Raw genomic sequence first — 67,117 nt, 5'->3', positions numbered from 1 at the left:
GGATATTGAGATTTTATGGTCTCGGTTGTTCGCGGACGGTAAGCTACTGTTCCGCCATGAACACGCAGAGGAGATTAAATGATATGGTCTCAGTTATTCACGGCCAGTGAGCTACGTTAATTAATTAGCATGTTGTGCTAAAGGACAGTGTGTTAGATGCCCAGGAGTAACTTGGCAGTCGAATGACTTCCTGTGTGTTGGTATACATGTAACTACCAGTGTAGCGTTAGCTGCTGGCATGAGAGACCACACCTGAGAGTACCAAAACATTATCTGCAGTAAAGCAATCACTACTTTGTTTTGGAGACGGAGACAGGGGTTACCTGCTACATGTCTGCTGTGCTACTATCAGTTATATGCAGGCACGGACACAGAAAAGTTGCTTCGTAAATGTGTATTGCTTGTTGCCATGGTCACGCGATGCTGTCCTCACGTCTTCCAGCCGGCAGAAAGAGGTGGGTGGTGCAAATATTGTCTTTGGGCGGTGCACGCAGTAGCTCATTAGCATTTAAAGGGAAAGGCACTCAAACCAGCCGCTTAGCGCAGGGCTGTGAAACTGGTGTGTAAAGAACCCTGCTGTGCTCAATTGTTCATTTTTTTCGACCAAAGAATGTTACTATCATTCCATTTAGACATCAAGGAACCATGTCAACAAGCAGAAATGAGCATAATATGTCACCTCTAAAGTGGAAAATCTGTGTGTTAGAGACAGACAGGTAAATCAGCCTTTATCTATGTACAGATAGGCTATTCGCTTAGGCTAATGAGTGAGTGCTGTGCCAAAATGCCAAACCAGGTCTCTCGGGAGGACTGATAGTTTATTTTCTTCACAGTAGAACGTCCTGTTCATGTCTTGGTCCTAATTCTTAAAAAAAAAAATAGAATAGGTACATGTCATAAATATATGGTTATATATAAAATGTTTAAATTTGCAATAATTGATTGAAATGCTCTCTGATGTTAACTGGCTAGTCACTGTATTGGTCAGGTAGCGTACAGTGGGTTTATCAAAGCTTTTTACCTGAGAACAGATGAACAGAATTGACACTGATGAGAGCGACAAGACTGAATCAAAACCATTGTGTACCAAGTAGCTGAAAGACACTGAAATAGTTCATAGAGCTGAGTTAATAATTGTGTTTGGGCTTATCACTATGAGCATCCCCTTTCACAAATACATAGTCATGTGCCCCATTATTAACATAGAAATATAGATCGGAGCAGCTTTAAACTCTAAAGGTCCCTGCCAAACAATTGAGTATACAGGCTGTTGACCTTAGCTGGTGGCATAGCTGGTGTACAATTTGAGGCTGAGGATTTTCTTTTCTTCTTTTTTTTTTGCAGCCTCAGCTCAGGTTACTTTCTTGTGCATGTCTAGTTATTTGTCCTACATACTCGTTTCCGTTTTTTGACGCCACAAAGTTTGCCCGGCATGTATAGGCAGGCATGTGATGTGGCCAAATATCTGTTTCCCACACCATGAGAAGCTCTCACATGATTGTACTACAATCATGTGCATAGTGATAAAAACAGATGACTCAGTTTTTTGGTTCCTTGTGCAGTGTGTGTATCGTGCTGTGTATGTAGATTAACGGTGCACTATGTAGTTTTTGAGAACAATTTTTAATCAGAAGAGAAAACTCTTCATTGATTGATTTGAAACTAAATAAAAAAACTGACCTTAAAGGATGACACATTTTCATACTGTTTTACTTTGTTTATATGTGGCGGACCCTGCCACCTTTCTAGCTTCAAACAGTGTTCCGGGGACCTTATTTTCCTCTGAGAACAGCTTGTTTATTCAGTTATGGAAAGAAAAAAAAAATTCTGAGTTTTATTGCCTCATTAATATTGTAAATATCTCCAAAACTACATAATGCTCCTTTAATGTCCATACAGCAGCATCTCCTTTTAGAAACAGACCTCAACGCTGTCCTGCTACTGCTAACACAGGTCCTAATACAAGCACTACTGCAGTAACTACTGCTGCTATTAACTGCTACTACCAATAGCAATAGTACTAAATCTACACTACTGCCATGTGGGCTGTTGGTAAGAGAAGTGGTTTGTTTAACTGAAAAATCTGTGTGTTAGAGACAGACAGACAGGTAAATCAGCCTTTATGATCTATGTACAGATAGGCTATAACTATTCGCTTAGGCTGATGAGTGACTGCTGTGCCGAAATGCCAAACCAGGTCTCTGGGGACGACTGGTAGTTTATTTTCTTAACAGTAAAACGTCCTGTTCATGTCTCGGTCCTAATTCTTAAAAAAAAATTAGAATAGGTACATGTCAAAAATATATGGCTGTATATAAAATGTTTAAATTTGCAATAATTGATTGAAATGCTCCCTGATGTTCACTGGCTAGTCACTGTATTGGTCAGGTAGCGTACAGTGGGTTTATCAAAGCTTTTTACCTGAGAACAGATGAACAGAATTGACACTGATGAGAGCGACAAGACTGAATCAAAACCATTGTGTACCAAGTAGCTGAAAGACACTGAAATAGTTCATAGAGCTGAGTTAATAATTGTGTTTGGGCTTATCACTATGAGCATCCCCTTTCACAAATACATAGTCATGTGCCCCATTATTAACATAGAAATATAGATCGGAGCAGCTTTAAACTCTAAAGGTCCCTGCCAAACAATTGAGTATACAGGCTGTTGACCTTAGCTGGTGGCATAGCTGGTGTACAATTTGAGGCTGAGGATTTTCTTTTCTTCTTTTTTTTTTGCAGGCTCAGCTCAGGTTACTTTCTTGTGCATGTCTTATTTTTATCGCCCTACATACTCATTTCCGTTTTTTCGACACCACAACGTTTGCCTGGCATGTATAGGCAGGCGTGTGATCTGCCCAAATATCTGTTTCCCACGCCATGAGAAGCTTTCACATGATTGTACTACAATCATGTGCATAGTGATAAAAAACAGATGATTCAGTTTTTTGGTTCCTTGTGCACGGTGCACTATGAAGTTTTTGGGAACAATTCTTAATCAGAAGAGAAAACTCTTCATTGATTTTTTTTAAACTAAATAAACCAACTGATTTTAAAGGACAACACATTTTCATACTGTTTTACTTTGTTTATATGTGGCGGACCCTGCCACCGTTCTAGTTTCAAAGAGTGTTCTGGGGACCTTATTTTCCCTGAGAACAGCTTGTTTATTCAGTTATGGAGAAAAGTTAATATTTCTGAGTTTGTATTATTGCCTCATTAATATTGTAAATATCTCCAAAACTACATAATGCTCCTTTAATGTCCATACAGCAGGTCATCAGCCACAGAACACATTGATAAACATTTTTACAACTTTAATCTGTTTTCTCAAGGAAACCTTTAACTTAATAACTACTCATTTACGTTTGAATGGTTTAATGATAAAAAAAATGTGTTGTCACAGGAAAGTTATACTATGCCACAATGGTTAATGTTCCGCAAAGTAGATTTTATATGAAGTAATGGATTATTGTGTTCTCCTAATAAAAAAAGACCTGTCAGTAGGTATTGTTTGCTTGGTTGGCCCAAAGTTTCTGCTATCAATTAGTCAGACTGGCTACAGTAGCTGGGCTAAAAATAGCCATGTTAGCTAAGATTAGCTTTTTCATTAGCTTTGAGTAGTTTATAGGCAGAAATTTAGACATATTACTTTACTATCATATCACAAGAATCCCAAGTGTAATTACTGTCTATATACCCACATCCCAACAACATAACATCCCAGCAAACATTTTGACGTCTATTTGACGTCTAATCAACGTCGGTCAGGCAGGTCGATTCGACGTCTAGCAGAGGTGCTGAAATGAAAGTTTTTCTGACGTCGGTCTTATGACCGACCACATTTCGACCGTTATTAGACCGCATCAATTCACGTCGTTTCAACGACATATCAACGGCGCACAGAGCAGGCTACTTCAATCAATGTCATTATTACGTCGTATAGACGACTTTTCAACGTCTCTACGTGACGTCTATCTGACGTCTAATCAACGTCGGTCAGGCAGGTCGATTCGACGTCTACCAGAGGTGCTGAAATGAAAGTTTTTCTGACGTCGTTTTCATGACCGACGTCATTTCGACGGCTCTTAGACGGCATCAATTCACGTCGTTTCAACGTCGTTTTGACGGCATATCAACCTTTGTCAAAATACACATGTAATGTATTGCATTTAAAAATATGTTTACCTAAATCGAGTTTCAACTAGTGCCTACATAACTGGCATTACCACATCCATACATTCTATTACAAGCACAGCTCTTGTGCTGTAGCCTATAGTCTACATGTGCAATTCTCAATGCTCTAATCTGCAACTATTTAAATTAACTTATCAATTTCAGCAAAAAAATCCTTAAAATGCAAAGAGGTCAAAAAGTCCAATAGACAACACCAGCAAATTTCACATTTACCAACTTAAAATATCACAGGAATGGTGAACCTGGTTAAAACTTTCATAGTAAATAAACTCAGCTGTGATAAAGTTAAAAATACTCGAATAATGTTCACCCATACTGTAAAATACAAGTAGTACATGGACAAATCTCAGGTAAAAAAAAAAAGAAAGAAAAAAAAGACAGCATTCAGGACCAGATATATGTAACAACTTATCTATATATTGAATAATTGAATAAAAAACGAACATGTTTATGGGAACAAATGTTTTATTGACTTTCTTTTTATTGCAGTCCTGTGGGGGTCTGCCCCTTGCCCCCGCTTCTTGGTGGGGCATGTTTAAGTTGGTTCTGAATCACACTCTCTATTTCTGCATCTGTGGCCTTTGGACTCCATCTCTTCACAGCAGCTGGAGAGAGGGCATAAGAAAAAAATAAACATTTTTACAGAGCGCCTATTCAGATGTTAAATGCACTTTATAGATGGCAAGAACAAATTGTTTTGGGAGTTGAAAGAGTAATGAAAGAACCACTTCTTAGAGCCACTCAGTAGCCTGAATCTGATGGTTCCTAATAAAGCCAGTAGGCATTAACAGTCTGTGCTATGGTAGCCCAGCTTAGCCCAGGATAGCCACATGCACATGAAGCCCATTCAGTAATTTCAATTATATCAATCTTAGTTTCTTACACTTGATGACATGGAACATCTTTGTGGCTTTAAAAGGCACAACACAGAGATGCAACACTAAGCATAACTTCTCTTTCACGCAGGTGCCTGGCTGTTCACACAGGGAGCACAATAGCACATTAGAGGTTTTCTTTTAAAGGACAATTCCATTTCATTTCAAACATGTGCTACAGTTTCGGAATACATTTACTCTAAAAGAATGAATTTGAAGATATTCCTCACTGTTGCTGCTGTTATGCATTAGCACCTCTGTCCAAGCATCATCACAACAGCATAAAACAGTGGCGGACGGCTCTGAGGCTGAATCCAAATATTCATATTCATTCAAGCCCCCCCATTCAAGTGTGTGTGTGTGTGTGTGTGTGTGTGTGTGTATCTCACCTGGTGTGCGTCTCACAATAAACCTGTGAAGTGAGGTAAATTGGACAAATAGTTATCAAAACAGGCCTATGCGAGGGACAGAGACACACAAATAGATTACTTTTATATGTAGAGAGATAGTGACATTGATTAACCTCTGAAGTCAATAAAAATGTAAAAATTTTAGTACGCCTAAAATAAAAAAACTAAGGATGAATAACTGCTTGTGGCTTCATCTGAGCATGTCAATGGCATTATGGGGCTGTAGCCACACTATCAGTGAACACTTGTTTCAAATTTGAAGAAGATGGCACAAAGTATGACCATTCTACACCTACGCTGTGACAGATAACCAGCCACACTGTCAGTCACGTCTCTACAATAAGCTGGCGCCCTCTGCCGTTGCGGTCGTGTAGCGACACCAGACAACTATCAGCATGTGTCAACGACCCCGGTTATAAGACGATTTCTGGCCACATATCAATGTCCGTGGACCAGATAGTTTTCGGGAGCTGGTATGGACCGTATGGTCCGTCCCGTTTTTGGTGTATGTCAAGCGACACCTATAGGCCTGGCATATGAACTACAACGTGTTCGGTTGATCCGTCTAGATGCAAATATTCTTGAAACAATGCCGAGGAAGACGGAGAAAAAATAACGTTTTCGCCCGTCTGGACGGCCCCTTAAAGTGTTTTGGTTCTGTAACGATGCTAAACCGAGAGTTGCACAGATGTTCGGCTCGGTTTAGCATCGAGCACCTCACGTAGCCTGTGAGCTAACTCAGGGCTAGTTTCACACGGCAGCTAACTCGGCTGCTAGCCGCCGCTCGGTTACGAATAAAAGCAAAAAAAAACAGCTATCTGTAACAATACACGATGCAGCAACAAAATCAAAACTCTAACATGCAACTGATAAACGTATAATGTCTTACCAAACACGGTTTCATTTTAAATTATAGTACTTTTAGTAACTCACCTTTCACAGGTGTCTGTGTCTCCTCCTCGTCAACTGACACTGCAAAGTTCTTCTTGCGCATGCGTAGGAAACCACTAGGTGCGCTGACTACGCGAGGAAAAATAGTTCCTAGATGGATGCTAGAATCACAAACATTTCAGCCCACATTGCCAATATGATACTACATTATTTTCTTAAATTCACGAACATATTTCCATTATTTAGAATAGTTTTTAACATTCGTGCGTTGATAGGTCGTTGAAACAACGTCTAAATGACGTTGGTCATTTCAGCCCCTCAGATAGACGTCAAATCAACCTGCCTGCCCGACGTTAATCAGACGTCCCGACATGATTGGATATCTGCATCTCGACACAGCAGTAGATAGAGGAAATCATTCTTGACAGTGTTTTTTCAGTTAAATATGTTTTCTTTGAGATCGTATTCCCCCTAATGTTAACATGTCGAAAAAAAGTCGAATTAAAGTCACGTCGTGACGCGACGTCGATTGGACGTCTTCATCTAGACGCAGGTCGAGAAAGCGTTTTCTGGCAGTGTTTATTCAGTTAAACCGCTCTAAAATGCATATTTAATTTGGTCATATTTGCCATGAGATTATTTTATGATGTTGAAAAACAGTCGAATTAAAGTCACGACGTGACGCGACGTTGACTGGACGTCTTCATCTAGACGCAGGTCGAGAAAATGTTTGCTGGGATACAACAGAAATGCATGCATTCCTTTATTTATGGCAATGTGTTAAGTTAGCTTTGTCAATATAGTCTATCTATCTATACATTTACAGCAGTACTTGTCTAAAACCAGTCCAGTGGCATTATATTTGCATATTCATCAGGGGGCGGTACCCATCAACAGTCTTTCAATGGCATAACAGTCTCAAGCGGCACATATCGTCATATGTCAGTGGAATACCAGCAGCATAACATCGGTATACCACTCCAGGGATCGGTATATGCAGCAATTGACACATTGTCGGACACTTTTCAATCTCGGCGTCACTCACTTCTGCCACTCAGTCAGGTGAGAGGAAATCCCTCATCTTTCTTCAGCAATTTCTGACTGGTATTACTACCATCAGTCTGATTCACAGGTACTTACTGGAGTATAATGGTGGATTAAATTTTCCATTTTGCACATACATACAAACAATAACCCTCAGTGCTGCTGAAGATGAGCTAAGCATATTTATATATTGACTTCATGCTTTAATTTACATGTGTTGATTGTGTCATTGTCTGAATGCAAGTGCAAGATGTAAAAGAGGACCATGTCTACAGCAGTATTCTGTGTTTTTGTGTCTTATTTACCACTGAGCAGCAATTGACATGCCGCCAGAGTGACCAAATGGGTCTAACATGTATCAGTCAGGTAGCCACCCAGGTTAAACACAGGGGCAGTCGCCGCTGGACTGTAGGAGCGACAGAATCCCCTTTACCCACTCTGCACATTGACTTTATCACTTTCGGGAATATATTTATGTAAGACTTCCGGTCTCTTCCTCAAATGTCTTTTTAAATGAAGGAATTTAAAGCAAATTTATAATGCTTTATGAGGCATTTTACTCTTCTCCGTAACCCTTTTAAAAGTTAATGTTTATTCAGGAGCTCGAAGTGTTTCCTTATTACGGTTGATGGTCGCTCTTGAATCTCCCACTAGCTCACATATCTTACTAAAGTTTGGTTGCAGAGGGTTTAAATGAACTGTAAATCCAAAAGCACTGTTAAAACCACGATGACCCAAACTATAAATGTAGTGTTGTAAGGTCTGAGGGGTGTCTGATCACTCAGCAGTGAAGTTTATATGAGTTTTTTTTATTATTATTGTACACACAAAACCTGCCACTGCCTTCATACAGAAGATGTAAGGTAAACCATGTCACCACAAAGCCTTTTTAACAGAAACCTTAAGATATATTTTTTTAATCTGTTTCTTCTGAAGGGGCCTTGTCCTTTTTTGCCTCAGTTTTTAAGTCTTCATCATTGATTTTCACACTTTTGTCCATTGATTTAATTTTTTCTTTACTGATTTTTATATAATATTAACGTTTGTAAACCTCGCCAATTTTATTTACTGTTCTCTATATTTGTTTTGACTTGTGTTGTTTTAGCCTTGCTACAGGCATGATGTTTGTATGAAAGGTGCTGTATAAAGAAGCCTGAGTTGAGTGTTAATATTGACTGAGGGTGTGATTGTGCAGATCAATTCATGTGTATGTTGTAGCAGAGGTATTGTTGTGTTAATGGTGTGAAACCTGTAACCTGTAGGTAGTGTGATGGAGCCGCTGAGCGGACTCCCCTCACCCAGTCCACGAGACCCCCGGCTCAGCCCTGAGTCACACATGGTAAGAACCTCCACAGTGTTTCTGTTCAGTCGTCCACAAGTGTGACAAATGAAGTTTACAACAGAGAGTTAGATAAAGACGAGAAAAGAGGAAAAGATGGGGAAAATGTAGCAATTTTGTGTGAAGGTCAAGGGTCTTTGTTGACATATGGACAGGCTGAAGTGCATGATGAGAATGATGCATGTCAGCTGTACATGTAATGTTAGAAGTTTTTAATATCTCTGCCACATTTGGCTCAAGTATCACTGTTAAAAGCCGAACAAGCCGCTGTCACAATCTGGCTTTTCTTTTACCTTAATGTGGCTGCTGATAAACTAACCAGCTGTGTGGAAATGAACCTGTATTTGAATTTGACTGGGATGTGTGACTCCTTTGCCTCACCAGGATGCTCAGGGGTACAAGTGGGTGTGCTGGCGGGTGTGGTTGTGTCGCCTGGCTGCCCTGCTGTCCATGGGTCTCCTCCTGATTGTGTTTCACTGGTGGCCAAGGCTTGGTGTCCTCGCCCGCTGCTGCTCCTGCCCTCTGGCTTTGGCAGATATTCTGCTAATAAGAGTGAGAAAATAATTAATTCCTACTCAGATTTGAAACTCTGGCTGCATTGCTGAACATGGATTTCTCTCGGCATTGCAAGAATTACAGCTGACCTGTGTGCCACGTTGTCCTACATTAATTTTTATGTTCTTTAAGACACATACAGGACGGGGTTCAAGCTCATAATGGCAGTAACTGACCGGTTCATAAAATATTAGATTGAGCAATCATAGCTATTATAAAAGCTGCACTGAAATGTTAATTTCTCAGTCCAGTCTATATATTCACCTAATGTTCAATTATGTGTAAACGATTTCCTGATTTTAAAGTACTGCTCTAACCTTGAAAGACGCACTTGAGTTTTAATGTATATTGATGGCTGAACTGGTGTAGCAGAGTCTTTTCCACACTTGCAGAAAAAACAGTATACTTGTAATTTTTGACAAGTACATACATCAGCACAAATTATTAGGAATTAGCAGCTCCAATTTAAATTAAAGCTGCAAGCAGCGATGAACGGGCGCTCGCAGTCCACGCGCATCGGGTTGTGCTGCTGTCGGTATTAAAAAAGTACGCTGAAGTGCGTAGAACTCCCGGCAATATACATGAAGAACAAATAATGAGACAACTACACTATGTGAACCTACAGACTCTTAAACAGAGGTTTGTATCCATTAGCAAGGCAGCACTGCCCTCTGTTGGAGAAAGCCTGAATTTACAATCAAAAGTGAATGCAGGCAAGCTGTTATTTCGTCATTTCGCAATAAAAGCACCACCTATTGGGCGGTTTGCGCCGAATTTTGCAGAAACCGTCATCAGGCCATGGAACACTATTAGCAAAAGTTTTGTGGTAATGGGACCGTATTTCGGCAAGATATGCAAGACTGTCTGTTTGGAACAAAATATACAGGAAGTTATTATTTAATAACTAGTATTAAGTAACAACAAGTATTCTTTGGCATATCACAATTCTTTTTACAACTTTTTGTCAGGAGGGTCCACAGATGCTATGTGCAATGTTTTGTGCAAATTGGGGAAATTGCCTGGGAGGAGTTAGCAAAAGTAGGTTTGCGACATTTTGCGAATTTGCGCATGGCAATGTAGCGCGAAAGTGGGCAGGGGATCACACAATTCAGCTGAATTCAGGGAACACGTAGATATAAGTTTTAGCGTGGCGTGGTCTACATCACACAATTCAGCTGAATGCAGGGAACACATAGATATAAGGATTAACAATGTGCGCCATATGATGTGGGGGTCATTAGCCAAAAACGGTTTTGTGTTGATAATAGCGCCACCTGTTGGTCATTTTTGGTGTGTGAGTTACAGGGACCAGTCTATATCACCCCTATCAATTTCATATCCATAAGTGTTATGGTGTGGGCACAGTGCCAAATAATAAATTAGACTGCCACCAGAGCGCCACCTAGTGTCGGATCAATAAAACCTTCAACGGATATCCTCAGGAGGGCATTGACAATAACTCTACCAAGTTTCATGTTAATCCAAGCAACCAATGTGGAGATATAAAATACTTCAATTTAAAGAGCGCCACCTAGTGGTCATCGGGCAAAGTTTTGCACAGAGCCTTAGGGGCTCATGGGGAAGTACTGTCCTGAGTTTTATGTCATCTGGACACACCAATGTGGAGATATGCAACACTTCCTGTTTTGAGCCGAATCTACAGGAAGTTGTTATTTAATAACTTGAGTATTCTTAGGAATATGAAAATTATTTTAATAACTTTTTGTCAGGAGTGTCCACAGATGCTGTGTGCAAAGTTTGGTGAAAATCGGTGAAATTGCCTGGGAGGAGTTCGAAAAAGTAGGTTTGGGCGTGGCCTATATCAGGAGATTCAGCGCAATTCACTGATTGCGTGGATATAATGTGTGACAAAGTATGTGGGAGTTATAAGCCAAAACGCACTTTCCTTGATTATAGCACCACCTAGTGGTAGAAATTCACAACAACAACAAATTATAACATTTTTAGCCAGGTGTGACATATATTCCAAGTTTGCTGAGTTTTGGGGTATGTTCAGGCAGTGAAAAATGCGATCATTTTGGAAGAAGGAAAACTAAAAATAAGAAATAATCACTACAAAAACAATAGGGACCTCGCAGGTTTCCTGCTCGGGCTCTAATTAGACTGCCACCAGAGCGCCACCTAGTGTCGGATCGGTAACACCTTGGTCAGCTATCCTCAGGAGGGCATTGGCAATAATTGTACCAAGTTTCGTGCTAAACCGACCAACCGATGTCGAGATATAAAATACCTGAATCTAAAAAGTGACACCTGGTGGTCATCCCCCAATATTTTGCACAGAGCCTTAGAGGCTCATGTGGAAGTAGTAACCTGAGTTTCATGTCATTCAGACACACCACTTTGGAGATATGCAACACTTCCTGTTTTGATACAAAGCTACAGGAAGTTCTTATTTAATAACTTGAGTATTCTTAGGAATATGAAAATTCTTTTAATAACTTTTTGTCAGGAGCGTCCACAGATGCTGTGTGCAAAGTTTGGTGCAAATCAGTGAAATTGCCTGGGAGGAGTTCGAAAAAGGTTTGCGACATTTTGGGAATTTGAAAAAAAAAACGTAGGCAGAATGGGCGTGGCCTATATCGGGAGATTCAGCACAATTCACTGAACGCGTGGATATAAGGTTTTTGAATGTGCAACAAAATATATGGGAGTTATTAGACAAAACGCACTTTCCTTGATTATAGCGCCACCTAGTGAGGGAAATTCACAACGACAACAGATTATAACATTTTTCAGCAGGTGTGATGTATATTCCAAGTTTGGTGAGTTTTGGGGTATGTTCAGGCAGTGAAAAATGCGATCATTTTGGACTAAAAATAATAATAATCATTCGAAAAACAATTGGGTCTTGCAGGTTCCCTGCTCAGGCCCTAAATATCTACCTCCAAAAATCCATTTCAGTCAGCTTAGAGGAAAAGTTTCGTCTTTCTTCAGCAGTTTCTGACTGGTATTACTACCATCAGTCGGATTCACACTTACCTACTGGAGTATAATGGTGGATTAAACTTTCCATTTTGCACATTTACCATACATACAAACATTCACCCTCAATGCTGCTGAAGATGAACTAAGAATATTTGTACCTTGACTTCATTCTTTACTTTATATGTGGTGATTGTGTCATTGTCTGGATGCAAGTGCAAGATGTAAAAGAGGACCATGTCTACAGCAGTATTCTGTCTTTTTTTGTCTCTGATTTACTGCATTAGATGTTTTCTTTCTTGGTGGGTCAGGTGCCTCATTTCCAACAATCACAGATGTATTTTGTGGTATGTTTCCTCAGGACTGTTTTGGCCAGCAGCATGTGGTGGAGGTCCTCACAGAGGAGATGGAGGAGGGCAGGTAAGCTACATGTCTCATAACCTTTAGCCTTTCAACACCATGCACATGTCTTATAAGACTGTTAAAAAGTAAACAAGCTTACTTGGTTTGTCCCTTTCAGTTTGGATTTGTTGGGAGAGCTGGAGGACACTGAATGGAGAGATACAGTTCAGCTGTGCCAGGAGAAGGTAAGGGTTAAGGGTAAAGTTGTTTTTTTGCAGATTAATGTGCTCAGGGATCTTCTTTCACAGACTGAAAGTGACCTTAAATGTGTTACAGAAAACCCTGCTGCGCTACTACCTGCTTGAAGGACTGCGCTACATCTGGCTGGACAGAAAAGGAGCATTCTGTCGTGTTAGGTACTGAAACAGGAAACCCAGAAACTCACTTCACTGAATGTTGAACAGCTGGATTCATGCTGTATATTTAAATAAAACATGTTTTTTATGTATAGAAAGCCAACAATTTCTTTCCTTTAACCTTTGTTTTTAACCAAAATGTTGAAACCTTCTGTCTTTGTCTGTAGTGTTCTCAATGAGGGCTGGACCTGCAAGGACCTGTATGGCTTCCAAAAGGGCCTGAGTCACCTGGAGCAAAGCTTCAGGTAGGAAAGGATGCATGAATGGAGAAATTAACTTATTCTTGAACATCAGACTGAGTAATTCATGACATGAATTATTTCAGGAGACGCATGTATGGGCCCAATCTTATTGATGTGCCTGTGAAGCCTTACATGAAACTACTGTTTGAAGAGGTGAGACGAAAAAAATCTGTCTTTTATATACTGCCTCTGAATTTGTTGTGATGGTTGTGATTTTATCAGAATTAAACCTGCTCCTTCCTTTTTGTCTCTCTCTTTATCTGCGCTTTCAGGTTATCAACCCTTTCTATGTGTTCCAGTTATTCAGCATCACCCTGTGGATGATTGATAATTATTATATTTACGCTATATTTGTATTAATTATCTCCATTGGGTCTATCTTTATCTCAGTTTATCAGATCCGCAAGGTGAGCCTACAGTTGGATACTTGATCTGAAAATAACGTATTTGTCTAGACCTCAAAATGGATGGAAAGGTTATTTAATAAACCTTATTTGATGTTACTCCACAGCAAAGCGTCACTCTCCGCAGCATGGCACGGTTAGTCACAAATGTCACAATACGGAGAAACTCAGGAGGTGAGTTTATGCAAATGTTGTCTTCTACTTCCAATATGAATTATTTTTAGCGTTCTTTTCTTCTTGATCTTTGTGGATGTGTTTTTTGATTGGCATTTTGTTCACTTAGCATTGCAGTAATTTGCTTCCTCTGAAGGTGGAGCAGTGGCAGATCTATTAAAACCAAAATGAATAGCTAAAGGCTTTTGGCACAGAAAGAGTTTTATCCTGATAAAGGATCAAGGCAGAAGGCAGAGAGAGAGCAGAGTGTCTTGATGTTAACGAAACACTTAGTTTCCTGATGAGTTGTGGGCTTGGTGAAGAGGTTTATAGTTTTGATTTGTAGCCATGGTTTTATGTAGTGATGAGTAAAACAATAATAGAGATGGTAGACAATAATAGTTGCTATGTGTTCTCCATAAATAGGTGCATTACTGGAACCACCATTGTTTCAGTTTCCCAAGTATTGGTTTTAACTCTTTCTCACTCTCACACAATCAATGGTACCTCTCTTCAGGCATTGTAGTTGTCAGTTCTACATCTTAATAATTAAAATGTGCTGAACCATAGATTATAAAAAGTTTCCATGGATCAGTGGAACTGTGGTTATTAAAATCTAGTAAGAGTAATTTCACGATTTTATTGTGGAAATTTGCAGGAACATAATATAGTTCATTTTAAGGAAAAATTACTGAGAGTTTGTAGTTGCGTAGTGATTGTATTGCGTTGAACGTGTACTAGTCTCTTCTAACTCTTTTGTTAATTTGAGTAAAGATCAGGAAGTAATTTTGTTTTATTAGGCCAAGAAAAGCCAGACTGCTTCTGTCTAGTCATTCTGTATTAAACCCATAACTCTTTAAAAGGATACTCATTTCTAGTTGTGTGTTTTCTCAGCGGAGGAGTGTGTGAGTTCGGAGGAGCTGGTCCCCGGTGACTGTATAATCATCCCTCAGGAAGGTCTGCTGCTACCCTGTGATGCTGCCCTGCTGGCTGGGGAGTGTCTGGTGAATGAGAGCATGCTCACAGGTGATCATCAAAACAACACCACCAGGCAGAGGGCAGCTGCAAAGATGTGTTAGCTTAAACTTTATGATAATTGCCATGATCACTCGGCCCATGACACACCTTCAGAGTAACTTCAGTGTTGTGTTGCAGCAGTTTTCACTTTAGATGTACGATTTAATAAAAAAAAACATTTTTAAAATCCTGATTCCAGAGCTCCGGATAGCATCTCCGACATGTGAAACCGAAGTGAAACAATTCAGTATGATGTCAACCTAGAAAAAAACTCAGCCTCCCATTTTCCTGTTCCGTGTTGTTCTACGGTGAAAGTTTGATCAGTGTATTCTCCAAATCCAGTTTCATCCATCAAATCCAGTCCAGCATCAGGACAAAAGCATTTGCAAATCATTGAATACAGTCTCCAGATTGTTTTTCATTGAGGAGTACATGTATTCATCAGTGCGCATCATTCCTGTGTCCAGGTGAAAGTGTCCCAGTGCTGAAAACCCCACTGCCTGCTGGTGAGGGGACGTACAGCTCAGAGACTGAGCGAAGACACACCCTCTTCTGTGGCACCCAGCTCATTCAGGCAAAAGGAGGCGGGCCGGGAGGCAGCGGTGCTGTTGCTGTGGTCACAAGCACCGGTAAGTCGAGAAAATGATGTGCTGAATCGTTAACTTCTTAAGGAGATGTCAGTTAAAGGAAACCTGTGGAGATTTTGACATATAGTAGCGAAATGGAACAGCTTTGTTATGAGCAGGTCCATTTTGTTTCTTTTGTTTGTGCATGAATCCAAACACAGCAGGTTTCCAGTAGTGATTACAGGGAGATGGAATCACCTGCTAGGCATTGCTGCCGGTCGCACCTCCTCCGGTGCCCACGGGTCAGCTGCAGGGTCATCAGCCAGGAACCACCAATCACCAACATTTCGCTCCTCTAATCCTGGAACGTCTCCTGGTGGCGGAGCAGTGACAGGGATGTCTCCCTGCCACCCCCTGCAGCTGATAGGTGTTCCCCCCTGCGGCTGTTGTTGGGGTTAGTTGTTCTTTCCCCAGCACTTGTCCTTCCTCCCTAACCAGAGCCAAAAGCTTCCTTTCTCAGCCTCCTCTGCCAGCTCTTTGGTTGCCTTCTTCAGGTTCCCTCCTGTCACTCCTGCGTCCCTCAGAAGGCGTTGAGGTCTGTCTTCTCCTTTTTGGCCTTCTGGATCTGGTCCCAGATCATTGTGGAGTTCTCGACACACCCTGGGAAGCCTGGGACTCCTGCTTTCTGGCAGTTGGTGTCTATGTAGCCGTTTTTGAGCAGGTAGGTGGCAGGGGCGGTCCTGGCTAGATTTACGCCCTGGGCGAACCATCCCTTGAACCCCCCCCCCAAACACGACAATATATTACATTATTTGTATTATTTTATTATATATAATCTTAAATACGTAACAAGAACAGAGAAAAAAAACAAGATCAATAAATGAAATACAGTATATAAACACAAATGTAAATTGCACAAATCCTTCATCACAGGATCTAATAACCATGCTTGAAAAATCCCTGAAGAAAGCTAAAAAAAAAAAAAAAAAGGCTACTCTATGGAGCATAACAAAAAGATTCCTTCAGTAAACTTTTTCGTATTTTACATACAAGTTTTGTTTTGCATCATCCTATTAATACCATCCGAACGGTTCCAGTTATGATAACACACCAGTTTTGCACATACAGACACACACACACACACACACACACACACACACACACACACACCTGAGGAGTCCTGCAAGGAACATGTGGCTGCAGAGGTAGATGGCTCCTCATTAGACTCCAGGACCATGTCTGTGGCTGAATAAGAAGTGCCTCTGAATTTACAATTAAGATACAATATGTAAGTTAGGTCACCCTTACATCACACATGCATCAGTTACCCAATTAAAATGACCATAATGCACATTTGATTAACATTTGTTAACATCCTATTAACTAAGCATAACACACTACAAATTATTCAAAAAGCTATATCACATGTAGCTTACAAAACGCCATGTCAATGTATATTAGAAGTTATTTAAGTTAGCATATAGCGTATAGCATTAAAAATTCCACAGTCAGGACTCTGTGAATTTGCACTTGTTGTGTTGCAAACACAAAGTAGCCTAGGTTGCCTATGGGTGAAATTAGTTGCATGACATGATGCCTCAATTCTAATAGTTGCTAGTTCAGCAAAACTACAAAGCAAATACAGTCGTCTTCTGTGGCTAAGTAGCATAATATTAGCAAGAGGCTAATAAATAGCCTATAGGCTACTGTCACTCACGTCACTCAGAAATCTGCATACCTTTATCTTTTGCCCGTTTCTCCTCTTCTACTTTTCTTCTCTTTCTGAACTGGGCACCTGATGGCTTCTTTGGTCTTTTACTTTGATCCATGATGAAGACGAAGACTCGACATCATTACCGATGTCACGTGATGTAAACAAATTCACGTAGATGCCCGTTGGAGGCAGTTTGTGTTGTGTGGCCTGCGATCATCAGTCTATCCCCCGCCCCCCTCCCCCTTGCCTATTCTGACACACACACAACCTGTGTGACTCTCAGCAGCGAGCTGACGTGACAATGAAGCCGCCCAGCGCCACTCCATTGACCTGACATGGAAATGAGCAGTAGTCTAGAAAACTGACGAGTTTTTTTTTGTTTTTTTTTAGGGCGCTCGTGCGCCCTCACATAGATTGCGCCCTGGGCGGTCGCCCACATTGCCCATAGCAAAAACGGTTACATGCTGGCATTCCGACATCCCAAAATTCCGACATACCGCCATTCCGACATGTCACCATTCCGACATACCGCTATTCCGACATGCGAACGTTCCGCCATTCCGACAAAGTTTCGTCCCGGCATTCCGACAAGACTAATACTAACCCAACCCATAACCCTAACCCTAACCTTAACCCTTTTAAAAGATGTGTCGGAATGGCAACACGTTTAAAAAACGAAAAAATATCGCCATTCCGACCTTAGGAGGAAAAATTTGTCGGAATGGTGGGACGTTTTCAATCAATGGAAGTGCCGCCATTACGACAACTAGACGTCAACGTCGGAGTGGCGGTATGTCGGAATGACCCGCGGATACCAGCAAAAACCGGCCCTGGTAGGTGATCATCCTTTTGGCCAGCACGGAGAAAAAGATTTTTCCTTCCACATTCAGCAAGGCGATGTTCCTGAACTGGCTGATGTCTTTGGAGTTCGCTCTCTTTGCCATTCGGATGGAATGCGTTGCTTTTTCCAGGCAGCTCTCATAATGTACCATAGCAACTCTAGCACCTTAGGGCAATTCTTATATAGCTTGTAGGGGACTCCATTGGGGCCTGGTGCTGATGAGGACCTTGCCTAACTTCACTGAGCTTTGGGGGCATGATGTTGAACTCAGTAACTGGAGGTGCAGGCCGGGGCATGTACCCTGGTTTTCCTAATGGGACGTTGTTGGATCACTGTACTGCTCTCTGACGTGCTGTTCCAGTTGCTCCCTGGTGGTTTCGAGCTTCCCACTCTTCTTCTCCTCCAGCAGCTGTCTGGCATGCTTAAAGGGGTCTTTGAAGAAGCCGGCTCGTTCTTTTTGTTTCCGTTTGCTACACTTGTGGATACGTTCAGCTCTGCGGAGTCTGGACAGTCTTTGTCTGACCTCCTCCCACAGAGTTTTCAGGCCCTCTTTCTCTTCCTGTGTTGCCTTCCTCCAGTTCTTACGCCTTCGCACTAGATGGTCGATCTCCTTTTCCCTCCTTCCCTTCTCTCTTTGTGTGGTCCTCTGGTTGGAGGTCTCTTCGCCAAACCTGTCCTTGCAGACCTGGTAAAGGATGTCCCCAACCTGATTGAGCTTGGTTTCCACACCTCCTCGCAATGTTTCCTCCAGTTTCTTGACCAGATCTGTGTCTAGCATACGCCATGCCTCTGCCTCACTTGACTTTGGCCATTTGAGTTTGCTCTTTCTAGTTGGATTATTGGTCTCTGCTTTTGGCTCTTTTCTGTGTGAGTTGGTGGTGACTGGGTCTTGGTGCTCACATGGGGGCTCGTCCTCCACCAGTGGGCCTTCTTCCTCTGTGCCGTCTTTGCCTACTGCAACATTGGGTCCATCGGCTCTGTGGTTTTCGACCTGGCTTTTGGTCCCTCTTGTCTCACCTGCCGGGGCAGTGCAAGGTTGCTGTTGGCCCTTCTGCCCACACTTTCGCTTCCCCTGGTGGATTCGCAACCCCTTGAATGTGGTCACTTTCTCCCATCCGCATGCACACTTCCGGAGGGTCTTCTCCTCATTTCCTGGAGTTCTGGTGTTCGTCTCGTTGTCCATTTCCGTTGCTTCTTCGTAGTTATGGTTGGTTGTCCCTCCTCTGAGGTACTAGTGGGTTGGGTAACTAGCCGCCCACTCCCGGTGCGGTCTTTCCCTGCCGTCATCCAGTCTTTCCTGGACTCCAACGGCTCTGTTCACAGTAGTCACTGGGTTACCAGAACTTCAGTAGTGATTACAGGGAGATGGAATCGCCTGCTAGGCATTGCTGCCGGTCGCACCTCCTCCGGTGCCCACGGGTCAGCTGCAGGGTCATCAGCCAGGAACCACCAATCACCAGCGTTTCACTCCTTTAATCCTGGAACGTCTCCTGGTGGCGGAGCAGTGACAGGGACGTCTCCCTGCCACCCCCTGCAGCTGATAGGCGTTCCCCCCTGCAGCTGTTGTGGGGGTTAGTTGTTCTTTCCCCAGCACTTGTCCTTCCTCCTTAACCAGAGCCAAAAGCTTCCTTTCTCAGCCTCCTCTGCCAGCTCTTTGGTTGCCTTCTTCAGGTTCCCTCCTGTCACTCCTGCGTCCCTCAGAAGGCGTGTTCCAAATTTCCTATTTAAAAAATCAGTTTTGCAAAGAGTTTATAAGGAAGGAACTGTTTTTAACACGTTTGTAAGAAGTCAAGGACACACACGATGTGTTTTGGTGAATCACAATGAATATAAACATAACTTTTGTTGGTTTACAAGGACGCTCCACAGGGCGCCTTTAAAAGCTTACCGTTTGCCCTCCAATTCAAGCCAGTATTCCTTTTCATATCTGCTCCACAGGGTTTTTCACAGCCAAAGGTAACCTGGTCAGCTCCATTTTGTATCCTCAGCCGACCGACTTCCGCTTCTACCAAGATTCTGTCAAGTTCCTGCTCATCCTGGGTTTTGTTGGTAAGAGCTTTAGCAGAGACCTGCCTTATTTTGTTTAAAGACTCTATGAAGAAACAAATGTTGTCTGTATCTACTGCTGAGTTACTTAAGACTTTTAGGCAAAGAATTTGACAGCAATTCCAACATTATCCAATCTTGTCCTTCTTTCTTCAGCTCTGAGTGGCACCATTTACAGCTTCGTGGTGCTCTACAAAACCGACGTAAGTGCACGCTACAACGCAAAGTCCAAATCATTTCTGGCCTGTCTATATTTGACATGGCAACAATAAATGAAGAGATATCGCTCACTTGTGTCTGAATGTGTGTCCAGGTGACCTGGATGGAGCTGATGATTAGGAGCCTGGATATCGTGACCATCGCAGTGCCTCCTGCCCTGCCAGCTGCCATCACCACGGGCACTATCTACGCTCAGAGCAGACTGAAGCGGCAGGGCGTCTTCTGCATCAGTCCACCACGCATCAACATCTGCGGCAAGGTGTCAGTCTTCTGCTTTGACAAGGTGAGAATAAGGACGTGTGGAGGACAGTCGTGACCACTTGACATGAGGTCAAAGAAAGTCGCCTTTCATCAGAGTACTCTTGTTTCTCCAGACAGGAACTCTTACAGAAGACGGTCTGGATGTGTGGGGAGTGATGGAGGGGGGACCTGCTGGTTTCTCTGAGCTGGTCCCAGAGCCCAGCCTCCTGCCCCCAGGGAACATGCTCACAGGCCTGGCCTGCTGTCACACTGTGACACTGTTGCGAGATCAGCCCCTCGGAGACCCTCTGGAGCTCAAGATGGTCGAGTCCACTGGATGGGTATGAAGCTTATTTTATTTACTTCAAGAGGTGCTTGACTAGAACTTTGTAATGTTCAAAAATGTTCACTATTTGTACAAAAACAATACTTTTTGATACTATAAAACCTACATCTCAAATATTGTTTTGTTTTTCAGTGCCTTCTACAATCTATTGTCATAATATGTCATCTTCATGTGAACTTCTGTTATTTCAAACCATTATCTTAGACTTGTATTAGATCTTGAACTTGCAGATATATGGCACTTTCCGACAACTGAAAGCACTTTTGAAGACATCTTTACTTTGTGTCTAATTTTCCAGACGCTCGAGGAGCCAGAGGGAGATGGAAAGGCACTGGATGCAGAGTTTGGAGGCCACAGAGTTTTGGCTGTTATGAGACCTCCAACTCAATGGCTCTCAGCTCAAGGACCTGTGAGTAACCCGAACATCCCTCTCATGTAGACTGATCAATGGGGCAAATTTTCAATAAATGCCTTGTACAATTATTTATCTGTCCTTTTTTACCATAGTGCTATATTTTGATCATGTGGTAAGTGTATTAAATTACAAACTGAATTAAATGTAGATGTAGAAGTGGTTAAACATCAGTTATCTGCTTTGCTCACTGATGTCCCTAATATGTCAACTTCTGTCTGGAGTTTCCACTTATACATCACTGTTATTCTTCTCTTCCATTCTGCTGTTAGACCACGAGAGAGGCGGTGGCCATTGTGCAGAGGTTTGCCTTTTCCTCGACCCTGCAGCGGATGAGCGTGGTGACGGTGGCCCGCGGGGGACGCTCAGCTCTCGCTTTCATCAAAGGATCCCCAGAGATGGTGGCTAGCCTCTGTCGGGCAGAAAGTGGTCAGTATTTTAGTATCAGTAATGAAAATAATAATATTTATTTAACATGTAAATATACAGTTCAGCATTTTAAATGAGAAAAATGTTATCACCAATTCCTGTCAATTATTGTCAGTGTCAAACAGGGATGCTTTGTGCTTACAGTGCCGGCACAGTTCTCAGGAAAGCTGCAAAGCTTCTCCAGTGAAGGCCTCAGGGTTCTTGCACTCGCCTATAAACCATTGGACAGCAACACTGACTTTAGGACCATTGAACGGTGAGAACCCAGTCTGTAATTCTGGCTTCTTTGCAGCTCCGTGGCAGAGCCATTTTTGTTTCCCAGAAATGATGCTGTGAACACAATGCAGCTGTATGTCTTTCACAGAGGGGAGGTAGAGAAAAACATGCACTTCCTGGGCTTGCTGATGATGAAAAACCTGGTAAAGCCGGAGAGTGCCCCGGTCATTAACATCCTGAGACTTGCACAACTTCGCAGCATCATGGTCACAGGTGGGAGTTGTTTTGTATTTGTATAAAACATAGTTTAAAAAGACACTTGACTTTTGTTGTAACCAATTTTGATGTGTGAATATGTTATGTTGTGTATGTCTTTGGTGAGTCATGTAAATAGCAGTGTTGCTCGTGCACCTGCGCACCAGGGGGCATAGACAGGGAATCATGGTGGTAGCATAGTCTATATAGGGGAGTCACAGGTGAACAGGTGGAGGGGAATTAGGATCACGGAAGCCACACAGTTTTTCAACAATTCCCTTGTGTGTGTGTTCGTCTGAGATGTTTTCTGTTATGTCATAATGTTAGTCTTTTCGGTTTTCTTTCATATTTACACATTGATTTCAGTTCAGTCATTCAACACGGCCGGCTTTCTGTAAATATTTTTTCTTCAGATAAAATAAGCAGTAAAACGCATATGTCATGGCAGACCTCATCTTTTGCACAACGACATGTTGGAAATGACTTCAAATTCCCTCAAGTGGCAGTTTTGTGGTTAGATTGCCACTACAACTTTGTTGCATTAAGATGCCAGCATCAACGTCATGTTAAATCTAGTTTTGTCCTTCTCCACATAGGAGACAACATTTTAACAGCAGTCAATGTAGCAAAAAGCTGTGGGATGGTGGGATCTGATGAGAAGGTGATATTCGTCAATGTAACCCCCGACACTGCCCAATCCATGCCCACCCTGAGGTTCAACCTGGAAGATGGCGGGGCAACGTCCGCCCAAAGCTCTGTAGAGGTCATCACTCAGGTTGGTCCTGCTCACACACAACACTCCTGTACACTCACTGCTTCTCATTCTGTTTATGGGTGTACTCAACTGCCAAATGTATATTTTAGACACCTGTGAGGAGAAGGGTTGTTGTGTGACAGTTATGAGATTCTGAGGCTGTTTGGATTACAGCCATGATTTTGCTACTTAAGAATAAGTATTTAAGGGAAAGACCTTCAACATGTGTCATGACTGAGTGGGATTTTTTTCCATGCAGCCATGCTCAAGGACCTGAAAGACAACAGTGATAAAGTTTGATTGGAAATGGTACCTTAATATTTGTCCTTATCTGCACTCTGTGTGTTTAATAATTAAGTAGATATCGCTGTTATTGATGCTTTTCTTCTCTCCTCCCAGGGCCTGTACCAGGGTGGTTTTGGCTATCACTTGGCTATAAGTGGCAAGTCCTTTGCTGCCCTCTGTGACCATTTCCCTGGGTATCTGCCAAAGGTACTGTGTGTTATATATTCCCAGCAGGAATAGTCTGACAGTGGATATGATAACTAGGAGAGTAGCGAAAGGAAAATAATTAACTTATAGTTTGGTTCAACAGATTCATTAGACTAACAGACTGTATTTCAAGCACCATTTTCTCTTGAATAAGAAAGATGATGAATGTATGAGGTCAGTCAAGTGAACATGTGATCATTTGCCATAATTTTTTGTCATTGCAGGTTTTGTTGCGAACCACTGTATTTGCACGCATGACTCCTGACCAGAAAACCCAGCTGGTGAAGGAGCTGCAGAAGCTGAAGTGAGTCCAGACACAAAAGAGGAAGAGTGGGAAACTCAGAGGAAGAACAGAAAGAAAAAATAAACCCAGCAGAGTAGAAATATACTGAGGGCAGCAGAGAATTGAGTATTAGGAAAAATCAAACCCTCATTTACCTGCTGTGCAGTATTTGTGATTATTTTAATTTAAATTGTGAAGTACTGCTGGTTAATACCTCACTTTAAATAAGACACTAACTTTTATTCAAACCTGTCTCTTTAATACAGCTACCGGGTGGGCATGTGTGGCGACGGGGCCAATGACTGTGGGGCTCTGAGATCTGCTGATGCTGGCGTTTCCCTGTCTGAAGCCGAAGCTTCAGTCGCTTCACCTTTCACCTCCAAGATTGACAACATCAGCTGTGTGCCGCTTCTTATCAGGTGAGGAAATAGGAGGCGTTTAAAGTGTTGAAGTAAGAAAATAATAAAATCCAACCAAACCAGGATTGTTTATGGAGCAGTTTGTGCAGTAGAGACACAATAACACATTTTTCCCTCTTATATGTGCAGAGAGGGCCGATGTTCTCTGGTCACCTCCTTCAGTCTCTTTAGATACATGGCCCTCTACAGCCTCATTCAGCTGTGCTCCGTCCTCACCCTCTACACGGTGAGTAGCAGTGGAGCTCGTCTCACCCTCACTTCCAGTATAGCCATTTTTTTTGCTGCCACTTATTCATTTCTCTGTCAAGTCAATTTTTGGATAAGATATAATGGAAATCCCAAAATGTTCAATATTAAATAAATAAATAAAGATATCGTGAAATAAATATATGTAAACCTTTTTATTGCTTAAAGAACTCTCATTTAAACATGTGACTTGTTGATGTGTGTGTCCAGATTAAGACAACCCTGTCAGACCTGCAGTTCCTGGCCTGTGACATTTTTGTGGTGTCCCTGCTGGCCATCGTGATGGGAAGGGGAGGCCCCAGTGAGGAACTGCACCCCCGTAGACCCCCAGCCAGTCTGATAACTGTGCCTGTCCTGGGCAGCATCTTCATCCACACCTGCATGGTCATCGTGGGCCAGCTGTCTGCGCTCTTCATCACCACCTCACAGGACTGGTCAGTAAAACCATATAGGTTTATATTTGTTTCTATATTCACGTAACAAAATACAATATCTCAGATTTTAAAGGAGGACCAGAACCACAGCTACACATGAGACAATCTACTATAAAACTTCCCTCTCTGTGTTTTTTAGGTATATTCCACTCAATTCAACAGTTTATGGAACAGACAATCTGCCCAACATGGAGAACACAAGTGTGTTTGCCGTGGCAGGTTTCCAGTACATCATCATGGCTGTGGTGGTCACCAAGGGCTACCCTCACAAGAAACCTCTCTACCACAACCGTGAGTCATTCCAAGGATGATGCTGTTCATTGTTGTCAGCTTGATTAAATATAATATTACAAGTGAAACGTATCAAAGTTTCCGAACTCAGATGTGACTTTGGTTCTTCTTGTCTTTGCAGTGATTTTCCTTAGTCTACTGTTTGTCCTCCTTGGCCTGATGACTTGGCTGGTGGTGTATCCTGGGCCTTTAGTTTGTGAACAACTTTCAATGTACAACTTCACTGATATGGGTTTCAAAATGTTGCTCATCACCGTGGCTGCTCTCAACTTCCTCATTTGTTTTCTTGTGGAGGTGAGTGACAATGGACAATTATTTGTATTTGTCTACTTCCATGAATAGCCGGCTCAATTATTAGCTATATGATTTTTGATTGATTGATTTTTATTTATTTAAGTGTCATGCACATCTTTTTGTGCCCAGCCCGCATGGGCTTACAAGACACTCATTATTTAAATGCATTCAAAGATAGCTTTGGCGTGTCGTTTTGGAGGAGAGCGAAAGAAAATTACCAAACAAAACAAACAAAGAAGAAGAAAACAAAACAAAACAAAACAGAACAAAGCAAAAAAACAAACAAACAGAGCCCAACAGATCAGGAATAAACAAACAAGCTTCCAGAAAACAGGACAGCAAGCAGCAAACGTGGGATCTATATATATGGATGGATATATATATATGTATATATATACATATATATATACACACATATATAGCTAAAGCCGGCTCAATTATTAGCTATATATATATATATATATATATATAAATATATATATGTGTGTATACACACACATAAATATGTGTGTGTGTGTGTGTGTGTGTGTGTGTGTGTGTGTATACATATATATGGATATATATCATATATATGTATATATATGATGTATCTCTCATTTGTTTGTTTGTTTCATTTGTTTTCTTGTGGAGGTGAGTGACAATGGACAATTATTTGTATTTGTCTACTTCCATGAATAGCCGGCTCAATTATTAGCTATATATATATATATATATATATACACACATATATAACGACTAACAGCTCTGGCCACCCGGTTGAAGAGATACACCAAGGAGGGAGAGGCCAGGAGAATAAACAAGCTGTTCTCCACTGAACCAGCCAAGGTGTACTCTCAGTGGCAGGGAAACAACAACCGGTCAGACCCACCAAGAGCTGAGGTGGAAAAATACTGGAAAGACATATGGGAAAGAGAGGCGTCACACAACACCGATGCCCAATGGCTAGTGCACCTAAGAGCTGACCACAGCAACCTCCCAGAACAAGAACCAGTAACCATCTCAATGGCAGACATCCAAGAAAGAGTGTCAAAGATGAAGAGCTGGACAGCACCAGGCCCCGATATGATCCATACGTACTGGCTGAAGAAGCTAACTGCACTCCATGAATGCCTAGCAGCACAGATGAACCAGCTGCTGAGGGATGGGACCCACCCAGAGTGGCTAACCCAGGGCAGGACAGTCCTAATCCTGAAGGACCCCCAGAAGGGACCCATCCCATCCCACTACCGGCCAATTGCCTGTCTCTGCACAACATGGAAGGCCCTGTCAGGCATCATTGCGGCAAAAATGAGTAAGCATGTGGCTCAATACATGAGCGAGGCACAGAAAGGAATTGGCAGTAACACCAGAGGAGCCAAGCACCAGCTACTGGTTGATAGAACAGTTGCCCGAGACTGTAAGAAGAGACAGACCAACCTGTGCACTGCCTGGATTGACTACAAGAAAGCCTACGACTCAATGGCGCACATATGGATACTGGAATGTCTGGAACTGTATAAGATCAACAGGAACCTAAGGGCCTTCATCCAGAACTCAATGGAAATGTGGAAGACAACCCTAGAGGCCAATTCAAAGCCGATTGCCCAAGTCAACATCAAGCGTCAAGGCCACGGTCCAGGATGAAACATCGAAAAGTACAAACTGCTAAGTGAATGCCTCAGGCAGCAGAACCCTGATGAGAGTGCAGAGGAGGAGGAGCAGACAACCTGGAGGGACAAGCCCCTACATGGCATGTACCACCGTCAGATAGAGGAAGTGGCTGATATCAAGAAATCCTATCAGTGGCTGGAAAATGCAGGACTGACAGACAGCACAGAGGCACTAATCATGGCAGCACAAGAACAGGCCATAAGCACAAGAGCCATAGAGGCCAGGATCTACCAGAGTAGATCAGACCCAAGATGCAGACTGTGCAAAGAAGCCCCTGAGACAGTCCAGCACATAGTAGCAGGGTGTAAGATGCTAGCTGGATCAGCGTACATGGAGAGGCACAACCAAGTGGCTGGGATAGTACACAGGAACATCTGCAACCAGTATGGAATAGAAGTACCCAAATCCCAATGGGCCATACCACAGAAGGTGGCTGAGAACAACAGGGCCAAGGTTCTGTGGGACTTCAGCTTCCAGACTGACAAACAGCTCCTGGCTAACCAACCTGACATAGTGGTGGTGGACAAAGAGCAGAAGAGGGTGGTGGTGATAGATGTGGCGATCCCAGCTGACGCCAACATCAGGAAGAAGGAACACGACAAACTTGAGAAGTACCAAGGGTTGAAAGAGCAGCTGGAACAGATATGGAAGGTCAAGGCTAGCGTGGTCCCCATGGTAGTGGGGGCACTCGGGGCAGTAACCCCCAAACTTGGAGAGTGGCTCCAACAGATCCCAGGAACAACATCTGAAGCCTCAGTCCAGAAGAGCACAGTCCTAGGAACAGCCAAGATACTGCACAGAACCCTCAAACTCCCAGGCCTCTGGTAGAGGACCCGAGCTTGAGGATGACACACAGATACCACCCCACCAGGGGTGAGAAGGAGTTTTTTTTTTATATATATATATATATATATATATATATATATATATATATATACACATGTGTGTGTGTTTGTATATATATGGATATATATCACATATATGATGTATACTATATCCACAGACAAGTCACGTCTCTCATCTGCTTTGTATGTATGTATGTATGTGTATAATATAACTGATATTGGGATTGTCCATGACTTAACATTAAAGTTATACTGCAACCAAAATGCATCTTAAGACCTCCTACAGGCTGGAAATGACTTTAAAGTGTTTGAAATATTCTCCTTTATAAACAAACAAGTGAATGTGGTCATCCGAAGTTCATGTCAATTGCTATAAAATTTAATGGTGACATGTTTTCGATGCAGAAAAGCTCCATATATGTCCATAGTAACTTCTCTTACCACTCCTGGATTCCTCGATTCAAAATCATCATAATTCATCATAATATTCTTACTCCTGCTGGCTCTTACCTCATTTATATACGAGGGTGGTCGGTCAATGTTTGCTTTCTGCCTCCATGAACCAAATTTACAAAAGTCATGAAAAAATGCATCCATAAAGTGTGAAACCTCAGCTTTAAATGCAAAGCGCAGATTTTTGTTATCATGAAAAATTCAAATGTCATTAACGTTTACTAAAGCGTTGCTTCTGGTACAGTGGAGCAGCACAGATTCCTCAACATTTCATTTGACAAGCTATTTTTTTTTCTCTATTTTTGGCTGTTTAAAGCTGCCGTTTCCTATTTTCTTTGGATTCTAGAGGTTTTGTCCACGGTTGCCCTGTAGGTCAATACACATTTCAGAAAACACAACAATTCATGAATGTCGTCGTGTTTTCCATAATGTTGTGTTTTGGCTCTCAAGGCCACCGTATTCCTCCTCTCTACACAAAAACGTTATTCTTAAGTATATGTTGCAATATAATTACACTAGATAACGCTCACCACAGTCTATCCAATGTCTAACACATTGAAACAGATACAATCTGCTCTCTGTAGCACAAGGAGAGCATGGGTGATTTCACATTTTGGCCTGCCACATTCAGAGAAGAGCAGGTGTAAATAAATGTAATAAAATAAATGGCTGTTTTCCATTTATTGTCCTTATGTTGTGGCTAAATGTCAGCGCTTACAGGGACACTTGAATGGAACAAAGCCATCATCAGTGTTATTAGTAACTCAAGTGCTTTTCTTACTAAGACAAGTCAAAAGGTCGGCTTGCTGACTGTTTCCATCATTGACAGACATTTCAAGCAGACAATCCCATGGTATGTTCATAAAAGCTCTTACTGTTCAGTTGCTGTGTTTTTCTCCCAGGCGCTGATAGATGCAGGTATCCTGAACTGTCTTCGGTCGCTGTGGGTGAAGCGTCAGTCAAAGAAACAGTACAAACGTCTGGACGTCCTTCTGTCCAACTCCCCATCATGGCCGCCTCTTAATCAACCCCTGTACCCCATAGATCACACAGTCATCAGCCTCAGCTAGCATCTACTTGCCCCTCTGTGGTACACTTTCAGTCACCTGAGCCAAACAATGCTGTGGATCCACAAAATCCACAGCTTGACCCACAATGCAGTCATGTTTACCTGTGTTAATAAAAACTATTTTTATGTAAACTGGAGTAAAGACGTTTATATTTTCTATCAAGTGATTTAATGCTGTGGTCTTGGGGGGTTATTGTGAGCTGCTTAGGACAAAAGCACCAGCCAATTAAATGAATGAAAACACATCACAAAACAAGTGACATTTTTTGCAAATCATTTTATTAAATCAGTATTTACAGGCAGTTTGTGTTCTCACCCAGAGCTCAGCTAACCCCGTCTGTCTCCTGCTCTGCTGCTAGATTTCCTGAACTAAAATCTCTTACCAGTATTGTGAATTCTCCCTCGGATCAGTTTCTTGAACTACAGTAATAAAAATCAACAACCAGGAAGTTAAGATGTGATACAGGAGGCACAAGCTGAATTCAGCCATTACAATAACTTTTCTATTGATGGTGTGCACCACTGAATATGGCTTTATTGAGATCTCTTCTCCGTTTGAACAAATAAAAAGGTGAAAAACTTAAGAACATCTACTGGGCACAATGGTCCTGGTCACTCAGCCAGGTAGTCAGCTCACATACAGCTGTGTCTCCATGATCCATTTCAGCAGAGGACCATCAGTTACTGAACAATCACACGTGGGGTGATGTTACCGTTTCTGTTCTGTTACATGACCCAGAAGCCAACAGACAAAAAAAACAAAACAAAACTGGCATTCATTCATCCTGGGACATCATTTCAGATACATTTCATCGCACACTCTACAGCACTGTTTCTATCAAAGTGCCAGCCCAAGCTTTAATACGGACATTTGCTGTTTGAGCAATCAAACCCGCTGGAAAAAATACAATCTTAGTTCATTTCATTCATTCAGTCTCGTTCACTTGCACCTGAGTTCCTACGTACTGTACGTCATTGAAGGACATGAAGAAACGAGCACACCGCTGACGAGCTGGAGATATGACAGAGAGGCTTGTCGAGTACAGCAGTAAATTCATTCCCCCACCTGACACCTCCCTCGAGCCGCTGCCAACAGCACCTTCACATCATGACATCTGAATTAACTGATATATGTACAAGTTGATTTTAAAATGGGATTTTGGTTCATTTCGATTAAAATACTGCTCTGACATTGCTGCTATCTCATACAAAAAGGCAGAAAAGCTACTTAAAAATGGACTTAAATCCATAATCTTCTTTTCATTTTGTCTTTTTTTTCCTGCTTTTACTTTTAAATAGAAATAATGATGTTACAGTCCAAGGAAGACAGCTGAAAAGCTTAAAATCAAATAAACATAGCTTTAACAGAACTCGTCGGATAAACAACTTGACACACATGACCCTTAACCTCAGTTTTTAAAAACCAATGGCAGTCTACATAATAGGTGTGGTGATGATGCTAACAGCACAGTTACAGGGCAGGTAGCAGTTAAGACACCACGAGCTGCAACACTGAGTGTCTGAGTTTTGACTGTAAGGAGAAACCGAAACGTAGCATTTAAGACCGTTTTAACACCGAACAAAGGTTGAGAAGTGTAATGTTTCCCATTTCATAAAAACTGCAGATATGTTTATTTAAAAAAATCTCAATTCTAAATACTCTTAATGAACGTGTTATTTGTGGTGTACGTATAATGTGAAGATCTTGTATCTGTACTGTAGATATCAGAGCATCCCTAGCATAGATAATAAAGACAAGCAAGAAAACAAAAAGATAAAAACTTTGTCAGCAAACATCTGAAAAATTAAAAATGTGTGTAAAGGTTTGAGAAGTGATGTCTGGTATTATTGCTAGGGAGAAGCTGCTGCCCAAGTGCCAGCTCATCTCATTTTGCTATGGCCCGTCACTTCTCCTCTCTCTGCCGCCCTCCGTTTAAGTCTTTGCTTCCGCCTTGCAGGCGTCCTGAGGCGGAGTGGCTGGGGACTGGAGGAGGAGGAAGATGGAGGTGAGGGGCCTTTCTTAAAGGGATCATCACAGTGAGTCCAGAAGATGTCCATAATCACAGTGTCAAACAGACTGGAGTCGGGGGGAGAAGAGAGCACATTTCCATCTGACTTCCTCCCGGAGTTCCTCGCTCCCTGTCAGTTCCACACGACTGATAGTGGGAGGCAGCAGCGTGGCTGTACTCGCAGCCCGTCTGATAGAATGGAACCAAAGGAAGGAAGTTTTAAGATACTTTGCTGTCTTTGCTTTCAGGGTGCCCTCGATCTCTCTCCCCTCAATGGCTGGGTGGCCCCGGGGCCCACTTATCTGTGCTGTCGGAACCCTTGGGTGCCGTCTGGCTGCCCCACAGTGTGATTGTTAGATCGGGTGTCCTCTGAAGGCAATGTAGAGTTATTGCGCCCTGGCCTGGCAGAAAGACAGGAGACAGGAATAAATTAGATACAGCAGGCTTTAACACGTGCCAACTGCTGGGCAGAATCTTTTTCCAGGACTGTCCTAATTTCCAAATCCCTGTAGTCTCCCAACAGACAGGTATCCACACATGATTTTAGTTATAGGATTGCCTCTTGGCTTTGAGTTTCTCGGTTGCTTTTCTATTCGTTTTGGCACATTTCACAGTAAACCAAATTCAAACTCAACACAAATGAAAAGAACCATTCAATGAAATTCTGCAAAACTGCATCAGAAAGCTTCTTGTGATTATCTTTAGGCTCCACTTCCTGTAAATCAAAACCCTGCAAAGCCAAACGCAGAACTAAAACAGCGTGCCTCTGCCAGTTGTAGTCGAGAAAATGAAAGCAAAAGTTACACACCAGGAGGAGAGGTCAGCTAGGGTCTTCACATCCTGTCTGATGAGTGGATTCATCAGGGATTCAGCGGGAAGTAGTCCCATTTTTAGTGGCTACTGCTTTAGTTCTTATTCTGATTTTTAGTTTGTATTGGTAGGAGAGGCTGATTTATAGTTTTAAATACAGATTTGTTCATTTGTTTGTTTTTGAGCCTTAAAATAACACCTATTCATTAGCCAGCCTTCTCTCAGTTGGAAACTTGGCACACAAAAATTAAACAGTCTTAAACACAACTATGGGAATACACAATAGCAACAGCCCTCAAGCAAGGCCTCATTAAGCTGTGAGTAAAACCTCTAAACTGTCAATATTTGTGGATGATTACCGGTCAGTGTTGGGCTTGTCCTGAGGCGTCTCCTCTGGGCAGGCGCTGCCCAGTATTCTCTTCCTGGCCTCTGCGTACTCTGCCTCACGCTGGGCCAGAGACTTGACCTGTGGTGTAGGCCTGTTCTGATTCAAGGGTGATCCCAATGACCCGTTACTTGCGGGCCGCTTCAAAATGCGTATCTGAGGTGGGGGTGCTGCTGGTAGAGAGTCGTCCTGTATCACCATGGTTGTCCTCAATGGAGATCGTTGAGAATTATTACTGGACTCTCTAGAAGCAGACCGACAGGAAGCAGACCACGCAAAATTAGTAATATGACAGACAGGAAGAGGCTAATACTTTTAAGTGGGGGCGGCGGTGCTGATAATAGCTTAGATGATGCATGCATGGCCAAAAGACTAAGGACAGAAACCCAAATACATTTATTACTGTTTCAGTTTGTTCATACTCATCAGCAAAGTTACATACTTAAGACAACTGCTATCTGCTATTCAATTCATCTTACTTCAAAAATATGAATACATGAATTCATAGATTAAAGGTGCACTATGTAGTTTGGGGAAGAAATTTCAATCAGAGGAGAAAGATCTTCATTGACTGATTTTAATGCCTAAACAAACCTAATAAAGAAATTCTCAGGATAAACAATCAATAAACATTAAAGGACAACACAATTTCATACTGTTTTAAAGTACTTTGTTTATATGTGGCGGACCCTGCCACCTTTCTAGCTTCAAACAGTGTTCTGGGACCTTATTTTCCTCTGAGAACAGCTTGTTTATTCAGTTATGGAAAAAATATCATTATTACCTCATTAATATTGTAAATATTGAAATTCAGAGTTTGAATTTTCTTCTCCAAAAGTGCACAGTGCCCCTCTAATAAAATACATTTTAAAGCCTTCATAAAGCCTTACTTTTCTCTCTGGCTGATCCTTAGCTTCTCTTCTAACCGTTTTTCCATTTCCTGTGGGGGGAGAATAGTCCAAACATACATTAATGTAAACAAACAACATGGTCAGATTAATCTGGTGTAGGAGGAAGAGGTGGTTAGCAAGTCAGAGAGTGGCTGGAAAACAGGATTCAGTTACAAGCTATTTATACATGTGTAGGACAGCTGCCAAGTCATAACAGAGAGTGCTCAGCTAGCTAACATTAATCTGCTGATGTTGCCAACGAGAATTGCCAAGGTAGATTGAAGGATCATTTTTAAATTACGTTTTACACTGACTAACACCAGAAGGTTAAGACGATAACTATCTGTAACTTCAGCCTGACAAACTTGACCAACTTCTTCTCAGCGCCACGTTCTTGACGTCACGAGCTAGCAATAGTCTGCCAAAGTGCCGTGACGACGGCTAATGTTAGCGTTAGCCAAATGTACTAACTTGCCAGTTTGGCAACTAAACTAGCTCGAGAGCAGGGTTATACCAAACAACATGGCCGAAAATGTTGTCCAACAACAATTTGGACTGGTGAACTAGCGACATGAAATCACAAAGTTAACTCAGGAGTATGCATAGTGAAAGCCAGGCTCCGTAGAAAATGTGCGAACTTAAATGAACTAAATGTAATGGCTACTGTGCCCGATATAACAATCTGTGTGACGATTGTTCTTGCACAGTTGGGGTGACTACTTATGTTTACTTTATTACAGGGACATTTCGACGTTACGAATGTAGCTAAATCGCTGCTAAGCTAACGTTAGTCGTCTATAGGATGGTTCCGTTAATGCTAGCTAATCGTTTACGGTGATCAGTGTTTAAGCTATGAGTTGTTAGTGTCACAAAACACATGCCGAATGAATTTAAGGCGAGTGTGTGTCGTGTATGGGGCTCTAGTTGTCTTGTGCGAGGGATGTAAATTTCACAAACAAGTAAACCAACATTGATTAGACACATTTTCCATGTTAGCCATAGTTAGCTTAGCATTTGCTCACGTCAAGCCTTTCAGCAGGAACATTAATTTCGTGGGTTTAGCTCGCGTCATGTAAATTCGTAAGCTGGTCAGCGTTAGCTAATAAACAGATATATTGGGGTTATTTCATTCGAGATTAGTTAGAAATAGTCAACGTCACTTGGCTGGTCTGCGTTAAGCCTGTCTCGCTCGCTAACGTTAGCTAAGCTAGTTAGCTACTTGACGTTGGCTCGCCAAGTTTCTTAAAGCTAACGTTAGCTTTAGCTACATTGTTGGCCCGTGTGAGGAACAACGTTGCGAGAACTTCTAAAAACAACCGTGTAAATACAGAGAAGCTACCAAACGGGAATCCCCTCTTTAACTGAAGGTATATTGAACCTTTCATTATTTACCCCACTATCAGCAGCTTCCTCCCAACTTTCGACGACCTCCTCATCCATGTTTCATTTTGCTCACACACGCTGTCCTGGGCTCCTTCAGATCCGCCTCTCGGCTGTCCGCAGCCTTTGACATCACACTGACGGGTTTCCCCACCGCATGATGCTCCTCTACACAGCTGAGTAGAAATGACCTAAAGAGGCTCACTACATCTCGGTAAAGTGTCAGTAAACACAGAACAAACTTTATGGTTTTTGTACGAAGTAAGACGTCTTTTACTGTTTGCTCTAAACATGCCACAGGTGTGAGGAAATCTGCCACCACTTCCGTATTTGCTGCAGCTTTCCCTCCGTATTTAAAAAAAAAAAGGGGGGTACCACAAGATTATTATTATTATTATTATTATTATTATTATTATTATTATTATTATTATATAGTCAGTTTAAAACACAGAAATAAAACAATTATCCTTTCAGCTTTTATTGTGAAAAGCATAACAAATGTGACATTCAAGAGAGATTTGGCAACATAACACAGTATAAAAGTCTGTATTTTAAGCAAAGTGTTTCTTTCTTGAAACAGTCTGAATAAGAAGAGGCAAAGCCACTGTAGTGTAAATGCATATCTGATTAATTTCTATATTTATGTATTCAGTTTCTATGATTGCGCCTCTTTAAAATGCACAGATTCAGTCTGGCATTGGCAGGTCATTGAGTGGCGAGCACCATGTCCACACATATCCCTGCTGTGGCCCATCCTCCTGTGTAGACACCATCTCAGCTCTACTTATGGTGCTGAACTTTATGTTACAGCGAACGTATCATGAGTCAAAGGTCTTCAGTCGCACAGTCGAGAACATGAATCCTTTCCAAGATGGATTGTTTGTCTGGTATTACTTCTTTTGTTGTTTACTGAAAGCTGTCAGACACCTTCGATCACAGAAGATTGTTAAATATTATGATTTTTTTTTTTAATGTACTGATACTGAGATTGTTTTATCCATACTTCTGACTCTGATTCAAACTCAGAGATTACTATAAATCTCCATTTTATTTTAGGTTTAGGTTTCTGTTTGGACACATGAGGGCAGTGTGGATCTGTCACACCACAGCTGATGTTTTATAGTTTTAAACACAGTGCTGAAGTTTGTCTGGACTTTATGTTTAAGCTTTATGGCCTTTATCGTTAACACATATGCATAAAGTACTGGACAAGATGAGTTATAGTGTGAGCACAGGTTGTTTTCATCAGAGCATAAAAAATAATTTGCAACATTTTTTTAACATATTTGACCAGATATTTTGCTTATTACATGTTAAACTGTTAATTATGATAATTGTCATGACTGATGTATATGTGTGTTTGATTTTATCCTAATGATCCAGTGAAGTAAAGCAGACCTCCTGTAAAGGAGTGTATTGAAAATCAAAACGAGACTGGTTCATCGCAACAAAGTGTGTATTTGGTTTTAATTGAACTTTGTAGCCTACATTAGACTTGGTAGCGCTGCATGTTGTTTTATTGTTACCGGAGTTTTATACTGTACGCTTCCTCGTTGTCATAATTATGATCTCAGATAAGGGAGACTTCCAGATTTAATGCTGCCGTAGTGTTTTGGTCCGGATGTTATGAAGCTGATATTGACAAAAATAGAAATGAACTCAGTGTCCCGACTGATGTGCACGTCAGCTTCTCTTATGAGCCACACTGTCTTGTTGTAGCTCGAGATTTTTATGTTCTGTCACATAAATTTGGTGGCTTCATATTCAGTCTACTTGAGTGAAAGTCTTAAAGTAACTGATATTTAATGTACGCATATTTATAAATAATAATAAATCAATAAAAAAAATGCTCTTCTCTGCTGCAGCATGCAATCTGTAAAGTAACTAGTAGCTCAAGCTATCAAATAACTGTAGTTCACCTGATGTGAACCTACCTGAGTACACATGAACTGTACTCGAGACCACCTTTTCAACCAGACCCGGGTACAGTTCACAATCTGTGCCCAGGTGCACTTGAAAAAGAGGTATGGTACACTTGTGTTCACACAGATCAAATGACCTGGCTGTGGTGTCAAGTGAACTCGGATCCGGGCCAAAGTCCGTCATGTGAAAGCAGCTTCAGTTTATGAGATATCTGGGGTGCATAGCTGACACTCTGTCCAGATGGTTGGGCCGACCAAGTCACCAGAAACACTTGGATCCGTCAGGACTTCAGAAGTCTTTTATGAACAACAGTGAATTAATTGTATTAATGCAACATTATGTAACTTTTTTTTTTCTTTTTACCTTAGAAGTGCACTATGTAGTTTTGGGGAAGAGAAAGTCTTCAGTCAGTCTTCATTGACTGATTTTTTTTTTTTAAATGCCCAACCAAACTAAATAAACAAACGGTATTCATGACTGAAGAAAGGGGAGAAAACAAACAATAAACATTTAAGGACAACACAATTTATACTGTCTTATATGTGGCGGACCCTGCCACCTTTCTAGCTTCAGACAGTGTTCTGGGGACCTTTTTTTCCTCTGAGAACAGCTTGTTTACTCAGTTATGGACAAAATAAATATTTCTGAGTTTGTATTATTCATTAATACTGTAAATATTGAAATTATGTGTTTGAATTTCAGCCCCAAAACATCATAATGTCCCTTTAAAATAACAGCTTCAGAATCATGTTGATGGTACAGTGTCTTGTAACAGGGTGAATGGTGTCTCTATCACTATGTAACTTCAGTGAGAGGGTAGGATCACAGTGTTACATACATGTTTACTTCAACATACAAGTTTTCAACACATAACATTGTGCTGATGTAATGAGTTTTGTTTGTAGTCGGCACCTACATTACATCTGACACATTGTTACAGAGCTGGGATTTGTATTTACGACAGTGGTGTTGCACAAATCATACAAAATGCTGATTTCCACATGATATTGCTTTAGATGTTCTTTGTAATATGTTGTATGATGACGCTGATGAAGGCCACAAGCCAAACAACAAGCTGTTAAAGGTGACTTGAAATTACAACCCCAGACGTAGGTTTCCTGTTTGCACCAGTTATTTCCTGCACTGAATGTGCAGGGGAAAAAAATAAAGTCTGTTAATAAAGTCTGGGTTAGTGTTTAAAGTGGTTTTGTCTTGGTGTGGTTACATGAGTGGATTTGATATGGTTATTATAGTGTTTTCACCCAGTTGCTTAAAAAGAGCTGTAAAAACACATATTCTCCAGATCACGTCATCATCCATCATCTTCCATGTCGCTGCCAAATCAGCCCACCCTGCAAACATCCTGATGTGGTCAAAACCTCTCATGGGTTTGTTTAAACCAAGACAAACTGACAGCCTACAGAAACATCCCTCTGTCACCTGTCAGTGAGTCATCATGAGGCATCTCTGCCAGCGTGAAACATGCTGCCGCTGTTTCTTTTTCACAGGAAGCAGTCAGCCCTGACCAAAATGTAAAACATCCAATCACCAAGTAACGGATGTGTTTCATGTGTCTATTACACAATGTGGAGAACCAAGGTCTGAAAGCAGTGCAGGAGCATTCATCATACTGTGACAGCAGATACACAGTAAATGTACCATATTGATGCATGGTTGCAGCTTTATTAAGACATCAGAATAACATCAGGATATACAAACTTTTACATAACCTTCATTTCCCATGTAGAAATGTGTACATACATGTATATCTGAATGCATGATGTGGAGACACACTATCAAACCCCAAAAGGTAGACTTTACATGTGGTCCTTGCATTGTTATATACGTATAAGACATTCATGTCACACAGAATGACATAGCTTCTGAATCGCAGTTGATTTTATTTCACTTCAATATAAAAAAACACCAGATTATCAGGATGCTGGAAACATTTCAAGCTTGTGGTTTATTGAGAATCTCAGATTGCTCATCTCTCTCAGCAGGGCTCCATCATCAGCACTTATGGACGTAGTATCCTGTCACGTATCCTATGATGTAAATGATCACCAGTGCAGCCAAAGCTCCAACGGACTTCACTGCTATCCCAGTGGTGCCGACACACAGTCTGTTGTAGATCCTGAGTAGAACAGAAACAGAGGCGGGGTCCGGTCAGACAGCATTTGGTTGATCATTACAACACTATTTTATGACCTGGTTTCACCACATTTCATTTTGACTATCAAAGCTTACTGGTGCTTTAACTTCCTACAACTCTGTATTTTCCCCTCAGTACCTTCTGAAAATGTTCAATAATATGAAAACTTTATATTTGGCCTTTGCATCTTTTTTGTCAGCTGTCAGTTCACATCACCTCGTCATCGTAGACTGTGATCCCTCTACGTTCATGTTGATGTTGTCCTCGTTCCAGCGATCATACTGCACGCTGCCGGCACCATTTGATTCCATTTGGGAAGTCATTCTTCTCTTCAGAGGTCTATCTTCTGAGTGGAGGCCTTAATAATCTGTATGGATTGCACTTCAAGTATTACTAAATGTGTTTTACATAATAATGATAATAATAATAATCAAGTATTCACAGTGTTTAATCAGCCCAGACCACTTGACTAAAATAATCAGATTCTTAAACATTGATTTGACACATTCAGATAATTCAAGCTGTGCTCACCTGTATGTGTGTCAAACAGTCAACAGCCTTCTTAGAAAGCTCTGCTCTCCAGCTCTTTTAAAGGCACAACTGAGACTGAGAAAGTCATGCCTCCTTCTTGATATGAGACCTAGGCCATAGTTCATGTGTAGTGAAGTCATCCTGTCATAAATCCACTGGCTGGACTCCGGTGTTTGTGTTTTTATGAGTCTTTTTCAGTGATAAAGGGCAATTAAAATCCTGAGGTTTGTTCATCTCCGGTTACATCACATCCTGTAATAATAACTGTATTAAATAACTGACTGCAAAGCAAAGAGCTGAGTGTTGTAGATTTTCACGATACTTCCTACCGTGCATGAAAGTGTGACATGGTTTTATAGCAATGATATCAATCTGCTGTTTCAAAGGTTTGATCAGAGGTTTGACATGTTGTGTCACTGTTTGTACTGGAATAACAGCACCCTCTGCAGTTTTGAGATGTAAAGAAATGCAGCAATCTCAGCTGCTCCCTCATGTTATTATCGTAAATATACTAATGTATCAATACAGTGATGACTTACTGATCCTCACATGTCAGATGAAGTACCGTTGAAGCAGAACAACTTCCAGATTCCTTGTGATTTCTGTTTAAACAAATTACATTTGCACATTGAGACGAGTAGATGCACCTTTGCACAATTTTAGTTTGACTCGATTTTAGCAATAATGAGAAAATAATTTGAAATCTGAACTTCAGAAATGGGATTGTCTTCAGACCCTTAGGTTTTTAGAGGGGACGTGGAGTTAGAACCTACTTATCTCGTCTGTGCTGCCCTGTGCTCACTCTGCAGGGCCCACATATATTATATTATATCATCCGATATTATCTGATATTCTATCCTATTCTATTCTTTATATACTATATATAAATATATGTAAATATAAATATAATAATATAATATAATATAATATAATATAATATAATATAATATAATATAATATAATATGATAGAATAGAATAGAGTATGTTTAAAGTGTATAATTGATAATAATTATAATGCTTTATATTATATTACATTCTTTTATATTATATTATATTATATTATATTATATTATATTATAGGAAGTTATTGTTTCACACCGGAAGTTTTACAAACGTTACTAACGTGTCGACACTTCCGGTGTGCCAAAATACCGCTGCGCACATTTCAGGTTTGTGTGGCCATTTCACCTGCACCTTGGTTATTATCATTATTTACTATATCTACGCCTTTAAATACAAACACAGACATGTTTATATGTGCTGTAGTCCATAGCTCTACCAGCTGTGCTATCGATTCGTTTGTAAATCATGTAGTTCACTGCAGAAGTTGTTTAGCAACGTTTGACCATGCTAGTTTTACCTAGCTAGCGTTAGCCAGCTAATGTGTTCGCTTAACGCACAACACTGCGCGTTTGACGCTGAAAGTAACGAAACTCATCTATAGTTTTGCTCAATATGCTGCTCTTGTATGCTGCTTACTTACAATGGCATCGTTTGTTTATTCAGAAACAAATATAACCTGAGCTGGCTATCTGCGGGCTAATGGCTAATGTAACAACCTGTTAACGGTTGATAAACGTTGTGATGAACACACGACAGGATATGAACAGTTCAGCTTTAATATGGCAGATGATGGGATGCTTCACTCATAAGAACTCGAGTAGAGTCCACCTCTGAATTATTATCAAAGCATACATCTTGATGATTCAAATGAAGCTGAGCTAATATGACATGTAATGAACTCTTGTTGTATGTGTTCGTGTGGAGCAGGCGGTGGAGACTGGACGCTGATGGGGGACGAAAAGGAGACCTGGAAAGTAAAAACTCTTGACGAAATCCTGCTGGAGAAAAAACGTAGAAGAGAATTAGAGGAGAGAACAGACCCCAAGCGCCAGAAAAATGTAAGGATGACAGACTCGTATGACGCACTCTCATCATCTGTCAGTGTTATTTGTTGTCTAATTTTTATATTCAAACTCGTCTTGGCATGTTTAAAAATAAAGTATTAGAAATGGAATATTCTATAATAAATATATGCTTGATTACATATTAATTTTATTCCTAGAAATCTTATCATTGTAACAATGACAAATAGTATTGTTCTATTGTCATTTTCATCATTATTTTATGCTTTAATATAGAAATTTAGAGTGCCATTTTCTTGCAGAAGCTTTTGCACCAAAACAAGCACAAAGCAAGAGTTCTAGCAGGAGCAATATATATACTTTTTTTTTTTTTTTTGCAAAAATGTGTTCAGATTTAGACATTGAACAGCAGGAGCAACATTTCAAATGTTATGGTATTTGTATTAACTCTTTTATTCCCCATTGAGGACATTTGATTGAACCTTGTTTTCTGCCCTTCTTGCCTTTCACAGTTCACACAGGGCCTTGTTCCACAGGCGGATGATCGGGAAGCCAAACGAGACACTCCGGAGGAAGGCGAACTACGGGATCAAAGGATGGAAATAACAATTCGTAATTCCCCATACACAAGGGAGGACTCGACAGAGGACAGGTAGGTGAAACTATAGGAAGCAAACATGAGTAAAAATGTTTAAGTTGACTGAAAATCTTTTGCAGCATGGTGTCTCAAAATGTTTTCTTTGCATTTATTCAGGGGGGAGGAAGATGAATCACTAGCAATCAAGCCTCCACAGCAAATAGCAAGAAAAGACAAATCTCACCACAGAAAGGAGGAGAAGAGAAAAGATAAACGACGTCATCGCAGTCACTCTGCTGAAGGAGGTGTGTTTTACAGCTGAATACAACATATTTGGATCGTTGATTGATTGATTTATTTTTTAAAATCTGCTTTCACTCATGATTTTCAATTCTTCAGCAGGGAAACACGTTCGACCCAAAGACAAAGAAAAAGAGCGAGAAAGCGATCGCAGGAAGCGACAGTGGGAAGAAGACAAAGCCAGGCGAGACTGGGAGAGACAGAAACGAAGGGAACAGGCTAGAGCTCATTCACGCAGAGAGAGGTGAGCATCAACTCTGGAAAAGCATCATCTATTAGATTATCATGCATTAAGTCAGGCACAGAAATAGTCATTCTTTTGATTACCACTTAAATGAATTGGTACCAATGTTTTTGAATGCCAACATCTGTTTTGATGAACTAACTATTCATAGTGTCATTTAAATGATCTTCTTGCCAGGATGTTAAAGTCTTTGAGCAACAAGAAACTGATCTAGAGTTCTTTCTTTTCTTTTTCTCTCAAAACTATAGCTAAGCTATTAAAGCATCTGTTAGTTACACAAAACATTGTTAAAATGACCTAGTTGATTGTGACATTCAAGATTGTAGTTGTGTGTTTTAAATTAAATTAAGCCATGTAAACAATGTAGACTCAAGTGGACACTTAAGAGCAAACCCATATGGGTCGGATTGATAATGTGTTATCATTGAGTACATCTGTGTAGTTAGCAGAGAAATCCTGTGATTCATAAACTAACCTGTCTGTTTGAATAAGCTTTAACAACCCAAACAAAACATAACCAAAATGACAAGATTGGCCTTTTGGTTGTCTGGACAGACCTCGATTGGATGATCCTGGGTTTTTTGACCACAGGGACCGGCTGGAACAACTTGAGCGCCAGCGCGAAAGGGACCGTAAGTTGCGTGAACAGCAGAAAGAGCAACGAGAGTTGAAGGATCGAGAGAGGCGCGCTGATGAGCGACGCAAAGAGCGAGATGCTCGGCGAGATGGTCAGTGAACTCAAACACCTGCTGGCCACAGGCATATTTTTAGACAGATATTTTTAGAGCCAGGTTAGCTTTTTCCCTCTGCCTTCAGTCTTTATGCTAAGCTAGGCTGAACATGTATTGAGTCCACCTCAGTGGTAGTCATACAGCTGTAAAATTGATTCCAGTTACTTTAGTCGCACTCTCAGAAATATAGTAAACAATATATTTTTAAATTCCCCAAATTTCGTGAAGCCAAAATACTAAAGCATTCAGAGTCTCTGTCCTATCACCAATTATAAGTGTTGTGTTTTTAAAGCCTGTGAAGTGTGATGCTGAACCTGCAGCAGAGGTTAATAAGGCTTTCCTGTCGACAGTGCCGTCTCACCACCGGATGCTACCTGAAGAGTATGATGACAAACCAAAACAAAGTCACCGCAGCCGAAGTCCCACCCATGTTTCCCGAGACAGATCTGAACACAGTGAACCACGAAAAAGTGCAAGTGAGTCTACCATTATTTTACAGCCTTTAATAAAATCTCTTATCTACTTATGTTATGCTTAACTGTATCCTGTGTGATAACTCAAGATCATAATGTATCATCATTTTGTTTGCAGCTTCGAAGGAGGAGAAGCCAGAGGGCAAAGACCTGCTCGCAGACCTCCAGGACATCAGTGACAGCGAAAGGAAGACCAGCACAGCAGAATCCTCCATAGGTAATGGCTGATATAAACTGTGATTATGTCCAATAAACAACAATGATGTAGTACTCAGGTTATCCATTTACTTTAATGGCTAATCATGCTTTTAATTGGTAGGACTTCACTCCAGATAATAATCAAGAAGTCCAGATGAGGATAATTACTCGTTTATGTTAAGTCATTACAGCTTTGAACTTAACAAGAAGGGATAAGTGGATCAGAAGCACTGCACGAGTGAACTGGTGCAAACACAAAACCAGCCGAGCCAGCAAATGCAAAATTAAGTGGCAGTTTCAGTATTGCAGTAGACTTGCTTCAGAATAAAAAAATTGCTCTTGTGTATTATTCACCCTGTCTAGTGTCAGGATCAGGCTCCGACGAAGAGGAGGATGATGACGATGACGAAGAGGATTCCAGTAGCCAGAGTGAGGGTGAAGAAGAGGGGGAGGAAGAGTCTGGCTCAGGCTCAGGAAGGTCTGAGCAGAGTGCAGGTAATACTGTGAAAGACTGCTCCACTACTGTGAGTCATTTCATTGCGTCAAGTTACACAACCTGACAGGTTTAACACTGCAGCTTCCTCCATTTCAGAGGACGTGAGTGAGGACGAGCAGTCAGACGATGACTTTGAAGACGAGAGGGAAAATGGAAATCACATACCTGCAGGTGGGTGGACAGGTGTGATGTTTGTGGAAGTATTTGTGTTTCTTATTCTAATCTGAAGAGAAAGATATTCTCATAATTCAAATGTCCTCCAGTTGGACTAAATTGTAGTTATTTGAGTTGAGTCTTAAACATTTTATATGTAAACAGTTTCTGATCTGGAAATCATTTAAGATGGAAGAGATACGTGGCCAGTAGAGAGAGTGCATAAATCACATCTGGGTCAGTAAAAGCTTTGTCTGCTGAACATTTGGGAGTTTTATTATCTTACTCTTCTCTTGAAGGTTAATAAAATGCATTGCCAGGACTCATCTCTGCAGGATTCTTAAAGGCACAATCTGTGAACCAAATGCAAAGAAAGAGGTGGCCCGCCACCAAGAGATAAAAACACAGCACTGGAACCTGATGTCAGTAATACAGGGACTAATACCAGGCAAGAACTAACAATTGAGCATTAAACAGTACTCCCCTGATGTTGTATTTCACCTCCATACAGTTGGGGGGACTCGCAAGAGGCTCCAAGTCAGCCAGTACTATGAGTTGACTGAATCACTGTCAGTTAACACAGTAAATATCTAATCAAACAAATGGCATCATAAACACAATAACACTGACCTGTGTGGTTATACAAACATGTTCCTAAGGAAGGCCACAAAAGAAAATGTCACATTAAAGTTCACCTCTTGACCACATGTGTAGCATTTCTAGCAGCTCAAATGCACTCACCAACACTAAACTGACTTCACCTGTTGCCTCACAGTGCCAGAGTCCCGTTTCGATCACGACTCTGAGGAGAGCGGTGAGGACATGGAGGAAGAGGAGGAGGAGGATGAAGAAGCAGGAGAGGGTGACCCCACGCCTCAATCTCAAACTCATTCCCGCTCACCAACCCCCGAAGAGAACTACATCCCTGACTCCCCCCCGATTTCACCGGTTGAGCTAAAGAAAGAGCTGCCCAAATATCTGCCTGCTTTACAGGTCGGTGCCAACACGTGTTCATCCAGCTAGGCCACACGTTATTTATGTATTTGTACTCATCTAATGCATGTTTGATTGTGTGTTGTTTTTCAGGGTTGTCGGAGTGTTGAGGAATTTCAGTGTTTGAACCGAATAGAGGAGGGAACCTACGGTGTGGTGTACAGAGCCAAGGACAAAAAGACAGGTATAAAAATAAACACGTAGGTCCATTTGCTCTTGTTTTCACTTTGAGTTCATTGGTGAAATAAAAATAACGGTCTCCTGTTTGCAGATGAAATTGTGGCCTTGAAAAGGTTGAAGATGGAGAAGGAGAAAGAGGGTTTCCCCATCACGTCTTTAAGAGAAATCAACACCATCCTGAAAGCTCAGCACCCAAACATCGTCACAGTCAGGGTGAGAGAACTTTTCTTATTTAACACTTTTATTGGCATGTGTGTATCCTTAAGTGTTCCTTCTAAATGTAACCCTACCTTTTTCTCCTGTTTTAGGAAATAGTTGTTGGAAGTAATATGGACAAGATCTATATTGTGATGAACTATGTAGAACATGACCTGAAGAGTCTGATGGAGACCATGAAGCAGCCTTTCTTGCCAGGTAACATAAGAAACTGTTAGGCTCTGGTCCTTTTCTGTGAAAAGTTGATGGAATAAAATGGTGTTGTGCCTTTAGTAAAATGTGATTTATCATATTGCATCAAATGTCTGTCCTTCACCTCACAACAGCATGATGTTTCTCCTTCAGGTGAAGTAAAGACTCTGATGATTCAGCTGCTTCGAGGTGTCCGACACCTCCACGATAACTGGATCCTGCATCGTGATCTGAAGACGTCCAATCTGCTGCTGAGCCACAAGGGTATCCTCAAGGTACGGTTGAACTCTGGATCTCACTTAGGCCCTTCAAACTGACGGGGCTACGGTACTTAGTTGTTACCTCAGGGTCCTCAGCACGTAAAAAGTTGTATTCCAGCATGATTTGAATCAATTGAATAATGTCTGTTTAGAGAATGAGGTAGGTTTAGCATTCACTTTCTTTTGAATTTACTTTAACATGTGGCTGACGTCTGTATGGTTCTTCGTGACTAGTTGCCCTGCTTGATATAATCATACTCGCATGTGCTTTTTGTTGAAATTCCACAATAGCGTGGGCAACATGTTGTCACTGTGTTGGATTTCTTTTTTAATTTAATTTTATGAAAAGTTAATACAAGGACATGAAAGGTCAGTCAAATCGATATAGGGAGTTATAATACTTGATTAAATATTACCTCCAAAAAAGTATAATGAAAAGAGAAAAACCCTGAAATGATTAAAATTATATTTTCTTTTAAACAATCTGCTGATAGTTTGGTAGGGTTCAGAAACTGGAAAAAAGTGTTTCCTTTAATCTGTCTTTTGATGATGCACAATTTTCTCCAAGACTAGCAGCAGAACAGCACAGTTGAACAAACAACACATGATTACTAAAAGTCAATTAGAGCATGAACTTCTGGCTAAATGAACGTCCCAGAGACTCCATGTGTCAATAAACCAAGTTTTCACTGACATTTGTCTGTTGACCTTATGTAAGCTGACTATAGAAAATATGAATCACACTGCATCTTGTTACTCAGAGTGTATGGTCATTTGATTTCTAATAAAAGGTCAGAGGATCATGAAATAACTACCTGTAGAGGAATCATATTAATGCTGAGGCATTGTTCTTTTACCCAACATGACATGTAGTGGTGTTCATGTGTGCCAACTGTCTGTCTCTGTAGATTGGCGACTTTGGTTTGGCCCGAGAGTACGGTTCCCCCCTGAAGCCCTACACCCCTGTAGTTGTGACCCTGTGGTACCGATCACCGGAGCTGCTGCTTGGAGCCAAGGTGAGAATTAAAGTTCACACTGCTGCCACACTTCACAGGAACCAGATGAAAAACACCTGAACAATAGCTAAAACTACGGATAATGAGGTGATGCACTTTTCATAGATTTGGTTACATCATTGTGATTGATTGGTTTACCTAAAAGACATTTTTCCAACATCTGTGAAGGATTTGGTTTATAAGATACCAAATACCACTGAAACACTATTTGAGTTTTACAGTGTATGATTTACACAGCCAGACGGCAGAGGGCCAGCAGCCCATCAGAGCACATCCACTTTCACACACAACTTCAGTGTAGAAGCGTGCCAGGCAGACTGTCTACTTTCTGTTTCTGCAGACTGCCACGGTGTTTGTTCTTCTCTCTGCAGGAGTACTCCACAGCTGTGGACATGTGGTCGGTGGGCTGCATATTTGGCGAGCTCCTCACCCAGAAACCTCTCTTCCCTGGAAAATCAGAAATTGACCAAATTAACAAGATTTTCAAGGTAAATACCCTCATTTATAACATGATGTAATTCCTCACCGTGAAGGGTAAAACTCTTCTGCTTACAGCCTGTAAATCTATTGAGTGTCGACTGTCAGAGTAGGTCAGCATGAAGTTCTGCAGTGCACCACAGGGAGGAGCTGTTGGTAGATGTTACCCCAGCTGATGAAGTTATTATGAAACTTGGAAGCTCACCATATCTGGTTTTTCCAGAATATGTTGGGGAAGCAGTGATGAGCCATGCTGTGATCAGCCACAGCAAGGGAGGGTTGTTTACCTTGATGACATGTTGCAGGTGTACAGTACGAGTGCGAGCCTCTTGCCTCCAGCCCTTTTCAGCTCACTGTGGCTGTTAATGCTAATTGCAATATTTAAAAATGATCAGCTGACCAAATATGTTTGTTTAGTTGATTAGACCTGGGTTTTTTTTCGTTTTTTTTTAAGAGGAAATACACAGCTAATGAAGTTCTGCTAACTTGCTTATAAACAAAAATAATCTGTGAGCGGTAAAATAAGGCTAATATCAATATATCTGTACAAACAGGAACTGAGGAGTGAAATTAACTCCAATCCTCAGATATTCAGTTACAACCCCAATTCCAAAAACAAATGATTGCATTCAGTTTTTAGTTATGTTTTACACAGCGTCCCAACTTTTTGGGAATTGCATTTTAAGAAGCCACAAGACTTGGGAAAGAGAGACTTTTAAAAACAGCTTTCTCACTAGACACTTGAAGTTCAGCTGTTGAGTTGGCTAAGGGGAGGAAACCATCATGGGTTGGCGCTGGTTGGCCATGCCGCTAAGTAGGACCACCGCAACTATCCCTTGCATGTCATCATCACGGCTTGACACACCGTGGCTAAAGCAAACCGACCCAGACCCGTGGAAAAACTCTTAATAGTAGGCTGAACGCTTTTCAGTAGATGATCTCCATAAAGCATGACAGCCTTGTGGACTGATGTCATTCGGGCCTCCCAAGTCACCCCAAGTCTTTACCAGTGATATATTAAAGTATTGAAATGTACTTAGGTCTGGTTTATGTCTGTGTTTGATGAATACTTTGTCCAAAGTGGGAATATCACATATCCATTTCTCCTTGCACTAACAGTATGCTTTCTGCTGACTTGTGCGTGTGTTGTCTCTAGGATCTGGGGTCACCCAGCGAGAAGATCTGGCCTGGCTACAGCGAGCTGCCCGCTGTGAAGAAGATGACTTTCACAGAGTATCCCTACAACAACCTGCGAAAGCGCTTTGGAGCACTTCTCTCAGACCAAGGCTTTGACCTCATGAACAAGTAGGATTCTTCTTTTTCACACAACATTACACCTCATGCACGCTGCATTGCATCTTTACTACACTACAGCCAGACTGACTGTGGTATTGAACTGTTTTCTGTCTGTGTGTGCATGTGACTGTAGCTGTATGTGGAGAACTGCGTGTTCTTGACAAAACCACTGTAGCTATGAGGTATGATGAGGACACGGTTACTTCTAGGAAATTACGAAGAAAAAAAACATCAGCTTGAAATAATCTCTTTCAATGGTGTTACTGTTTTTCAACACAGTTTTGGGGCAATTTGTGGATTTCTTAAAGGTTGGAAATATTGAATATTAGTCTTCCACAAAATCAGTATAGACATGGTCTTATTTTCCATTCAGTATTGATGAAACACAGATGAATATCAATGAAAGACAAATATTGAACACTAATAGCAGTTACAATCAGCATGACTCCTGCAGTGGAAATTGCCTTACTTGGATGAACGCATTGCTACCCTGTCAAAGTCTGCTCCTCTTTCCAGCTTTTTTTATTCACTCAGTGCATTTCTGGCAAGCTGACTTAAAACATGACAACGGTAGCGGACTGGTAATTCATCAACATGCCTCTGCAGCAGCCTCGTTCCATCTCCTTGTTCCGTTTCTCACAGACACACACGCTCACCATGGTGATGCTCCAAACTACAGGAAAATGTTTTAGAAAACACACATTTAGTATGGAAAACTATTTTCACACACAGCGTAATGGGTTCATAAGTCTTTCTTGAACATTCCGATGATCAGCATTGTTTAGCAGCTGCAAAGAACAGAGACGAGCTTTTCCTCGCAGATCTTCACCCACCCACAGAGCCCTTATGCCTACACCTGTAAACGACAAAACCATACGACTGGGTTACCTCACAGCTGCAGAGGATGGTAACAGCAGGTCCACTGTGATGCCGCTGGGATCACGGCTCAGTGGAAGCTTGGCGCCTGTCCAGCGCAGCTGAAACCTTCCAGCTGTCAAAAGACTCACAAGGCGTCTTACCCAGGGACCGATTCAGACAGCAGGAGGTCAACACATCGAGAAGTGCTGTTTGTAAAGCTTCAGACAGAGCGAGAGCAGCTTAGTAGAAGTTCAGAGGTAGAGTTTGGCAGGTAGACATCACAGAGCTGTTTGGAATATCACACCCCCCTGTGTAGGAGAGAGTTTAAAGATCAGGGCCTTTGGTGTCCAACCTGAGGAGGGGCTTCAAGGGGCTTTGATTTCTGATGCTACAATGGGGTCAGTCACACACACTGCTGGTTTTCTATCCTTCTAAATAACCAGTTTCCTTCAACTTGTGTCCCAGGAGTGATGGGGTCGTTTCTCATAAAATAGTGATGTATTGCACATTACTCCTTACTTTTAACTTATTTACTCCTCGTAGGCAATATTTTGCCACACAACTTCTTAAATTACTTTGCATTACTCTGCAACGTCACCCTAGATGCATTGTCATGTTATTGTCAGTTAAGAATATAAAGTTAAATCTAGCATATGCCAACTCGTGTTTTCAAAAATATCGATAAGTATCAATGCTGAATATTTGAAACTGTTTCAATAGTCATTTTCCACAGTATCGATATGGATACCAGCTGTGCTTTATTGCTCTCGCTTGTTTCTGACAGTGAGGTCTGTCTCCTCCCACTCTTCTGACTATGGTCAGAAGTTATTTATATTAAATGAAGTTGTGCTTAACACACAGTACACATGCCTTCTTATATTTATCTTTAATTAGAAATCTTGTCCCAATTTTACCTTGTTGTATCAAACTTGATATCGATATATCAATATGTTTCAAGGTATTGTATTGAAGTGAGAAATTCCAGTGTCGGCTACAGAAGATCTTGCATTTACACTCTTTACATTAACTTTAATATATTAACTGCATCAAACAGGCCAAACTCAGTTGAGTCGCTCAAAAAACATTGTGTAATAGTAGACTAGTCAAGCTTTTAGGACGTGTTTATCATGAAAGAAAAAAAATGTTGGATTAGTAACTTTAATTTGATTACACTATCCAAGGTATAACAAATACTAAACAAATTCAAAGGTTTTCAAAACAAAAACGATGATCTGGACACAAGAGGAGGATTGTCCCTTTCACTGTGTCATAAAGCTGGTGTCAGTCTATTCCCAGTCAGGAAACCTTCTCAGGGATTTCTTCCACATAGAAGCTTGGAGGATTTGTTTAATAAAGTTTTGTCAGGCGGGTGTTAATCATTTACCACACTGACCCCGCTCATGCGTGTAGGATTCCCATCAGACACGGTTAGAAAGCCAATTATCACAATTGAGCAGCTCCCCATTATGCTGTGTTGATCCTGTCATATACAATTAGGACTCGTTGCACAAACCCACTGGCCCCTCGTGTCCAGATTGTCTGTCTCGTAGAGCTGCAACGACAAGTCGATTGAAAGAAATCTGCCAACTATTTTGATAATCGGTTAGTTGCTTCAGTATATTTTCTACTACTTACTTACATTTGCTACTTACATCTACCTAAATGTAAAGATTTGCTGCTCTTCTTTGTATTTTATGATAGTAAAGGAAGATTCATTGGGTTTAGGACTGATGGATGGACAAAAGAAGCAGTTTGAACTGTCTCCACGAGACCATGGGGATACCTACACTTTCTACACCTACAGCTTCTGCTACTATTTACATTCTAACTAATCAAATCAAAACTCGGCTGGTTCATTCACAGCCATCAAATGTGCATCACACAGAACCATCTCAGTCAACACAGAAGCAGTCCACGCAATGTTCTAACTTGCAACACCTTGTATAGCTGCGTCAATCTCATCCGGTTTGCATCATTTTTGGGCCGTTTTCTTGTCACTTTTTTCTGGCTCTGGCAGTGAAAGATGATGCCTCAATAGTAAATCCCTCCCACAAAGCTCTGACTGTTTTTCCAACTGGAGAAATGGCTGTCAATGAGCAAAACACCAGACCTATTTCAATAGTTGAAAATTTTTTAGAAGGGAGCGCCCTCAGGGGTCTGGAACCAGGTTACCTCTTACTTCTCTCAAAGTGAAATTGTACATTTTTTAAGCAGTACAAACACACACACACACACACACACACAGAGGTTTTCATATAAATAATCAATGTCGACACAACAATCCTGTGCTTCTTTATTCAAACGTTGTGTATTTATGTCTCCATATGAACTCGATCATTGACTGTTTTCCAGATTCCTCACCTACTGCCCGAGTAAGAGGATCTTATCAGACGAGGGGCTCAAGCATGAGTACTTCCGCGAGACGCCGCTGCCCATCGACCCGTCCATGTTCCCCACCTGGCCGGCCAAGAGTGAGCAGCAGAGGGTGAAGAGAGGCACCAGTCCTCGTCCACCCGAGGGAGGCCTGGGCTACAGTCACCTGGTAAGGACATTAGGCTCCACTTTCTCCATTACATACAGCTACCAGGCTTTCTGAACGCTGTCTGTGTTAAATAGATTACAGACCTACAGGCTTCTGCTTTGTGTCCGGGTATTTCCTCCTTGTGTTTTCCATGATGAGCGCCCTTTAGTCCCTAATGTTTTCAGCAGTGGTCCTAACCCACCCAGAAGCTTAAGGCAGACATTGAAATATTTCAGTGAAAGTTAGTGTTGATATTTGCTGACCTACAAACAAATTAGACCATTTTATCCCATATGTATAGGTTGTTTATATCAGTTTTACTTAGAAACAGATCTTGGAACAGTAAAACCCAGGAAAATAATAACATAAACGTATATATTTAATCGACATGTTGATGTATACTTGTGAGGAATACAGTCAAGTGTCTCATTTAGAATCTATTCCTGTGAAGGGTTTTCCCAAAGGTAAGCATTAGGGTCACGATTTCGATTCTAAATGATAAATAAATCATAATTAGCTTCAGTTTTGATCATAGAAATCAAAAGCAGGATCTGCGATTCCACCAGTATTTTCTTCACCCCTGCCTATTTATGTACATCTGAGGGGAAAAAAACCCTTGAAACAATGTTGGGTTTATTTATTTTCTTGTTTCAGAAGAGAGAAGAGGGTTTACTTGGGACATATTTGTAACAAACTGAATTTCTATCTTTTGCTGTGTATTGTTGTATTTTTAGTTGCTTACTTTTGGGAAATATTATTTGAACTTGCCTAACTCTATGTGAGAGTACAAAACTTAGCTGTCGATGCTGAAAATATTTTTTTAAATTAAAATTTGAATTGCATTGCGTCCTTAAAATCGAAAGTCGAATGAAATCGATGATTTGGAGAATCATGAAACTCCTAATAACCAGTGTAGTATTGATCAGTTCTATAAAAAAGAATGATATCAATAAAGGGATGAAACTGACTCTGGACATTAACAATGGGTTACCTGTTTCCATAATCTCTACAGGGCGATGACGACCTAAAAGACACGGGCTTCCACCTGACGACCAGCAACCAGGGAGCATCTGCAGTCGGTCCAGGATTCAGTCTCAAATTCTGAGTCCAAAACCTGCAGGACACCTGGCTGTCTCGTCAAGAAAGAAAGAAAGAGAGAGCAAAAGTTCTGGGACCGGTTGTTCTTTTGGAACTGGACAGTGTCACTGGTTTACAACTGTAAACCCGATCAATATGTGATCATTACAACTGTTACCAAATAGTCAGGACTGTCTCACAGCAAGACTGGTGGCTCAAACATGTTGAACTTCCAGAATTTCTTCTTCTCTTTATTTTCAAGCCATTTCACCATTTAAATGTGGCCATTTTAGAGGAGACACAACCATACATCTGTTAAGAGTTTAGCTCTCATGTTTGACTTTTTGTTTTATTTTCCCTTTTATATTTCATGAGAGAGGACCAGATTTTATAAATGGCTGGTATTTCCTGGCTGCCTGAGCTACTGTATAATGATGCAGCATTGGCTGCGTTTCCATCCAACAATATGTTAGAGATCGACTTAGGACTGTCGGGCCACTCGATGACAGGGGGACGATGTTTTTGCTAGAAATAAAGTTTGAAACTTTGTTTTGTCTGCTGTTTTCCCTATATTTATAAACTCTGTCCAAGCTATGCAAACACAACTGCACACTGCCAGCAGAGAAAAAAATGAAGGGAAGTCGAGCCTTTAAAAAAAAAAATCCAGCCTTGAACCCAGCTCGGTAGTCGCTGTCCAAAAGTGATGTCATTCTTTGCACTGCACACTTTGTCTCAGTACTTTGTTCTTTCAGGGAAAAGAGGCCCAGACTTCACTCTGCCTTTGTTTTTAAATGACTCTGCGACTTCTGAATTAAACCAATAAATTCTTTGATTTTGAGCCGAAGAAAAATAAACAGTACAGTTTCATTCCCTGCAAGACCACTTGCTGCTTCAACTGGAACGGGCGCAGAAAAAAATCCTCTCGTCTTGGGACGTCCAGAGCCAGCAGCAAATGGAAATGTTCATTAATCAGTTTTATCTATCCCCTGCCCCCACCGGAGCCCTTCTGCAGATTATTACACCTGATGTGTTGAATAAGCTTGGAAGGAGAGCAGCGAGTGGAACTGCCTGCTCCGTCTCTGGAGGCAGACTGTTGGCTTCAGTGCGAGCCTAGTAAAGTCAGCTAGACGTCTGAGGTGTTCCATATGCGGTTTAAGGTCCAAATAGTTCCAAAGGCTGTAGACAACATTGCTTATTCTGGCTTTCGTCGCTTAGTTTGGTCAGTGCGTAAATTATTCAAATGGCATGCATCTAAGCAAAGGCTTCTGTAACTTTTCAGGCCCATAAAAAGACACACATCAGGGACATGGATATTTTTTGGAGGACACTTTTCCTCAGGGACCTATAGTGGAAGATTCTGTGAATATACTCCTATACATTCTCTAATTGAATTGAATGACAGTGATCTCTACCATTTTGCTGGAGACACTCCAGATTCCTGGGTGGCCTTGGACCCAACTATTTTGTTTTTTTAGCAGCAGCTGCTTTGAAGAAATCCAGGTTGGATGAATCCAGAGTCGACGTTATTGTCCCAAACAGCTGACGAGAGCCGCAAGAATCTTTCATCGCCAAATAAAAAATGCAAACCGCAACATCTGTCATGAGCAGCTTTTCACAGTCAGGTAATATTTTCACTGAGATTCTCCTTGTCACAGAACATTTATTTGCACATATTAAAACACCTTGACACACACGACAATCAACGATAGACAGTTATATGTGAAAGATACAGGAAAAACAGTATTAAAAAAAACATATGTGCCCTTGTGAATGAGGTCTCTTTGTGACCACGTGTGTGAATGTGTCCTGTTCAGTGTGCAGAGGAGCCGGCGGGGCCTTCAGAACCGCACACGTACTCTCCACGAGTAGTTTGTGAGAACTTTCTCTTTTTTCTTCACGATGCAGGTGTATGTGCCCTCGTTGATGGCGTTGGCCACTATGGTTATGTGGTCGTCTTTCAGGGAGATGTAGTTGGGGTGAGAGTACTCCAGCAGCTCCCCGTCCTTGTACCAGCTGAAACAGAAGTCGAACGTTGAGACGGTGAATTCACACGGTAGCTTCACTGATGTTAGGAGGGAGATACTCACTATACTTTGCCTTTCTTCGATGCTATCTTCTTCCCGCAACGAAAAGTGAGCTTCTTGCCCTCGACGACCAGCTTGTGTTTGGTCCTCAGGGGTGTCGGGGTGGGAGCCACAGTGGGGAACGGGAACTCTGAGGTAGAATTGAGTAGAAACACTTCAAAGTAAGACACGCAAGCAACAGTGCCTTAAGGGAAAAGTTCACCTGAAAGTGATAATTCACTCATCATCTTCTCACCCCCACGCCGATGGAAAGTTGGGTGAAGTTTCGTAGCACAAAACATTTCTGGGGATTTGTTTTAAAATGTAAAAAACAACTGAAAACTGGCTCAATACAGCTCATTTGGCGTAATCCAAATCTCCAGAAGCCCCGAAGCCCCTAATTTAATTGAAAAGACATTATTTACACTTTTTCCTAAAACCCCAATTTTCATTGTAAGCTGATAAGCTAAAAGCGATAGACCGCATCAAGGGTGTAAATATCATCTTCTCAAGTCAATTTGGGACCCTGGGGCTTCTGGAGACTGGATTAAACTGGACAACCATTTTATGTTCTTTTTAATTAATATGAAAATACATTATTTACACCCTCAACTTGTGGTCAAGCTCGAGCTCCCACTTTAGATGGAGTTTTAGCTAACGCTTTTAGGTTAGCAGCTACAGGGAAGATTTCGGCTTTAATAAGAGCGTAGAAATTGTATTTTCAAATAAATTTGGGATCTCCAAGCTTCCGGTGACTCCGGAGCATGTTGCAGTGCTTTTTTGCTGTGAAGCTCCAGAAATCGACTACAACGCTTCACTTCACTTTCCATCGGCATTATGGCGAGTAGATAATGACTACATTTTCATTTTTGACCGAACTTATCCTTTAAGCTTATGCTCTTAAAATAAGACATGCAAAGATTAGTTACAATGATCCTGACCATACAAAAATCATCTGAGAGGAATCTGCTAGAAAAAAAGAGATAATCCACAGCCTCAGAGTATTACATCATTTGGAGATGTAACAGCTCCCCCTCACAAACACCTCGCAGAAACACTGATTACTGTCAGAAGTTTTGATACAGACGTCAGACACTTAATACGCTTCGCTTTTCACAACCTCTGACCTGCTGGCGCTGAGGCTGTCTTATCAAAATAATATCTCCCATCTGGTCTCTGACAAACACAACAGACCGCCTTGTGATCAACTCCAAAGTCTGCTTAAAAAACAGTCGCTCTCGTTAATGCCGCAAAAATCCAAATTGACCTTGTGTGTCTCTAACCCTCAAGCCACAGTCTGAAATTCCAGCGGTTTGGAGTCACTCAGGAATTTTCCACAGCCGTACAACGTCTCCCAATCAACAATGAGGAACAGATTACTGCGAGCCAGGAATCGTATCCTCCTGCCTCTCTCCGCACTGTCCCTTGTTGCTGACAAAAAAATCGCAGAAAGCCACAACAATCTATGGGCTGTGATGGTTAAGAGGAGCCATTTCCTGTTGTGCAACAGGAGACCACAGTGCTAGTGAGTCCCACAATAAACTTAGAGAGGCCTAAGCTGTCAGATTGTTGATGTACTATCAATACTTAGTGTTGGGACAGCCAACAATCAGCAGGTACCTGGTCTGCTCGGTCTGAATTCAGAGCCAAAACACACACTGCCTCCCAGGGGATGCTGGTATCCTCCAGATCTACACACAAACTCCTCCAGTGGCAAGTGTAATCTCCCCTCAAATCAGATTGCTGAAAACCCCCATCGCAGCTCAGCCTGGCTGGACCTATTGGCTCCCGTTGCTCCATTGGCAAACGGTTCACAGCGGCTCCTTGCGCTGCTCAATTGAGAGAAAACCTTTCTTTTTTTTCTCCCTCTGGACCGCTGCTGCTGCTTTCTGCTGCTGCGTCTTACCGTAACAGAAATCACAGCTGGAGGGGCAGTGCTTCTGCATCAGCTTGCGCTTGCTGTCGCAATAGCCTTTCCGAGCCCAGGCCGGGCAGATAAATAACCGGTCCAAACATCCTGGAGGAGAGAGAGGGGGAGATGGAGTGAGTGAGTAGGAGGAGGAGAGGGATCAGACAACAGCTCTCAGTCAGCAGCAGAAGAATTTGGATCCTTGATTAGCTTTTCGTTCCAATGACAATGACTCACCATAATACACGCTAATGATGACTCATGAGTAGTTTATACAAAATTCATTAATGCCACGTTGGCCTGCAGTGTCAGACGAACACTGTGGTCTACATTCTGGCCAACTGTGACCAGAAATGGGGTCATAGGTTTTCTACTACTGGTTCTTCACAAGTGTAGCTAGATTTATTTCTTCTAATGCTGGAATCAGACTGCACAGTAATTTTGCCTTTGAGATAGTCACTGTGTCAGATTAAGCCATCACTTAAAGGAGAAGTTCACCCAAAAATGAAAATTCAGTCATTACCAGCTCACGCCCATGCGGATGGTAAGTCAGGTGAAGTTTCCACAAAACATTTCTGGAGCGTCACAGCAGAACAGTGTTGCAGCGTTCTCCTACACAGCTGAAGTAGATGGGCACTTGTTTTAAAATGTGAAAAGACAAGACAAAAACGCCTCCGTACAGCTCGTCCAGAGTAATCCAAGACTTCGTAAACCCCTAAATTGATTTGAAAAGACGTTATTTTCACCTTTTTTAACGCTGAAATATTCACTGTAGCTGCTTTGCAAAAAGCGTCAGAAGGAGCCGCACAAGCGTGATCGCCTAAGAGGTCGGATTTACAAATCAGTTTAGGATCTCAGGGCTTTCCGGAGACCTGGATTGCGCTGGATGAGCTGTATTGAGCCTTTTTATGCTTTTGTTTTGGTTCTTTTTTAATGTTTTGAGTCCCCATCTGCTTCAGTTGTTTAGGAGAATGCTGCAACAGTGTCTGCAGAAGCTCCAGAAATGTTTTGTGGACCACAAACTTCACCTGACTTTTCCATCGGCATTAGGGGGGGGGAGGTAATGACTGAATTTTCAATTTTGAGTGAACTTATCATATAAATTCTTGAATGCTTGCCCTGACTTGGCTGACAGACTATACATTGGACCCCGGCCAATCATAGCTTGCTGTCTTTCACGACGTTCAGGTGATCGGGAAGGTGGTGCCAGGGACCAGCTTCACTGAACCAACATCATTCCTCTTTCCATTTGGCACGTTGGCCCAGTTGTCCGACTGGGTGAAAAAAGGCAACAGAGTTCTGGATGTTGTGAGGCTTCTCGGATGCTGTGTCAGTTGTTTTCCATTATGACAGACATCTTAGGATAAAATGAGCAATGCATTTTTGTTATTGAAAACCCAAGTCTGATCCCAGCATTAGAACTGGATTTGCAGTGTAGGTCCTTTGTACATTTTCCATTCTATCTAGAAGCTAATCTAGTGCTTCTACTTTTGGATGGACTGCAAAATGTCTTCAAGACCAAACAAGTCAATTTATTTACTACTTCCAGAAGTTCCTGGGTGACTGACAACGATGTCAGGTGTATTTACAGATGTCAAAGCCCAAAAAGAAGAACTTTTCTATTTGTGTTCTGGAAGAGCGTACCGTAGAGACGGTGCATACCCCACACCTCATCCTGTGTGATTAGCTTCCGCCCCGTCAGAGTTGCATTCAGGTGCATTATAGCTTTCGAGTCCATGGAGTGCATGAGTCCCAGGACGTGGCCGATTTCATGAGTCGCCACATGGACGAGATCCGTCAGCCAAACCCCTGCAACACAGGCACTTTTGATTATTTTCGCTTTCAGTTGCCGCGCTGACCTGGACAGCTCATAGGGGAGCTATCCAGGTCAGCGTCTGGCGCATCCATCACCCCATGGGTTAAATATCGCGATAAAGACACGTGCCTTTCTTCCAGCTGAACCGCATGTTTCCCAGAATCCAGTACTCGTGGTCGTCGAAGTGGATCTCACCAGTTGGCGGGAAGAATGCATGAGCCAGTTCTCCCGTTATGCCGTCGAAACAATGGTGCAAGTACGACTGCAGACAGTCTGTGTGGTTGACGGGGTAGAAGCCTGCCAAGACAGAGAGAGAGACACATACCTCAGAGCCGAGGAGGGAAACCCTCACTCCATTATTTCTGCTCTGCGTTGACTACAGCGGGGGGATGATGGATTGCTAAAGACAGAGCTTTTTCTTCAGCCTTCACCCCGCAGGATGACAACCATCCCTCTCACTGTCACTGAGAATTTATGCAGGACCCTGGAGTTTGCATCCAAAGGGACCAATAAAGCATAATTTAGACTGCTCCACCATGGGCTGACATGTATGGAAGTTGTTAAGCATTTACTTTTTTCATTTAGAATTATGAATCATGCCGAATATAAGCTTGGTAATATAGTCGCGGTAGTGTGATTTAATGAGATTGGAGGGGAAGACTTTTCTGCGATGACAGCACGGAGAGAAATACAGTAACGACAGAGGAGAAGTCTGGAGCCGGGGGCCAAGGAACATCTGTCGAGGACCGATACAGCCACATGCAGAGTACCCACCGATCTTAATGTCTGCTTCTTGGTCAGCTGGCACCTCTCTGAAGCTGAACGGCGAGACGTCGCTCCACATGCCAAAGGCCTTGGCAAAGCCTCGACGCGTGTCGCTGGCATTTATCAAGTTAGTAGGGAAGGAGAGCAACCTGTTCAGAAACAACAGCATTATGTAGTTAATACTGGTCTCTACACACATTCCACTACAGACGAGCAATCTGCCAAAACACAATGGCTACTGTTCAGACAGACCACAATTCCCACAAGCACTTCAAGTACAGCTCCATTACTGAGACCTGATATTCTCTTATATCTCAGTGAGGGTTAGACTGATATTAGTGCTTTTAATAAGAACCAGATATTGATCGGCTGGTAACACCCTATGTCAATACGAAAGAGATGAAGATTTCATTTTACTAACGCAGGAATGACTGAAATTTGGATCATTTTCTGGTTTTTGTCTCCAGTCCACTTAAAGGACAAGTTCGCCCAAAAATGAAAATTCAGTCATTATTAATCACCGTCATGCTGATGGACAGCCGGGTGAAGTTTTGTAGCCCACCAAACATTTCTGGAGCCTCACAGCAAAAAACGCATTGCAGCAAACATGGGGATTGTTTTGAAACGATAAAAAAACAGCCAAAATGTTTGTTTGTTTATGTTTGTTTTATTATGTTTCAACAAAAATCCCCACAAAAACGTAAACCAAAACACCCATTAAATGGTTCCATACAGCCCGTCCAGTGTAATCGAAGTATCCAGAAGCCCCGAGATCCCAAATTGATTTGAAAAGATGTTATTTACACCCTCAATGTGCGGTCGAGCTTGTGCACCCACTTCAGATGTGGTGCGCGCTAAGGCTTTTGGCTTAGCAGCTACGGTGGAGATTTGGGCTTAAAAAGTATAAATAACATCTTTTCTATTCAATTTTGAATCTCAGAGCTTCTGGACACTTAGATTATGCCATCTACTTCAGTTGTTTAGGACAACGCTGCAACGCTGTTTTGCTCTGAAGCTCACAAAATGTTTTGTGGACTATAAAACTTCACCTGACTTTCCATCAGCATGAGCAGGACTAGATAATGACAACATTTTTATTTTTGGGTGAACTTTTCCTTTAGGATGATCGAACCACTTTGGTTCAACCCAATCTCCTTAAACTTTATGGGCTCTTTTGTCATACAGCTCCAGAAAGAATAAAGTCTTACTGGATCTTCTCCAGTTAACACAACACAATCCAAATGTGTTGCGGCCAAGCGACTGCAGTGTCGGTGCGAAATTCCACCATATGCTTCTTTATTTTCCCTTTTCACAAATGCAAGCAGAGAGTTCTGCGAGCTGATCACTGTCAGATGATGCATGTTGGTCCTCAATGGACGTCTTGACTGACGTGAGAGGAGAAGATATTGAAAAGTTCTTCAATTTGGGTTAAATGATTCCACTAAGGTACAACTAACACACACCGACAGCAGTCTGATTTCAGGAACTTTAACTTGGCCCGCTTCAACTGAAAAATATCTGTCCTTGTGTTTTTCTGCCAAAACCAACATTAGTCTAACTCTCTGGAGTTTTCTCCAAGGATGTGTTTTCCTTTTCCCATTTTCTACAACTGTACTGTGCTGTTGTGTTGACCGGAGGAAGAATTGCAAATGAATACTTGTATGTCAGCTTGAACTTGTCCCATTTGAGCTGCTCCGGGGTGAGGGTGTAGCGCTTGTTCCTGGAGAGGTGCAGCACTTGCGAGCGGGCCTCTTTGCGGATCCCGATGAGCAACACAGTGGTGTAAGCTTCTTCCTTGGACAAAGAAAAACCTTTAATTAATCACCTCGCATTGAATGAAAGTTAGGGACCGAACATTGAGAATTAGGTTTGAATGCAAGGTCATTGTGGTCAGCAGGGAAAGTGCTTTCCAAACGTACAGTATGATCCTTTTCACAGACAGGTTGAGTCTGATGTCTGTTGACTCCAAGTGATCACACCTGGACGCTAGTCTATTTTCACAGCTCTCAGTGTCTGTGGGTGCTTTGCATTTCAGTGCTTTCATAAATATCCTGACTGAAGTTAAGTTGTGGTTTGCCTCAGCTGCGATGTTACATAACAGTGATCGGACCACTTGATAAAATCTATAACTCTTTATGGAGATGTCATAAATCCACTTTCCAATACTTGAAGGTACTTGGGCCATAATTCTGATCCAGGGAGCCCATTTTGTGCCTGAGAGCAGGAAGGCATCGTGTCTTAACTGATACATTTAAGGAGGAATTAAGGAGGCGTACACTGAAACGGAAAAACTGCTGAAGACACATACAGCTGTCCATGAACCCTTGATTTCTTTACAATGTGCCACAATACTTCCTTTACCCTTAACTATGTGAGGGGGGACTGACGAGTAAGGCGTAATGCCTGACGACGGGTCCATTATCAGGAATGAATGGACGCCGTGGAGGCCTGCAGAGGACGGTGGCCTCCATGCTTACGCCATGATCACTTGCCAAAGAAAAAAACATTTAGATCATTAAAGTATATTTTGCGATCAAAGTGCAAAGCTTTTCACAAGCAGTAACTCTGTTTCCCTGGCAACAGCTGAGAGTTTAACTAATTGCTGAAACAATCATCACAACCCCAAGGTAAACTAAAAATGGCTCTTATGTGGCGTCTAACAATTTTATGGTTTTAATGTTTTCTACTTATTTTATTTGTTGTTTAACAAAACATTTCATCAACATTTACGTGCAATATTCTATTTTATCTTGTTTTGATATTTTATTTTTTATCTTTTATTATTTTTATTATTCATTTTATTGCAATTGGTGTGCAGATAAACGGGAGGTAAACTGGTCCGCTCAGCTCATCGAACCCTTCTGCTCAGCTGTTAGCCAGGCAGCTGAGGGTGAATAGAGGCTCTGCAACAACAGTGAGAGAACAATTGTTTTGAACATTGAAGCATGTCAACATTTTCAAGAAGACACCCAAAATCAGAGTGTGAAGCTGAAAACATGCATGATATGGGACCTTTAAGTTCTACCAGGTGTGTGGAGATGAGACAGTGTCTGACATCAAAGTTCAAACTTCTCTCTCAAGTTCTCTTTTTAAAATTGCTCTCACAACTTTGTCCAACCATCCTGAATACCGTCTAGGAGAGACTGTCCAAACATGTGCGCGCTCTCCATTTGTGGGATTCATTGTGTCGAGACTACAAAGACACACCAAGGACAGAGTCCTCAGAGAGAGATAGAGGAAGCAGCAGGATGCAGCCAAGTGAAGGCTAAAGTGCCTGTCTGGTCATCCAACAGCATCTGAGACTTCCTCCACCTTTTTCTTGAACAGCGGAACTGTGGGGGCTGCGTCTGTTAAGCTTTGTAACTTTCCGAAACAGACAATCGGACAAGCACTGCCAGTTTACGCAGCTATCAAACCTCCACAGCCAGGTGTGTGGGGATGGCGGAAAAGGCAGAATGTCTTTTTCAAGCTTTTGCTTTCAACTCTTTTTGACTTAACAAGTGAATTTAACGGCCTGAGTTTCTTCAAGGGGAGAATCACAGAATGAATGCACTGTTATGCCAGTTTGAGCTAACTTTTCTTAATAAATCTTTACTTTTTTCCTGTGAATTTGATCATCAGAACACAAAAAAATCATTCAAAAACAGCCTTTGTAAGAAAAATCTGGCTTCACTGTAGCCGTTGGACCTATGGATCTGAACTGTAACTTCTGGAACTGAAGATGGAGAGCACATATCAAAGCCACACCCTTCACTTTGTATTCTACACCCTATCCTCTGGTTCCTGTTTCTGCTTCGCCCAGTCAAGACAAATAGATCCGGTACTTCCTTCATTTCCGTACCAAAATAGTGAGACTGGGGCAGGCAGTCTGGCAGACTGTCTCACACTGAATGAACTTGATGACATCTCTTCCTCTGATGTTAAATATAAAGCTTCTGCATCACACTATGTGCACTGGTCATTGTTTTATACGACAGTTGCTTGCTTGACCTCAGCAGCAAACACACTGGAGTCTTGTGCTCAGTGATTTATGAGGTGTTTAACGTAGTACGGCCAGCACAGTTCTTTCCGTGTCGTCTCTTGTTATATTCACTGCAAATCCAATCTCACACTTTGGCAAGGATAAAAGATGAACCGTAAACCACGAGGGCTGAAACAAGCCTGCTAGACTAAACCTTGAAGCCAGTGGTGAGCACTGACTCGGCGGGCAAAACATTTAAGGACAAGTCCCTGAAGATCCTGCATGGGGAGAGTCTGGAAGAGTTTAAGCTCAGTCTCAGAGACAGTTTAAACAGGGATTATGATTTTTACCGTGAGCCTCAGAAAGACTCAACAATGTCTATTTTCTATAATTCAAAACATACACACTGTGAATTGAACTTCTATTCACCCATTATTATCAGTAAATATTAGAAAAACACATTGAAAATTATCTTTGACTGCATTTTGACCTCACTCCATTAACTTACTGATACATTTACTCTCTAATGTGTCTTTCACTGATGCTGTAATGTATTGTGGTATAGCCTACAAGAAGTTTATCTAAGGCAGTTACGTAATCCCAGGCAGCGGTCTTCTTGATGGACACATAATGAAAGCGTGTGGCAAAGGAAATTACATAAAGTTATCCCTCAGGCTCTGTATCACAGTGGGTGGGTGGCAGTGATGGAGTAACATATTTATCCAATTCAGGCAAGATATTACTGTACAGGGATCCAGTCCAAAGCCTGACCTAATTATGGTACTCCTCTAACTTCATCACCTTGACCGAACATTGATTGAGTCTGATGCATATTGCCATGGGTGAGCTATAACTGAGTGATTTCAGAAGCTGATGTCCAACTAATGATACGTTCTAAGAAATGATTTAAATTGCATGGACAGTGGCTCACTTATTAAAAGTCTTTAAAAGCTGGTAACTTCTGTATAATAACAGTGAAAGAAAATGATGTGAATGATAAGACTCCTTTAAAAAAAATACTGACTAAGTTTACTCTTGTTCTTACCTGTGATCGTCCTGAAGACCATACTTCATTAAAAAATATTATAATTACATTTTATTTTAATGATTGTGAAGTGTACACAGCTTTAATAACACAAGGTGAGGCAGGTTTTTTATCTTTATGTTCTTGTGGTGAATTCGGGGTAAAAAAGACCCACCAAGTATCACTTTATTTCAATATAATTTAAACTTGGAGGACGGTAGTTTACGAGTTGAGCCATTTACCTACAAAAATGAGTTACTGTTTGAAATGAGTGCCGCCGCGTGTAAGACAATACTGTACATGCCGAATTGAAAAGTGGCTTTGAATGATTAAAAGAAATGTCAAGCCATAGCAAACCTAATATGCAGCTTCACAGACACGTAGGTTAAACTTTAAGTCACAGAATTTTAAATGGAGTTTGGTGTGATGTGTGTTTTTTTTTTTTTTTACGATAAAGGAAACTATAAATAACTTCTAAAACTTAATAATGACTCGAGCTGCAAAGACAGCTGCTACATGTCATAAAGTGGTCACAGCATACCTCTAACCTCCAGGAGGGAAACGCTGTGGTTTGTTGCATCCCTGCGAACAGCAGACTGAGCAGAGCAGCAGCCAGCAGAGGAGCGAAGCCGCAGTCGCCTCTGCGTAAACTTCTGGGAGTCTGATAGCACATCATGGCTGCGATATCACACCTCCAGGACAAAAAAAACACAGATAATCCCTCAGAGAAGACTACATAGATTCACCGTCTGTGCTCGTGTCAACACAACGTCTTGGCCATTGCACGTTTCGGTGATGTGTTACAGTAGCTTCTGGTGCTGTGTGCGGCAGCAGCGCAGTCCAGCCTGCGGACCGGGTAGTGGAAGCAGTGCAGACTGCATCAGCTCCGCTCGGCTCTCTTCCGCACAGTGCGCCTGCCAGAGGGCTGGTTTCATATTACTGTAGATGGGGCAGGGGGTCAGTGTCGAGACAATCTAATGAAAACCAAACGCGCTCTGTCCGTCAAACCACTTGTTGCAGCCGCCAGGGCTCACTTAAAGCGGAATCAGATGGCTTATTTTGAACATGACTTTCTGAGGTTTATGTAATACTGCTGGGGAGAAAAGTAGTTTAGTCTTCACTTTATCCCACTTGTGGCATGCACAGACAAAACAGGCCATCTTCCTGGAGGTTACATATTGCTCTGAGGCCCATCTTGCAAAACACTGCAGGTCTTCCGTTAAAGGAGACATATTATGCTGTTACTGCTAGATTAGGTTTACATGCTTTAACTATCAAAAAAGCATCATTTTCTTCATAATTACCTGCTCTGTATTCCCCTCTGTCTGAGATGCTCTGTTTTAGCTCCTGTCTCTTTAAGCCCCCCCACAAATACAGTCTGCTCTGATTGGTCAGCTCACACACACCTGACCCAGCACCCTGTCGCTTACAGCTGGGTTGAATTACAACGTGAATATATCCATAAATTCTGCAAATATGTGACATGGTGACATAGTATGATGTCACAAAGTCACGGAATTAAAGGCGGGACCACTGACGAGGCGTTTCAGGTACTTCAGGAGCAGTGTGGGAGAGAGGAGCTCCTGTTGGTGTGGACTTTGGGCTTTTTAACTATCAAGATATTTTACATGCACAAGAACATATATAACACAAGGGGAAAATAACAAAAAAAGCATAATAGGTGTCCTTTAATAGTTTTTTCTGTGAAAATGAAGATTGTGATGCAAGAATGATCACTCCCAGTATTCATGATTAAATTGGGCATCGCATGATCTGTCAAAGATAATCACAATGTGATGTTTTTACCATATCGTGAGGCCCTATTTTGCCTCCAAGACACCTCACGCCCTTTGCATGCCACTGTCTTCTGCAGGAATAGTCATGGCTCATATGGTAAAGTGTATTTGGTTGCAAGTGACATTCTTGGCAATTAAAAGTAGGAAAAGCACAGGTGTAATAGTTCAGTGTAATTGTAACTTCCACGATCCTGGTATCGTGTATGCTGAGTGATTGGCTTGATTTATGGGG

At 41.6% G+C, this 67,117-nt stretch overlaps 4 protein-coding genes across 7 annotated transcripts; 2 read left to right on the top strand and 2 right to left on the bottom strand.

The window, feature by feature from the left end:
* The first annotated feature begins 7,360 nt into the window (after positions 1 to 7,360).
* On the top strand, positions 7,361 to 29,494 carry LOC311265361 (polyamine-transporting ATPase 13A2-like). The gene is made up of 29 exons (XM_084366940.1): positions 7,361 to 7,437; positions 8,682 to 8,758; positions 9,143 to 9,310; positions 12,618 to 12,676; positions 12,777 to 12,843; positions 12,935 to 13,014; positions 13,182 to 13,259; positions 13,340 to 13,409; positions 13,529 to 13,663; positions 13,768 to 13,834; positions 14,708 to 14,839; positions 15,298 to 15,459; positions 19,890 to 20,000; positions 20,154 to 20,200; positions 20,311 to 20,499; positions 20,591 to 20,797; positions 21,101 to 21,211; positions 21,487 to 21,643; positions 21,788 to 21,899; positions 22,008 to 22,132; positions 22,711 to 22,889; positions 23,268 to 23,360; positions 23,585 to 23,664; positions 23,910 to 24,062; positions 24,192 to 24,288; positions 24,519 to 24,742; positions 24,882 to 25,033; positions 25,155 to 25,327; positions 29,178 to 29,494. Exons 2-29 carry the CDS (start codon positions 8,690 to 8,692, stop codon positions 29,343 to 29,345), a joined length of 3,465 nt encoding a protein of 1,154 aa, XP_084223066.1. The 5' UTR covers positions 7,361 to 7,437; positions 8,682 to 8,689; the 3' UTR covers positions 29,346 to 29,494.
* A 107-nt stretch (positions 29,495 to 29,601) lies between these two features.
* Positions 29,602 to 35,102, bottom strand: szrd1 (SUZ RNA binding domain containing 1). The gene is made up of 4 exons (XM_084366251.1): positions 34,831 to 35,102; positions 33,439 to 33,488; positions 32,523 to 32,792; positions 29,602 to 31,754 (listed from the first exon to the last, which is right to left on the bottom strand). The coding sequence occupies exons 1-4, from the start codon at positions 34,876 to 34,878 to the stop codon at positions 31,652 to 31,654; spliced, it is 471 nt and encodes a 156-aa protein (XP_084222377.1). The 5' UTR covers positions 34,879 to 35,102; the 3' UTR covers positions 29,602 to 31,651.
* Positions 35,103 to 40,555: 5,453 nt separating this feature from the next.
* On the top strand, positions 40,556 to 54,100 carry cdk11b (cyclin dependent kinase 11B). 4 transcript variants are annotated; one of them, XM_084366711.1, is made up of 20 exons: positions 40,556 to 40,597; positions 41,199 to 41,329; positions 41,806 to 41,945; positions 42,048 to 42,175; positions 42,270 to 42,414; positions 42,970 to 43,142; positions 43,496 to 43,621; positions 43,737 to 43,835; positions 44,180 to 44,311; positions 44,409 to 44,483; positions 45,241 to 45,458; positions 45,552 to 45,642; positions 45,730 to 45,851; positions 45,947 to 46,052; positions 46,200 to 46,321; positions 47,215 to 47,322; positions 47,694 to 47,810; positions 48,956 to 49,104; positions 52,306 to 52,495; positions 53,487 to 54,100. In XM_084366711.1, the coding sequence occupies exons 2-20, from the start codon at positions 41,219 to 41,221 to the stop codon at positions 53,577 to 53,579; spliced, it is 2,445 nt and encodes an 814-aa protein (XP_084222837.1). In that variant the 5' UTR covers positions 40,556 to 40,597; positions 41,199 to 41,218; the 3' UTR covers positions 53,580 to 54,100. The 4 variants fall into 4 exon arrangements, with proteins under 4 accessions (XP_084222837.1, XP_084222836.1, XP_084222834.1 ...); XM_084366710.1 differs by lacking the exon at positions 40,556 to 40,597 and having other exon boundaries at positions 42,273 to 42,414; positions 43,006 to 43,142; XM_084366708.1 differs by lacking the exon at positions 40,556 to 40,597 and having other exon boundaries at positions 42,273 to 42,414.
* Positions 54,101 to 55,191: 1,091 nt separating this feature from the next.
* mmp23ba (matrix metallopeptidase 23ba) lies at positions 55,192 to 66,427 on the bottom strand. Its single transcript, XM_084366474.1, has 9 exons — positions 66,394 to 66,427; positions 65,631 to 65,781; positions 61,762 to 61,898; positions 60,114 to 60,253; positions 59,469 to 59,636; positions 59,168 to 59,332; positions 57,521 to 57,631; positions 55,639 to 55,765; positions 55,192 to 55,564 (listed from the first exon to the last, which is right to left on the bottom strand). The coding sequence occupies exons 2-9, from the start codon at positions 65,763 to 65,765 to the stop codon at positions 55,390 to 55,392; spliced, it is 1,158 nt and encodes a 385-aa protein (XP_084222600.1). The 5' UTR covers positions 65,766 to 65,781; positions 66,394 to 66,427; the 3' UTR covers positions 55,192 to 55,389.
* Positions 66,428 to 67,117: the final 690 nt, after the last annotated feature.

Source organism: Pagrus pagrus (assembly GCF_965226575.1).
Source record: "Pagrus pagrus genome assembly, chromosome: 11".
Taxonomy (NCBI): domain Eukaryota; kingdom Metazoa; phylum Chordata; class Actinopteri; order Spariformes; family Sparidae; genus Pagrus; species Pagrus pagrus.
This window is presented reverse-complemented; position numbering and strand designations above follow the sequence as displayed.

Excerpts from the sequence above, each read along its gene's own strand:
- LOC311265361 (XM_084366940.1), top strand. The coding sequence starts at position 8,690 with ATGGAGCCGCTGAGCGGACTCCCCTCACCCAGTCCACGAGACCCCCGG. Across the intron at positions 20,500-20,590 it reads CAGTCTTCTGCTTTGACAAG|ACAGGAACTCTTACAGAAGA; the intron begins GTGAGAATAAGG and ends TTGTTTCTCCAG. Across the intron at positions 21,900-22,007 it reads GACTTTAGGACCATTGAACG|AGGGGAGGTAGAGAAAAACA; the intron begins GTGAGAACCCAG and ends TGTCTTTCACAG.
- szrd1 (XM_084366251.1), bottom strand. The coding sequence starts at position 34,878 with ATGGATGAGGAGGTCGTCGAAAGTTGGGAGGAAGCTGCTGATAGTGGG. Across the intron at positions 33,489-34,830 it reads AGGAAGCTGCTGATAGTGGG|GAAATGGAAAAACGGTTAGA; the intron begins GTAAATAATGAA and ends CTCCCCCCACAG. Across the intron at positions 31,755-32,522 it reads GACAAGCCCAACACTGACCG|GCCAGGGCGCAATAACTCTA; the intron begins GTAATCATCCAC and ends TCTTTCTGCCAG.
- cdk11b (XM_084366711.1), top strand. The coding sequence starts at position 41,219 with ATGGGGGACGAAAAGGAGACCTGGAAAGTAAAAACTCTTGACGAAATC. Across the intron at positions 44,312-44,408 it reads AAGGTCTGAGCAGAGTGCAG|AGGACGTGAGTGAGGACGAG; the intron begins GTAATACTGTGA and ends CCTCCATTTCAG. Across the intron at positions 46,053-46,199 it reads GAAGCAGCCTTTCTTGCCAG|GTGAAGTAAAGACTCTGATG; the intron begins GTAACATAAGAA and ends TTTCTCCTTCAG.
- mmp23ba (XM_084366474.1), bottom strand. The coding sequence starts at position 65,765 with ATGATGTGCTATCAGACTCCCAGAAGTTTACGCAGAGGCGACTGCGGC. Across the intron at positions 59,637-60,113 it reads AGAAGCAGACATTAAGATCG|GCTTCTACCCCGTCAACCAC; the intron begins GTGGGTACTCTG and ends CTGTCTTGGCAG. Across the intron at positions 57,632-59,167 it reads GGGTATGCACCGTCTCTACG|GATGTTTGGACCGGTTATTT; the intron begins GTACGCTCTTCC and ends TCTCTCCTCCAG.